This window comes from Schistocerca americana, chromosome 2 (genome assembly GCF_021461395.2).
Source record: "Schistocerca americana isolate TAMUIC-IGC-003095 chromosome 2, iqSchAmer2.1, whole genome shotgun sequence".
Classification (NCBI taxonomy): domain Eukaryota; kingdom Metazoa; phylum Arthropoda; class Insecta; order Orthoptera; family Acrididae; genus Schistocerca; species Schistocerca americana.
Window position 1 is genome coordinate 960429505 of NC_060120.1, and position 72089 is coordinate 960501593.

A 72089-nucleotide genomic window follows, 5' to 3' on the forward strand; every position below is an offset into this window, starting at 1 on the left:
CTAGGAATTGCGAATACGTTCTTCAAGAATCACAAAAATATTGATATATTTAGACAGGACTGGTATATATAGGAAGACGCCAACCAGAGCATGGTCAGGGGAAGATTTCGAAATCGAATATTGGACTGTAAGTCATAACAAGGAGCAGATAAAGATGCAGATCACAATTTAGTAATGTTGAAGAGTAGGCTGACGTTTAACAAACTATATAGGAATAATCACTGCGTAGCTCAGTAGTCTGTTCAGTTATAGAGCTAAGGACAGTTGTAGACGCCATTCACAGAAGGTGGAAAGAAAAAGTTACGTTCAAGGAAGGTAACTGCGAAGAAGCTATGGCCAATACAGAAATAGTTCATTTGATCGACGAAAGAAGGAAGTACAAAAATATATGCAGGGTAATTCTGGGATACTGAAATACGTGTCACTTCGGGATAAAATGAATAGGAAGTGCATGGAAGCTAAGGATAAAAGTGAAGAAACTGACAAACAAATGATTGTCAGAAGAACTCACTCAGCAAACAGAGAGGCTGAAACGATCTTCAGAGAAATTAAAAGCAAAGACGGTAACATTAAGATTGGAGTCGCAATATCACTGCTAAGCAAGAGTCTACAAGTGGAAGAATTATCGCACAGCTCATTCATCAAAGCTGCTGACAGGAATAATATACAAAATAATAGAAATGGAAAGGAGGATCTGTTAGATGACGATCGGTCTGGGTGTGGGAAAGGCAAAGACACCTCAGAGGCAGTTCTGATGTTGAAGTTGAAAATGGCAGGAAGGATGAAGAAAAATCAAGACACGTTCACAGGATCTGTTGACCTGAGAAAAGCGTTAGACATTTAACATGGTACAAAATGTTTGACATTCTGAGAAAAATGCGGGTGAACTATTGGAAAAGACGGGTAATATACAGTATGTACAAAAACTATGAGGGAACAATAAGACTGGAAAACCAAGGAAGAAGTACACGGATTACTGTAAAATGGGTGTAAGACAGGATGTAGTCTTTCGCCACTACTTTTCAATCTGTACAACGAAGAAGCAATGACGGAAATAAAAGGTAGGTTCAAGAGCGGGATTAAAACGCAAGGTGAAGGGATAGTAATGATAAGATTCGCTGATGCCATACTGTCTTCAGTGAAAGTGAAAAAGTATTCTAGGATGTGTTATAAGGAATCAAATGTACTAGAGCGAGCTGTAGAGGGTAAAAACTGTAGAGGAAGACAGAGACTGGCATACACCTAGAAAATAACTCTGGACGTAGGTTGCAGGTGCTACTCTGAGATGGAAACTCTCGCACATGAGAACTCTGATAACGTTTGGAGCACAACATTGTGTGCTAGTTAAACATGGACTGTGGAAAAAGCAGAACAAAAGAGGATCGAAGCATTTGAGATGTGGTGTAATAGAAAAACGTGGCAAATTAAATCACTGATAAGTTACGGAATGAAGAGCTTCTCAAGAAAATTGGAGAGGAAAGAAGCAGTGACAGGAAGAAGGGACAGAATCGGAAATCACTGACAACAAGGAGCGACAGGATGGTAAAGCATGCGTCAAGACTTTAGGGAATGACTTCCATAGTACTATAGGGAGCTGTAGAGGGAAGAAACTGTAGAGGAAGACAGAGAGTGGCATACACTTAGAAAATAACTGTGGACGTAGGTTGCAAATGCTAGTCTGATATGGGAAGGTTGGCAGAAGGGAAGGATTCATGGGGGGCCCCGTCACAGCAGTCTGATGACGTGCCTTTAGGTAGCTGTTGTTTTCTTTCTAACATGGGAATCAACCGTTTCCAGACATGGATTCCTATGTAAAACGAGATCTCCTTAGTCCCCTCTACAAGCTCTTGAAGTGTGTAAGATGACTTGTGAAACACTCTGAGGTAGCATTACTTGTAGTGTTACACTCCCGTAATTTTTGTGTAGTTCCAGCTCATTCTTCCGTTTCACAACTTAGACCCGAAGCTAAATTCCTAGTCGATCTATATTAGTCACAATTAATAATAAATAGAAATCTAGATGGCTTAATGAAAAGGAGATCGTGGTTACATGACGCATACCTTAAGGTTAAAGGGGCCGGCCTCTGTGGCCGAGCGGTTCTAGGAGCTTCAGTCTGGAACCGCGCAACCGTTACGGTCGCAGGTTCGAATCCTGCCTCGGGCATGGATGTGTGTGATGTCCTTAGGTTCGTTAGGTTTAATTAGTTTTAAGTTATAGAGGACTGATGACCTCAGATGTTAAGTCCCATAGTGCTCAGAGCCATTTGAACCATTTTAAGTTTTAGGAATCGTGAGCGATATTGTATAGATGGATTCTCATTCTTGAGAAAATAACGTGTCGGTGCTCTTATACAAGGTAGCCTATGAGAGGGTTAAGATAATAATAAAGATACTAGACTCGTATTAAAGAGGACCGAAGTTCAAATGACCCTTTGCCCGTCAACACATCGCTTTCTGTTGATCCCTGACACTCTCAAGGCAAATGCTGTGAGACTGATTGTCAATAGTACTCGTCCAGCTCCCTTCCTTATAGCTATGTTAGTAGTGACCCCGTCGTCGACAGGATTAAAACTCAGTTTTCATTTTCTCTCTTACTATGTTTGGGTGGACAGAATAAACATCTTTCCCAGAATGGGGAGAGAACATTTCTGGATATTTCCGCTACAGATAACTGTTTCGTGATTTCACACGGTTATATATTCTACCTAAGCACAGGCGAGGTATAGTATCTGATCAAAAGCATTCGGACAGCAGAATGAGTGGGTCAGGAGAGGTCAGTCACTTAAAATTTGGACCAGGCATCAGACGTCACCTGCGTAACGAATCCCTCAGTAACATTACGCCCAAATAAAGCGCTCGAATCGACTAATTTTGACGTGATGTTGAAGTGGAAACGCGAAGGAACAGCCACAGGTAAACTGACTCCAGGCAGGACTCCGAGCATTGCAAAAGTGCCTGAAATCGAGGCAAGGATTCACTCGTGAGTTCTACCAGCAGTTCAGCAAGTGCAGTGACTACCAGTAGGGAATTTAAACGGATGGGGTGCAATGGCCGAGCAGCACCTCATAACCCATACATTTGAGGTGCAATATAGAGGACTCTGCTGGATAGTTGATGACTGGAAACAGGTGGTCTGGAACGATGAATCATGCTACACTAAGTGACTGTATCGTAACATCCCCTTAGAAAAATTATAAGTGACTGTGCTGGTAAACTTCTACGTTATTTGATTTACAAACAGCGGAGCAAAACTGGAAGTCGATAGACAGATTTCTCATTACTTATACTGATCACCACTAAACTGACACACAATATTTTAGCGCAACGGAATCTGACTTTCAATAATCCCTACGAAAGAATGGCCCTAACTAACAATAATCTTTACCTTTCATGAATCACTTATCACAAAAATCTTCGTTACTCGAACTACTGCAATACAACGAGCGCCAATACTGCCAGCTAAATAAAAAATTCTAACTAATGAAGGCACTAACTACTGATAGGCATGGTCAGCAAATTAAAGATATTGTTAGAGAACAAGCAATGTATTACCTTAATACTGGTCAGAAGGTAGAATATATATACATCAGTTCATGACATCCAGTCTTACAAATTTCCTTTTTCTGACGGACGCACGTCCAGATCGTCCGCTCTCAAAATTCTGTCATCTCTCTCCCCACATCCACCACCGCTGGCGGCTCACCTCTAACCGCTCAACGCTACGTGCTGTTCACATCCAACAGCCCAACAGTATGCAAGCGAATATTCTAACAATGAGTCCAACCAGCCACAGACTGCACACAGCACAGTCAGTAGCGGCGTTATCAACATAAAAACCTAAAGAGCCTTCTTACAATATAATGGAAGATTTGGATTTGTCGGAAGACTAGATGAAGTTACCTGCCATCATGTGTCAACAGTGAAGAACAGAGGAGATGGTGTTACAGTGTGGTCGCATTTTTATTGGTTGTACTTCTGGTACCCATATTACTCTTAGGAAAAGGTTGAATGTGGCATCATATGAACACACTTTAAAGCATGGTTTACTGTGTACAGTAGAGATTCAGTTTGGAGGCAACGGTTCCGCTTAAAAGACAGCATTACTCCTGAAATGGACTGGTGTGCAAAGACTTCCGACCTGAACCCAATGGAACAACTTTGAGATGAGTCAGAACGTCGAGGCCGCTCCAGTCATTAGCGCCACTACCTTCACTGGTTGCGGCTCTTGAGGAAGAACGTGTTGCCACTCTTCGCCAGAAATTCAGATACCTCAATGAAAGTAGAGTTCAAGACGTCAAGAACGCAAGACCCCGCATATTAATGTCCACTGATAAATGTCCAGATCCTTTTGATTAGATCGTGTACACTTAGTAGCGATGCGGCATTTTGCATTTGCCACTTCATACACTCGCTCTTCCATACACTATTATCTGTGCTATCGCCATCAATGCTCGACATCAACTCAGTAGCCACGCACAGATGGTGGGTGGCAGCACTAGCAGTTAAGGGTACATAAGGCGTGTCAGGGCGATGAGGATAACAGTGCATCCGTTGTCGTTATGCATTAGCAGAGCCATTTATTTACGCAAACCAAAGACTACGTTTTATTGATAGAAAACCTGTAACAGTTCTACTAAAGAGACGGCCTTCAGTGTGCTTGTTCGTCCTCTGCTGGACTATTTTTGTTCTGTATGGGATCCTCACCAGACAGATAAGCTCACAGAAGGCCAGCTTTCTACTGTCGGAAGACAGGAGAAAGACTGTCATGGATATGATAAAAGAGTTTGGTGGTCATTAAGACAAAACGGTTTTTCGTTGCAGTGAGATCTTATAACGAAATTACAATGACCAGTTTTCTCCTCTGAAAGTGAAACCTTTCTTATTATCGCCAACATACTTAGGGAGCAATGATCATCATGATAGAATAACAGAAATCTGAGCTCGTACAGAAAGATGTGTGTATTCTTTTTCCCCCCATGGTGTTAAACAGTGGAACGGTAGAGAAATATTCTGAAGGTGGTTCGAAAAATCCTTTACCACGCAATTAAGCGTGAATTACAGAGTAGTCACGTAAATACAGATGTAGATGTTTTCTAAATCTACAATACTACCAACGTACATTTGCTTTCCATGGACTGTCTGCTGAGATTTTATAACAACGAAAATGTTTAGCTGAGATCTGATTCTTATGACAAAATTGGCAAAACTTTTGCTTCTTCGACAGAGCTTTTCCCGGTGTCTCATCCTCCCTCTTCCTCCGTAACGAGAGATCACGTCTGTGATTAGATGCTCGTTCACTGCTGCTGAGATGAATGATGCATTCCTTTTTTAATTTGTCCAAACGTAATGATCTAATTCAAAGTCCGAAAACATTTCCTCAGTGATGTGTCACGATCAATTATTTCCTGACAGTCCGAGCTATCTCGTTTTTCTTTTCTTGCACCTGATAAAAGTTGCGGACTTTTCAGTGTGTGGTCGGATTTTGTGCGAAACATCTGATACACATGATTTGATTGTATTATTGTAGATTACTACTGACTAGGTACTCCGGGTACATATCCCAAAGCACAATGTTGTACAATTTTGGCTGTGTATAAATTTGTATGCGTTGATATGCTGGTTTGTGTAGTACCAGCTACTCCCTATTTGTGTGCTATAAACAAATGACATTTCCCTGGTTATATTATTATTTATTGATGCCTTTCCCTTATTATCCCACAATTTCCCTAATATCTTCGAAGTCGCCGTCATTAACGTTCCCTGGACCTAGGTAATAATGAAAATGTAATTTTTGTGCTTCTTGTGAACTGCAATAGTGGAGACTTTCTTCTCAAAATAATATACTTAGTTCTGGTTTAGCTTAATTCCAAGTACGATATTTTTAATTTATTTTCTAACAAGTATATGTACACAATATTAGCTGGAAATATATAACAAATCATCTGTCTTACATCTTCCTACAGTTGGCGAACGTGGGACAGCAGTCAAATGTTTCAGTTTGAAATGGCAAGCCTCAAGATTAAGATAATATCTTTGTTGTTGACCTTGTATTGTATCGTTAGTACACTGCACTTATTATATGCCTGAAAATAGCTTCTGTGTGAAGATCAAGCGTTCATGGACGTAATCAGTAACGAAACAACAACAGTTTATTGTCACAATGCGGACAACGCTCCTAGCTCTAATGAGGTATAAGATCACATCAACTACGACGTTCTCTGCAAAAAAAGTTTCAGGTATATGAGGATCAGAAATCTAGTAAAAATCACGTTCTTCACTCTCTAATTCCGATTCCGTGTAATCCTTTGGGGACACTTGTTTAGTAACTCAGAGTCAGAGCAGTTTCTGAAAATTTACTTTACAATGACCATGACAATATTTAGTAGGAGTAATTAAGCGCATATACATGCTTTGGTCGTTGGTACCTATTGTATTCGAACCAAGTGTCTGGTCCATTTAAACATAATCCATATAATGATTCAAGGTTTGTAGGCAGAGTACATTATACCCTTTGGAGTATACCATTCTAGTGTCATATGCACCAAAGCGAATTTTATTAGGTGTCATGTTCTATCGAAATCACGTAATCAGTAATATGTTATTCATAAACAACGAGCGAAAGAGGAGTGATGCGAGGAAAAAGAAATATTTTCACGAGCAAGACAGGCAAAGCATTCATGAACTGTTTTTAAACATTCAAACATAATTTCCCACAAATATTCTCTTTCGCTATATAAGGTACACTCTCAAGTTAACTACTAGCGATAAAAGACATACAATTTCTGGTATTTGTACTGCCTGTCAATTGACGCATTTTATCATTGTTTTTAATTTTTCTAGTTATAAAAAGGAGATTAAAAAAGGATTATCTGAAGAATAATTACCATTGCGTTGAATTTCTTTTGAGAACATGCCTCAAACAAACTCATCATCTCCCTATACAACATTATCATTACAGGCCATGCAGCACAATATAAAATGTCCATTAATTTAACATGGCTCGCATAGCAGGGTTTGGGTCTCCTGAAGGAGTGCAGTATAATAATGTATTGCTTGTGCTTAAGAATAGTCCCTTCCAAGCCACATTAAAGTATGCTATGCGAGAAAAAATGAGCCTTTAAATATGTGGACTCGCGTTAAGTTTATGTAGTGCTAATATCTTGCCCCTACATATAAATGGGCAGTAGTATTATTCTCATATACATCACGAAAGGCTAGTTCTGAAATTTTTGGAAAAACCAACCTCGAATAATTTGAAACGTCATGGTTGAAGAATCTCTTACTGAAGTTTAATCAGCAATCACATAGTTCTTCTTTAGAATTCCAAAAATATTTCAGTTTACCCAATTTGAAATGGATGGCTGTGTATTACTCACAGCTACATATTGCCTAGAGAGCCTTCAATAATATTTCGACTGAAAAGACAATGCATCTGCTCGTTATTTCCTTAATGACTCGCAGTTCATTTTCTTTCCTATTTAATCTTTTAGATTTAATGTTGTAGCATCCACATAGCCATTCTGGTTCAAACTGAACGGTTTGGTCATATCGGTATGATTAAGTTTAGTAACTTCTATTTTATTGGTGATGGTACTCTAAAACAATACTGAGGACAGTCATCTAGTCATATTGATTACTATTTATATCTTGATAAATAGAGCTTAATTTCTCATTAGCGACATGTTCCTTATAAATGGTTGCACCACGTAAGAGCAGTCAAAAAGAGGTTCGTTTCCATCCATTCTGTCATTGCTACTACTGATGTTACACTGAGTTGCGGTTAATATTCGTTCTGGGAGATATGCTAAGTTTGAGATGCGGTAATATTCGTTCTGGGAGATATGCTAGGATCTACGAAGATCCCAGATAAATATTTTTATTAGAAGGCAACATATTAATTAAATAAAAGAAGACCCATGAAATTTAAGACTCACACTATTGAACTAATTATAAACAACACAAGGAGCTTTTACAGAACTTTCAAACAAAGGTTATCAAGATACAAAGCACCCACCCTCCAATTTCGAGATGTAAATGGGACCATCGCTCACAACAACATGGAAAACTGCAAAATACTAGCAGGCTACTTTGAGAAACTCTTGAATTGTGAACCCATCCTTGAAAAATTTGAATCCATTCCAAACAACCGTGAGAAGCCGGATTCAGAACCACCGACGACTGAAGAACTACAGAAGGTCATCTCAGAACTTAAAAACAACAAGGCGTCCGGAGAAAATCAAATAGTGGCCGAACTATGGAAAAAGGCTGACAAAAATGCAGTTACATCCCTAAAATGTGTTTTCGATCAAATCTGGAAAGAAGAAGAGATCCCCGCAGAATGGAGAACAGCTCTCATCCACCCTATCCATAAGAAAGGCTTGAAGATAGACCCCAACAATTACAGAGGAATATCACTGCTGGATATAACGTACAAGATTCTTTCTAAAGTCCTTTTGAACAGGGCAGAGCCGCAATTGGATCCGCAAATCGGGGAATACCAGGGAGGCTTTAGAAAGGGTAGATCATGTTCGGAACAAATACTGAACCTCAAAAACATCATGGCTTACCAAAAATCAAGGGCAAAGACATACGTAATCTCCTTCATTGATTTCAAAAAAGCATATGACTCGATTGATAGAGAATCTCTGTTATCAGTCCTGGAAGAAATGGGTTTGGATAAGAAAACAACTAATATTATAAAAGCGACCCTTACGAATACATTTTCGAAAGTTAAATTTATGGGCGAACTATCGGAACCCTTTGAAATAAAAACGGGAGTGCGACAGGGCGATGGGCTCTCACCGTTGCTGTTCAATTGTGCTCTTGAGAAAGTAGTCAGAGAATGGAACACAAATATTAAGAGTGGTATAAGACTGGGTTGCAAAAAAAAGAACCTTAAAGTAAATTGCATTGCTTTTGCAGATGATATGGCCCTGTTTGCTGAAACAATGGAAGAAGCACGGGAGCAAATCCTTGAACTAAAGAAACAAGCAGCTAAAATTGGTCTTCACATCTCCTCTGAAAAAACTAAGATATTGACAAACATCAAGCACTCATGTAAATACCTCAAAGTTCAAGAACAGAAGATTGAAATAGTAAAAGAATTCAAATATCTCGGAGAATGGATTACTTGGAATGCTGGGGAAAGCAAAGCAATGGAATCCAGAAAAAATAAACTTGAATCGGCCTTCCAACTAACAAAAAATACATACAACAAAAAATCCCTTTCATGGGGGTCCAAAATTACACATTACAAGACAGTGATTAAGCCAGAAGCACTGTATGCAGCAGAAACACTTAACATGAATTTCAAAGGCCAAATGGAGAAACTTGAGATAAAGGAAAGAAAAATTTTAAGAAAAATCATTGGGCCAAAATTTCAAGACAATAAGATTATATACATTAAAAATGAAACTCTCTACAAGAAAATTGAAAAACTTTCAGATTCTATGCGAAAAAGGAGAATAAATTTTTATGGTCATCTTCTCAGAATGAATTCCAACAGATTAACTAAATAAATCTTTGACTTCTTCCGTAACCGAAAAACGAAGCCCAACTGGTTTAAAGAAACTGACAAAGACCTAGTGGAATTAAATATTTCAGAAAATTCACTTATTGATCGAACTGCTAAATTAATTACTAAAGATGAAAACATAAGGTTCCAAGACAAATTCACACAAAAGTCCAAATCCTTCATTTCGGAAGAAGAGAGGGGAAGAAGATCAGAAAGAATGAAGAAATACTGGGCCCTAAGAAAAGAACAACGCACAAAGAAATGATTGATCCAGCGTACCCCAAAGAGGGTGAAACGAAAGAAGAAGAAGAAATAATTATATATGTGTACCAATTCTAATACATAGAAAGAGGAAAAAATGTGTAACTAAAGGACGAGAAAATAGATTTCAAAGAAATCATCTCAGGTCACAAGTTGTATTACAGAACATCAAAGCCTGAATATCGTTCGAAGGTTATATATCAGTACACTGTGAACAGGGCTTTTTATAGATGGCAAGAGTATTTCCTGAAGATATATTTGCTCATATCAATTCGTGAAGTGCATGTAGTCGGTAACACGGAATCCTTCGGCAACGTACAGCATGTTCTGGAACTGCAAATCATGTGGTAAAGAATTTCATGAGGTATGAACCGATAGTAACTCCTGTAATAATTTTTATATATTGGTACCACATTTTTGGAGAACTGGTTGCTTTAGCAGAACACAGTAAATAAAACGTTAATGGAGCCTTTTCATTGCTGGTTTAATCAGAATTGATTTTTATTACACATAAGAACACTTCCATCAATTAACACAGTTAAAGTCAACTATAAAAGTAAAAGCTGAAATGCTTTAACGTTTCCAGGTGCGCTAATCTTGCATCACTAGAAAACACCAGGCTAAAAAAGGCCAGGCGGCCCTGGTGGTCCAGTAGGTTGAGGACCTCCAGTAGGCTGAGGTTCACCAGTTGGTTGTGGCCCTCCAGTTGGTTGGGGCTCTCCAGTTGGTTCAGGACCTCCAGTTGGTGGACCTGGTGGTCCAGTTGGTTCAGGACCTCCGGTTGGTTGACCAGTTGGATCAGGACCTCCGGTTGGTGGCCCTGGTGGACCAGTTGGTTGTGGCCCTTCAGTTGGTCCAGGAGGACCAGGTGGAGTCTCTTGGCTGCGGCATGCTGATACCTGTAGTAGAATGTCATATTGTAAAGTACATCATATATGTAGATGAGTTTGAAGTGGTATTCCTTCTGAACGGAGATTAAGATTCTGCTAATGTAGTTTTGAAACAAAGACAATGAATCGCAGAAATTATGAATTGTGACTATTAGGACTGTATCATCAGATGCATCTTTATTCACTGACACAAATTAGAAATTAATCTTACTGTTTTATTACAGAAAGTGAATGAAAGAACATGTTCAACGATTATTGATGATTACTTCAAGTAATCATAAAGAATTGTATGCATTGATGTCAATTTGAGTTAGTACCATGCCTTTATTTGTGTTTCGCCAGAAACACGTCACTGAGTTTGAACAAAGTCGTATAAAACGGCTTTGAGAAGCTGGATGTTGCTTACGTGACATTGCAGAAAGACTTGGCAGGAATGTGGACACTGCACATGATTTCTGGCAGCGATGGTCGCGAGAATAAACAATTGCAAGAAGATTGGGTTCCAAAGAGCCGTGTGGTATTACCTCGAGGGAAGACCATCGTGCTCGGTGTCTAGCTCAGGCACATCGTACAGCATCTGCAGCAGCAAGCTGAGCAGAAGTTGCCACCACAATGATAAAAACAACTGTTATAAATTGGTTAATTCAAGGACGGGTCTGCCGTAGATGCTCTGTAGCGTCCACTCGACTGACCCTAAACCACCGCCATTTGCGACGTCAGTGTCGTGAAGCGAGAGCCTGCAAGGGGGCAAGGCAAAAGGTTGTTGTGATCTCTAATGAAAGCTGGCTCCGCCTCAGTGCCAGTGATGGCTGTGTTTTGGAGACCATCCGAGTGTCTGCAACCTACCTAGTGGCGTGCTAGACACACGGGACCTACGACTGGATTTATGGTCTGGTGTGGAGTGCCACACTGTATGGCAGTACCAGCAGTCTCGTGCTCATCCCACGCACCCTGACTGGAAGTATGCACATCAGTTTGGTGATTCGACCTGCAGTACTCCCATCCATAAACAGCTTTTACCAAAAGGATTACGCTGGTCCACATATTGCTGTTGTAACCACCTACGCTCTGCAGTATCCACATGTGCCTTGGGAAATCATCGGTTGACAACTCTAGCGTCTTCCACAAACAGCATTAACCGACCTTGTATTGACCGACCAAATGCAGCAGGCGTGCACCCTTCTCCCAGACACTGACATCCGACATTTGTACAACACAATGCATTCGTGTTTGCGTGATTGCATGCAACAATCTGACCGTTACATCGGTTACTGATGTACCAAGATTTGATATTTCCAATACCGTATCTCGGATTTTCGTTAACGTGTGATATTGCAATGTTAATGATTTAAATATGTTACCTCGGCAAATCTATTCCTGAAATTTCATTACTCGACATCATTTATTTTTTGGTGATGCGGTTTTCCCCGTCAGTATATAAGACTTGATTTCCCTTGCTGTCTACTATCAGAGTGGTATAAATAAGCAAGCGAACTACTCCTGGTAATGAGCTTCTAGTATACTAAATAATGCTCTTGCATAACATCTGCTACGTTGTTCAATTACTCGATAGCAATATTTTAGGGTTTTGATACATGATTATTCCAAGTTTTATATTCGTGATTAATCGCTATGTTTGTTGAATTCTCATATTTACCTGTGTATCGTCAGAGTTGTACTACTCCGATTATTACCACAACATGACTGAAGAATAAGGATTGACCCAATAATATCATTTGAAAATAGGCTCTTGTAGAGGGATTACTGATGTTGTACTTGCAGAGCTAGAGAAATTTCAACCTCTCTGAAGAAGTGACAAACGGCGACAAACGTATGCTGCAAACAGATGTTAAGAAATATCCTGTAATCTTTCATAAAAGATGTAGATATGCAGAAGCAAGATCATTAGAAGCATTAGAAGTGAAGTACCAGCTAGACACGAGGAAGAAAATCTGGTGGTATTTTTCTACATTCACCGACCATCCAGAAAATTCCGAGACTGATTTTATTTCTGGCGTATAAGCGAATCAGCCCAGTAACTACAGTGGCAAACCGAACAACTAAAAAACACAGACATACATTTGACGAGTCAGTTCAAGCAGGTAAGTAGGCTGTGTCAAGTACATAGTCGACGTGCGACCGTACGGTGTAATCACTGTTGTGTCAGAAATCGCAATGGAGCAACAGCTCTAAGAGTTTAAGGCATTCTTGAGAATGTCCTGAAGAGAAGGAAAGTGTGTACACGGTTTGTCCCATACGTCTTGACTCCTGAACGAAAGCGACGATGCCTGGTCACCTGCCGTGACTAGCTTGAAACGAAACACGTGGACAGTTCTTTTCTCGGACAAATCATCACTGCTGATGAGATTTCGTGTTATGAAATCGAGGCCACTGTAGAATGACATAGTGCAGAAATTTACAAGAAGTGTTAACGCTTTAACACTATAACGGACTTTCAAACCAATGGGACACAACAGTTGAACAACATGTCAAAGATAGATCTCGCTGACAGTTACTCATGGGTGTGTGGATGTTCTGTGCCTTGTAATCAAGTGTGGGAGTGGTACGTTGGATACCTTAAGCATTAAAACCACCATCTTAATTTTTCTGTACTTTGTACTAATATAATCTCGAAACTTTTTGGACTGATGTTTTACGATTTTTTAAATCCGCCAGTAATAACGTGTGGATGCTCAGACACAGGTTTCGGCTGTTACCCTCGCAAATACTGATCCAGTAAGAAGGAGGATGCAGATTATTTACTGATATTACGCATGTATAGTTTATAAACGATTCACACGAAGTTGATGAATTTGGTACAATCGCACAACTGTCTTTATTTGTACGTATGGAACTAATACGAAGTCGCTTAAAGAACCGACAAAGTTTCAAGCCCTATCCAGCCCTTAGATTCGAGAATGGCTTGCTACAGGTAGAAAATTGTGGTACATTTTGAAGCATTCAGTGTTTGTAAGTGGATGTGAAAATAAGTACCAGTAAAGGTACGTAGAGCACAAATTTAGATAAAGTCCCAGTCCTTACTACTCACCACAAGACACAGGAGAAGAGCTGCCACTGTTGCCCTCATGTTGATGGAAGTGCTGAGGTGAGCCCGTGCTGCAGAGCTTTTATAAGGCTCGCCACTGCGTGATGTGAAGTACTCGTGATTCCGTGACTCTTTACCAAAGGGGCTGAGCAGAGACTGCCTTCCAAATGCGACAGTGAAGGATCTGGTATAATCACAAGGTCACAGAGCACTGCTGCGACTAACAGAATATCTTATTGTCGCTCAGTTTTTCATCGACACCCAATGTTCCTAGATGTCTGCCTCAAAGAAATAATAAACCAACAAGTCATGACGTAGCTGGTAGCGGAGACTTCACGAAGCTTCGTCGATAAAGAAAATAGTAATGTGATAGCGGAGGTGACATACAACAATATCTGACAAATGTGATTTCATGAAGTATGTGTATGCTTCGGTACCGTGGTATCAATCATTTCAATGACTAATGTAGCTGTAGCTGCCTTGTACAAGTATATATTTCAAGTAAATCATCATTGCAATTTGTAGGGTAGGCATCCTGAAACTGTTAAATAAAGTATGGTTCTAATGGTTCAGGATTGGATCCTCCTTCGGAATGAGTGTGGTTAAAAACCCTGCCCCGCCATACAGACATATGTCCTCCATTGATGCCATAATGATGAATGCTGATATGCTTCCTGTGGTAAGGACACTTCACAATTTCTACCCCAAGTAGATCCATTCCAAGCTTGTGCTCAGGCCGTAACACATTCGTTGTCGTGACGTTAACTTCGAATCATTCTTTCCTTCTAGTCTGTATTCCACAACTATGACTCCTGGAAATTTGTTTCGTGGTGCAGGGCAATTGGCAATAAGAATCTCTTTTCGCGCATTAGTGTGTGAGAAAAGTTCTTGTTTTCTTGGTTCGGCCCTCGTGAACTGCTTTTTCTACTTCTGCCCCAGAACCTCTTCATCCTCATCTTCTGCCCTCCTTTCGAGATCTTCCGTATGATTTTGTCGGTTACATTGGTGACTCTCTGTCGTTTCCTGCCCTTCTCTGTCATTGATATCTGGTGCATTGCAAAATATATGTGTATTTGCCTTCTCAGTTTTTGAACTTCTCAGTCTTGACCAGTCCTTCCTGAGTTTAACAACCAAATTGCCACTTGGCTCTCCCCTTGTCATACCCATTTTTTTTCCATACTCTTTCGGTCATTCTGTCGACATTCATCCTCATGACATATCCTGCGAATCTTGACCTTTCCAGTCTGATTTTCCACCTACTAGTTGCAGGTGCACCCGTGGTCTAGGGCTGCACCCCAAATGTGATATAATAGAAGCACCAGAAATATGGGCGGTGTCATATATGGCGGGCTGTGAACGTTCTTAGTCTTGACACTAATGCACGCTGTGGTATGTCCCCGTCAACGGTAAACAATCGTTGTTGTCTCCACCAAGTTCACCTCGCCGATTCTGCGCTTTGCGGGGTGGAAATCACCAGCAGTAGATGTCTGGTAGTTGGTCCAGCGAATTCAGGCTTTCCTCAAACGTTCCTCTGTTGCACTATTTACACCACACATGACACCTTTGTTCCAGGATTACGTGTAATATCGGCAGACGAATATTCACTGTGTGAATTGGTTCCGTGCCCTTGCAGTACAGTATTATTTTACAATTGGCAAGAAATGTGTTCTCTACTTTTGGACTTATGCGGACACAAGACACTGCACAGGCAGTACTTCTCCATCTTCCTCTGGAGTGCTTCCTACGACCAGCCACCTATCTGGAATGACCCAGCAAAAAGCAGTTGATCTCGTCAGATGCCCAATTTTTCGATATTTGACACTATGATCCTCCTTCATTTTCGAGAAGGCGGTTATTGATTTCTCACTGAAAAAAAGCAACATGATACTTAAAATGAAAAAAAAGAAATCTCCTCTGTTACAAACGTTACCAAAAAAAATCAATATGATCAGTAGAAGAAAAAAATACCTTCTTCTCTCTTACAAGTATATGACACCCTATCGCCCCTTTCCTTGCCACCGTTGTTAAGTTTAGGTAGAGCTATTGGGAGAGGCGTAATTAGGAGTACATGTCTGTAATGGCGTATATGTTACTTTTTCTTTTACTGTCAAAGTGGCGGTGGCAAATAGATCCTTCTTCCGTGTACGTCGCTTTATAATCAGGAAAAGAAGGAGGACTAGCTGCCATCTGTAATAAACAAAACTGTGAGAAGAAGAAAGTATAGAGCTTTAACCAGTGATCAAAACGTCCTGGGTTCCAGGTGCGAACCTCGTCACTGCTTAAATTTTGATTTAAAGTCATCAGCAGTGGCAGCCGAAGACTTCTAGCATAAGAAGTCACCCTCATTCTGCCAATGTCGTTGTCAAAGAGGGCGGAGGGCAGAAAAGAGATCCAGGGCACTCTCTTGCCCCATGGTGTAGGAGACTGCCCCTAGAAGATGGAAGAATCAGCAATAATTAGCGGCATGAAGATGTAGAAGGCAATGGAAACCACTGCATTAAGGGCACATAATGTGTATCGATAGTACATGAGACCTGTAATTGAACAAGTGTCATCATGATCTCTCTATAGGCAAAAGATTCTGGAACAGTCCCCCATCCAGATCACCAGGAGAGGACTGCCAAGGAGGGAGGTGACCATGAAAAAGAGATTGAATAACCGATGAAAGGTTCTAAAAGTCGGGGTGTGGAACGTCAGAAGTCTGAACATGATAGGAAAGCTAGAAAATCTGAAAAGGGAAATTCTAAGGTTCAGTCTAGACACAATGGTGTTCAGTGAAGTGATGTGGAGAGAAGACAAGGATTTCTGGTCAGACGAGTATTGGGTAACATCAACTGCAGCGTAAAATGACAGGAGTGGTATATATAGGAAGACTCCAGCAAAAGCATAGTTATTCGAAGATTTCGAAATCAAATATCGGACTGTAAGTTGTACCAAGGAGCAGATAAAGATCCTGATCACAATTTAGTAATGTTGAAGAGTAAGCTGACGTTTAAGAAACTAGCCAGGAAAAATCAATGCATAGGTCATAAGAACTGACTCAGCAAACAGAGAGGCCGAAACGATCTTCAGAGAAATTAAAAGCAAAGACGGTAACATTAAGAATGCAGTCGGAATATCACTGTTAAGCAAGAGTCTACAAGTGGGAGAATTATCGCACAGCTCATGCATCAAAGCTGCTGACAGGAATAATATACAAAATAATAGAAAACGAAATGAGCATCTGGTAGATGACGATCGGTCTGGGTGTAGGAAAGGCAAAGACACGTCGGAGGCAGTTCTGATGTTGAAGTTGATAATGGCAGCAAGGCTGAAGAAAAATCAAGACACGTTCACAGGATCTGTTGACCTGAGAAAAGCGTTCGACATTGTAACATGGTACAAAATATTCGAAATTCTGAGAAAAATACGGGTGAAATATTGGAAAAGACGGGTAATATACAGTACGTACAAAAACTATGAGGGAACAATAATACTGAAAGACTAAGAAACGAGTACACGGATCACTGTAAAATGGGTGTAAGACAGGATGTAGTCTTTCGCCCCTACTTTTCGATCTGTACAACGAACAAGCAATGACGGGAATAAAAGGTAGGTTCAAGAGCCGGGTTAAAACTGAAGGTGAGTGGATACAATGATAAGATCCGCTGATACCATTACTGTCTTCAGTGAAAGTGAAAAAGAATTACAGGTTGTGTTAATAGGAATAAATAGTACTATAGTGAGCTGTAGAGGGTGAAACCTGTAGAGGAAGACAGAGACTGGCATACACCTAGAAAACAACTCTGCACGTAGGTTGCAGGTGCTACTCTGAGATGGAAAGGATCGGACATGAGAGGAATTTGTGGTGGTGCCACATCAAAGCAGTTACAACTCTGATGACGTGCGGCTGAGTAGCTCTTGTTTTCCTTCTAACATGGCAATCAACCGTTTCCAGACATGGATTCCTATGTAAAACGAGATCTTCTAAGTCCCCTCTAGAAGCTCTTGAAGTGTGTAAGATAACTTGTGAAACACCCTGTAGGTTGCATTACTTATAGTGTTACACTCCCGTAACTTTTGTGTACTTCCAGCTCATTCTCCCCTTTCACAACTTAGAACCGAACTTGAATTGCTATTCACATCGAAAGTAGCTATCATTAATAAGAAATAGAGATCTAGATGGCGTATACCAATGGAGATCCTGGTTTCATGACGCATACCGTAAGCTGTAAAAAACGCGAACGATATGTATATATGGATTCACAGTCTTGAGAAAAGAACGACTCGATGCTCTTATGCGAGGTAGCCTATGAAAGGGAGAAGATAATAAAATACCAAACTCATATTAAGGAGGCAGAAGTACAAATGGGTTTATCTCCGTCACGATTTCGTTATGTGTGGATCCCTGACACTCACAAGGCAAATGCTGTGAAAGTGTTTGTCAATAGGACTCGTCCAATTCCCTACCTCCTGCTAGGCCTATCACAGATATGTTAACAGTAACGAAACGAAATTAAATCACAATTTTCGTTTTCTCTCTTTATATGTTTTACTAGACAAAATAAACATATTTCCCAGAATACTGTATGGGGAAAGAACATTTCTGGATATTTCCCTTACAGATAATTGTTTCCTGATTTCTCACGGTTATGTATTCCACCTAACTACAGGCGAGATATAGTATCGGATCAAAAGCATTCGGACACCCTTACCTAACGCAGAAATGACCAATAGATGTCATGAGAAGCGGACCTGTAACTATAAAAGAAGGCAGGGAGTATATTTTTGTCAACAGAAAAGCAATAACAGCAGAATGTGTCGATCAGGAGATCTCAGGCCCTTCAGATTTGGACCAGGCATCAGATGCCACCCGAGTAACGAATCCCTTAGTAACATTTACATCTTAATAAAGCGCTCAAATCGTCTAATTGTAATGTGATGTTGGAGCGTGTAACTCGTCTTCTTATATTACTATGTTTTGCTATTGTCATTGTTAGAACCTTTATTCAGTGGGTCGTCGAAATTTTGAAATAAAAGTTATTGTGGATGTCGCGTAATAAATATTTCGTGTGAAGCGCTGTTGCGACACAGGCAAAGATCAATTGTGGAAACTGAGCCACTGCATATTGCAAATAATATTATTAAAGAATGCGGCCGACTGACTACATCTAATAAGAGGGCACGTACATACGCGAATGAGTGGGAAAAAATAGCGTTAATACTGTGTAGGAAATGAGTCTTAAATATAATTACGCTTGTACACACTCAAATGTATGCGAACATACGAACGGGATATAGGCACGTACATTTTGAGTGCAATCATCCCCATTGGCCTAGATAAAAAGAATTACAGTTAAATGCATTTATTCATCTTAGAACGTAAATGCGTGGACTTCTAAATTAAATGAAAAGGAAGACTGGAGGTACTGAATGTCGTGGCAAATATATTGACGGTAGCGGCCACGAAATGAAAAAGACGAACACATTCACGTACCTCTATTACTGAGCAGCGTCGCCGTGAAGATCGTCGCCTCCATCTAAATTCTGTGCATAAAATTAAAATAATAGTAATGATTTTCGAGAATTTTAGGAGCTGGGACCCATGTTATCACAAAATACGAAATCGCTCTGCTTCAAAATCACTTTCATTATTTAACCCAATTTTATCATTAAGAAACAGCACAACACGTCTTAACACTAGGACAGGATAACAGCGAAAGCTAACTTATTCTAAAACTAATAAACGAAGAGCGTAAATCTTCTTTTGTTCAGCAAATGCTTGACGCATTAATCTCTGGTAGTTGTACTACTGCATCTGCTTCCACTCGTCGTACACCTTGCCTGTGAGAAGGGACCACAGGGCATCTGCTACGGTGACTGCAAGAAGGTAAGTACTGCACTTTATTATTTAGCTTTCCAACGGCACACTGACCTACACTTTGCAGAAACAGTCGTGCCGTAACAGGCTTTCTCGATTTACCAAGTCTTCTGTATTTCGAAGGAGAAAGCTTGTGGTATAATAGTATTCTCACTGGTTCCTATGCGTATATCTCATATGTCACTGACACTGAATAACTCACTGTCGTTCGGTAACTATACACCGTCCCGTTGATTTTCTTCCTGTCCCAAAATAAAATAAAATAAAATAAAATAATAAATAAAAAAATAAAAATTTTAGCTCATCAGACCACTGACTGGTTTTCAGTAGTTTATGCCCACGTTCGTTATTTGCTCCTGTATTCTCTTTCAAAACTTTATCGGGGTACATATTGCTCAAAATATTTCATTATAGTTGGTAGGTGAATGTGTTCACAGAACATACGTGCTTCTAATGCTACAGTTCGTAATCGCGATACTCTCTGACATCTCACAGGGCATAAGAGAACATGTTTTCGTGAACAATAGCACTTCCCTAACTTAGGATCGTGCTATAGACGCACTTTCACATTGAAACAACATTACAAAAATTGAATGCACAAAAAGTGCTTATAGAAATTTTCTCCAAATGAGGCAAAATCTGTTCATTTACTACCCGCGAGTTACTGTGAGGGAAAGAATTCCATCTTTACGTCACCCAAGATTGTAACAACGCATGGTACACATCAAGAACAAGTAGAAACCAATTAAAAAGCATATAAATAAATAAATCACTATACTAAAATTCATACATAAATAGAAGAATTAAAATGTTAGGCAGTACGACCAACAGAGTGATAATGGAGCTTGGCCACTATACGCTATACTGCTTTCTGTGTCTGTGTCTGTGTTTGTTCATGTTTACTATATATATTTATCGAACGTGACCTAAGTTCTTTCTTACTCTAAATCTTCACTAAACGTTTCCAACTCGGGTTGGACAAAATATTGTAAACAAAAGGGAAAATCAGTGCATACATTGCTCTAAAGTCAGCATAGATTCTTGGTACACTCGTGCCGAAGATAACACCAATTATTAAAACTTTCTGGTGTTACTAAGTGTCAAGTGTGTACTTCTAAGTGATCTTGGTAATATTCTGTAACGTAGATCGTAAGTCGTAGTGACGTAAGAGTAATATAGTTGCTTCTCTTCGCCGATTGAAGTCTCGTAGCATCTCGATGAACGCCGCCTGTAAAGAATTAAGGTTGTTTCGGCATTGTCCGGTTTCTCTACCCGTCAGTTTCCTGTAACTTACCTTGTACATATTTCTTTTACTTTATTCTAGAAGAGACGGTATTAAGTATGCCTCATACCATGTTTACAAGTCGTACGTCAGCAGTGTACTTGCACTGAAACGTATGTATAAAGTTGAAAAATTAGTTTTTATTTCAGTAAGATGACACTAGCTTTGTCTTTTTTAAATTCCTAAACGCTACCTTTGAATGCACTTTACTTAGATCAGGTTGTCACGCATATGGTGTATAACATGCTAAACTTTCATTAGCAGCCAGAAATCATGTAATCGTCGGACCATAAAAAAATTTAATATCGTTTTGCTCGATGTATTCTTAAATAAAGCCTGGTGGTGCGGACACGTAAAAAAAAAAAATATCTCTGCAACATGGCATGTACTTGGGAGACCGTATACACCTTAGGGAGTCCAATATTTTCTGAACTTAACCTGTACCGTACAATCTTTAAACACAAGTTGCCAAAAAAAGTCTGTGCTAATTGTTCGCTCCAGAATCCTTTCTACATAAGCTTAAAACTAAAGTACCACTGTGATCAGAAGCTATTCAGTCAACCTTCGAAGTACATCCTATGTTAACAGTGCTAGTCATCAATTGACATGTATGTCCTAGCTTGCTTGTGTATTGAGTCCACAATCACTGACAAATGTAAACAGAAGTAGTGAAATGCTCTGATTCACGTAGGTGCATAGGAAGATATACCTACTTTAAGCTAATCGTATTTCTTCTTTTTGCCATAGTTTACTTATTTCACTCGTGTGCATAGATAGATATAAAGTGTGATACTTAAACATGGTGGAATTTCCTCAAGTCTCTGTGAGCATGGAGTCTTTTGATTTTACCATTGTGAGGCTACTCAAGTAAATAACATCCGTCATGCGGAATATGTACAATAATATGCGGACCAGTATATCTTATTTGCCACTTGGCGTTTTTCTTGGCTGACAGAGAAGATTTCACATGGGTCTTAAGTAATACTTTTTCTCTAACCACAAATCTGGTAACACCATGTAGCCGTTTGTCAAAATGTTTCTTACGGCGTTGAGCTTGTTCTGTAATAGAGATCAATACCTGTCTTACCTTTTCATTTAAATCTCCAGGTTGTCTTGGAACAGATGGGCTGGGGTTAACCCATTCATTGTTTTCTTTCCTATTGTATATTAATTCCGACAGTGTAACTGTTGTTTCGTAAATCAGAAGATTATTTACTACCTGTTCAAAAACGTTTAAGTATTCAATCTATTTAGACTGTTTGTTGGCTACATACGTACTCATGAACCTGTTCAATTCACGAAAAACTCCTTCTATTGGTTTGGATTGCGGGCTATATTTGGATATCAAAATTTGTTTCATTTGCTGCTCTTTTAGAAATTGTTTCCAAGCATGGCATGTAAAATTGGTTGCATTATCTGATAAGATCGCCTGCGGTTTCCCAACAGACGTAAAGTAGCCATTTAGCATACGTCTAATAATAGGCTTACCTGCGGTTGTTTTTGTGGCATACAGTTTCACATATTTCGAAAATACATCATATACACCAATTACTTATTTCACCCCTCCTCTTGTAGAGTGTAAAGGACCCATAGCATCTATGTATAACAGCTCTAGAGGGTTTTTTGGTAAAATTAGGATGTAACTCTGTCTCGCAGTTCAGATTGACAATCTTAGCCTTTTGACAAACAATCCAAGTTTTCAAAATTTGTTGTGTGCGTCGAAGCATATTGGGAAAATAGCAGTACATATTCAACTTTTTACAGCACCGTTGTGTCCCCAAGTGGAATGAATATGCCAAATTAAACTTTTCTCACACGCTTCGGGTGCACAAACGCCCCACATATCGCTGCTTAGGTTTCTCATATAGAATAACACATCTTAGTACAACTTGTAATGCTGTCGTACAGGTGCAGGTGGGTTATTGTTTAATTGAAATCTTTCTTCCACCGCTCATCTTCTTCCTGCAATTTCGCCATGTTGTTACACATATCCAAAAAATATTTTCTAAATTTAGTGTCGTTTATGAGCATAACCTTAAACTCGGGTAATCCTTGGGGTAACCGTGACAGTGCATCAGCGATTACGTTGTCTTTGCCCTTCACATATATAATTTCAAAATCATAAGACTGCAAAAACAAATTCCACTCCAAGGTGATTATGTAATAACTTACATGTGAGTAAAAAGCTTATCGCCTGGTGGTCACTGTAGACTCATATATGTTTGCCAAACAGACAATAATTAAATTTCTTGCATGCCCACAGAATAGAAAGGGCTTCTAACTCAGTGGTAGAATATCTGCGTTCACATTCTGATAGTGTGCGTCTAGCAAAACCAATAACTTTAACATTGTCTGTGCCCCCACCTTCGTCCAGCTGAAACGGACAGGCTCCTAATCCCGAAAATGAAGCATCTGCCGCTATACAAAAGTCTGCTCATGTCAGGATGTCCTAAATTATTGGAGTTTACCAAAGCATGTTTTATACTATCAAAATCAGCTTGGCACTGTTGCGTCCAGTTCCACTGCTTGTCCTTCTTTAATAACCCTAATAATGCAGGGCTATTGAGCAATTGGTTCGGAACGAACCGGCGGAAAAATGAACACAAGCCTACGAATGCCTTTTGCTGTCGCTTTGTGCAAGGGGCTGGAAATTTTTTTATCGCTCATAGTTTCTCAGGATCAGGCTTTATGCCAGCGGACGAAATTATGTGACCGAGAAATTTGATGTCTTTTCTTACAAATTTAGATTTCTTAAGGTTCGCTGTAACACCAGCTGCTGAAAACCTCTGTAACATCCTGCCTGCAAATATGAATGCTGTGTATTTCCTACTTTTAGGTGATAGGGGAATTTGCCAGCACGAACTACGGAGGGCGACACTAGATAAAAATTGTACTCCGTGGAACCGCTGCAATTGTTCTTCTAGGTTTTCAGGTCGGGTGGCTACCGGAACAATAACCTTATTGATTTCCTTGGCATCGAGAACAAGTCTCACCGATTTATCCGCTTTCTTTACTGCAAGCAATGGACTGCAATATGGCGATAAGGAGGTCTCTATAATGTTCCATTCAAGCATTCTTCTTATCTCCTGGGCCACTGCCTCTCTTTGTCACCACGGTATGGAATAAGTGTTTTTGCAGAACGTGTCGTGGGGCGGGACATCCATGCGATATTGATACTTTCTAATAACTCCAGGTTTCTTGTCGAACACGCGTACATAACGTAACAATACACTTCTGAGGTCGTCCTTTTGTTGCTGAGAGATTCCTGTGCATTCTGATATTTTATCCTCAAATTCGTGCTGCTCGACTTGCTGACGCCACATTTCGTTCGAGTCATGGCGTCGAAGGTGTTGATTTTTGAAATTTGGATGTATATAGCTTGACAAGGCTTTGCGTTGTTACTTTTGACTTTTATAAAATCTACAGTACAGTTCTTCCCGTTTATAAACAGATAACACTTCCCAGTTTTTAGGTCAATTTTTGCACATTTTTCCCTTAAGAAATCCATGCCAAAAATACACCGTTCCGTCAGTCCTTCCACTACTAGAAAAATTGCCTGAAAAGCAATATCTTCAATTTGTATTTCGACTACGGTTTGTACCTTAATTAATTTAGATTTTCCACCTATGGCTCCGAATATCCTGCAGTTCTGCACTGGATAAGTCGGTAAAGGTTTGTGGCTGTCAATCTCTTTAAACAATGCCTTCCAAATAAGACTAATTTTTGCGCCAGTATCCACGGGGATATGGGTGGGTATTTTTCCTAATATAGCCTTCATGCTAGCTTGCACTATACCATCCTCTTCATGCAACTGTGGTTCTCGCTCATTGGTTAACAAATCACGCATGTCCGTTTCATCTTGATATCTTAGCAAGTTATTACCATGGTAGCATGGATCGCCCCCACGACTATTCATGGCCAACATTGGGGAGCATAATAAGGCCACGTTTAGTTTAACGCCCCATTATTACTGTTTGTAGATGTTTCGTTCGTCACTTCTGTAATATCCACCCCCGACGTGTTGTTACTCCATTGCACATTGCGATCATGATTTTGCCCTGAGTTTACAGGCGTAATGCTACTTTGACCTTGGGACTGATTGTGTTGATTGCTAATCGGGTACTGCCACTGCACATTTCGTGGGTTAGCCGTGTTGTTGCTAAAGTGAGGCTGAAAATTACTGTCAGCGTTTCCCCACTGATTTCCGTTATCGTTCCTATTCCAATTTCGCTTCCGGTTACCGGAATAGAAGGAGTAGTTTCTGTCCCCATTTTTTCTTTTTCGTTTGAGTCCTGGATTAAAATTTTGATTATAGTTGTTATTGAAATTAGCTCCCTAATTCGGGCCTGGCATATGCGCTGCAGCGGCGGAGTCGACAAAAGCCGGTCGTGACTCAGCCGCGCACGCTACATTGTTGACGCCGTACTGCGGCTGGCGCTAAGCAGGCTGGTTGCCACCGCTGCTACGGAAATTATTTTGATTGGTGTGGCTTTCTCTCGCGTCTTCATTAATTAAGTCAGTCCAAGGCAGACAGAAAATACTCCAAATTGCTTACGGGTACTTGTACTAGCTTTTCCCGAGTATTTAGCGGTAGTTTAGCTTTCAGAATGCGTAGGACGTCCATGTGTGTGTCACTGGTTCATCCCAGAATCTTGTTTTACTTAAATATTTACTTTCTGAGTGATCCAAATTTTGGATTATATTGTTCAGGGTTGAATAAGGTTTTCTTAATCTCTCTTGTATGCCATGTCACCAACACTTTGAAAGAAACGCGTTTTCAAACTGTTCTAATGTCTGACAAGTTTCTGACATTTCCATCGCCCATAACGCTCCATCGTCTTGGATATAGCCAGTAACATAATGTATCTTTTGCTGTTCCGACCACGCTTTAGGCAATACATTTTTGAATGACTTTATAAAAACTACCGGATGCACGGATTTTTTTCCGGATAAACACTTGAAATTGACGGTGTTTTATAAGACTCTCTTCTAACAAAACTGATGAGAAAGTGGGTTCAGCTATCTGCTGTTCCCTTCTTTCGTCACGGTGTCGTTGGTTCTCGTACACCTCATAGTTTGGTGAATACACATGTACATTCGGGGTAGGATATTCACTGACTGCACTATCGCTCTTACCTGTGGGTATGTTGTCTAGTTCTTCTGCTGCATGTTGGTTTCGTTCTTTCATCGTACCAAGTTTCCTGTTTAGTTGCTCGACTATTTGATTCTGCCAACCTGGTAAGTCCTGTGTCAAAGTTTTCTGTATCTGGCCCATGGCAGTTTGCATATGTTTTGTGTAGTGTATACTTGCTCCATTGTGTTACTTATTGCTTTTTGTAGCTCTGTTTCTAGAGTACGGTTTATGTGTGTGTCTTTTTCTTCTAAAAAGTCCTCGAATTGCTGTTTCTGCTGTTTTGTTAAGTCCTCAACTTGACTTACAGCTTCCTGCATTTTTGTTTTGAGCTCGGTTTGCTGTACACTCATGGCATTGAAATTTTCAGTTAACTTGCTTATCTGATTTGGCGCATCCTCAACTGTGGTTTTCAAATTATCAATATCCCGATTCATACAGTTCTTCACGCACCACCTCTATTACCTGATCCGCTACCTCTCTTTTTAATTGTGTCAGTTGTGTCGTCAGGTTATTGTCCATTTCAGTAAGGGTTTTTACATCACTGTCTAGCTTGTTCAGTTAGTCTCCTACATTCCCTACCTGTGCTGTGACATTTTCTATCTGTGTATTCATTTGGACTGTTACAGACCCTATCTGTAAATGCACTTATTCGTCTTAGAACGTAAATGCGTGGACTTCGAAATTAAATGAAAAGAAAGACTGCAGTTTCTGAATGTCGTGGCAAATATATTGAAATTGACGGTAGCAGAAACGAAAGGAAAAAGATTAACACGTTCACGTACATCTACTGTTGAGCAGCGTCGCCGTGAAGATCGTCGCCTCCATCTAAATTCTGTGCACAAAATTAAAATAATAGTAACAATTTTCGAGAATTTCAGAAGCTGGGACCCATGGTATCACAAAAGACGAAATCGCTGTGCTTCACAATCACTTTCACTACTCAACCCAATTTTATCAGTAAGAAGTGGCACAACACGTCTTAACACTAGGACAGGATAACAGCGAAAGGCGCAGAACACCAATATAGTAAAAGTGCAAAGACCACGTTATTATACGGAAACACAGAACGACACTTCAATACGAAAAAATATGGCACGAAAATCTCTTACGTTTATTTCTAAATACGCGAATTAGATGACAATATTTGAATGTGAGCCGCATAGTGCAGTAATAAAGGTTTTTGAGACCTTGCAAGGTAATATATAAGAGAAATCTCAATCAAAAACAAACATTAACTACTCCTAGCTGCAGTTTACATTGTGAAAATTTTCTTAAATTACGACGTCACCTTTTGACTGTGATTTTTTTTTTTTAACTCAATATTGCGATTTTGGCCGTGTGGCCATTATCATGTGCAAATAAATGAGCTTTAGCACATGTCAGACTAAAACATCATCTGACATTGCATGCATATATAAATGATTTTTAGGTTTCCACATATCTTAAAGCACATTATGTCCACTCGAATGACCAAAAGTGGAGTAGTAGGTTACACAAATAAATAACTGCAAAGCTAAAGGATAACCAATAGGTCATTTACAAAACAATATATGCTACAAACGAAGGATGTACTGTAAATTCTGTTGATTGTTATTTATGGATATTCAGTCATCTAAAATTAAACTTCTGCACAGTTCAAATAAATTTATGAAACACACAAAATACTACGTTACATCAACTGAAAAAGAAATTGGGAGCAGAGCAGGTAGACACTCCATGAATGTAGCCAAAATGTTTTTCCAATGAGACATACAAAGAAAACGAAACTGCACTACATAACATTTTTTTTCTTTTTTCCCCAACTTGGCAGTTATTTTGGCAACATTCATCATGTTTAAATAATTAAAGAAGACGCTGGTACAACATTTATATTTAACATTTTTATTTATTTACTTCCTCTTTGAAAACTTTGTCTGGTACACTACTTAAAATTAACACAAATTCCCCTTGACAGCACTTTATTCATTTTACTTTTAGAGTCCCATCATCACATCTAGAAAGTGTTAAGTTATGTTCCTGCTGAATTACCAGATTTTGTCATAACTAATCAAAGGCATGATTTTGATACGAGAACATGTAATTCTCTGCTTTTAATACAACATTTGTATATGTATAGGGAGCTTACTCTAATTGTACAACTAATAAACACTGAAACACAAAGTCTTTTAACATGATTTGAACTTCTTTTTAAGTTGTTGCATACACAATTTCCTCTTGTTTGTAAATTTCTTTTCTTTCACATTCTTATATATTATAAATGAAATACTTGTCTTCAGAAGTCTCTCTTCAATGCCATGTTTATTACAAATTGTTATATGAGACAGATCAAATGTTTTTTTTTAAATTATCATGTAGTCTTGTTGTGTGACCGTGACTATTTAGATACTCATACAGCTGATTATAGAGTGCCCTTAGGAAAATCATGATTCTTTCACTTACATATTTCAAATGACAATGCTCCTCACTATTCTCTTTAAATGAAGTAAACAAATGATTTTCAGTCACAACAGAGGAGTAGAGACTGGTATTACATGTTTCACAATCATCTGGTACACCTATGGCTTTTATTACATAGCTTGCTACATAGGCTAAGGCTTGTTGATCTACTACAGACTCGATGATACCATCTGAGTAAGAATAAATTTGCTCAGGTGTATCAGTGTCATTCATCTCGCATTCACTTAAATGTTCACTCCTACCACCAGCTGCCAAAAAGTGACACAAACTGCTCAAGGGAGTCTAATCATCATTTTCACAGTTACTTACAGACATGGCTTTGAAAGGCAAAGTCATATGATTGACAACACAAGTCTTCAGAGCTTGTACAAACTGAAAACAAGTTCGGTTTCTATTAGCAATACCATTGTGTCTTACACAACAAAAGAAATTTTCTAAAGCATCTTGATTAAAGGTTTGAATTTAAGTACTTAAAGCCAACCACTTTCAAGGTGTTCCACAAGAAAATAATATACTGTAATGTACTCTGCCAACCTTTTATGAAGCTAAACATAATTGTCTTGCTTCTTCCCGTTTTTAAATCTATTATTTGCCAGCTGCCTATTTCCCTCAATATGCTATATCACATTTCTAAATGTGGCGAATTTTCTGATAAAGCACATCTAAATTGTTTTCCATCCCTGTGATATTGCTCATTACTGTTGAGTGAATCATAGAGATTATGTACCTTTTCCACAAACTCAGATGTGTGTATAGCTTCAGATGGTAATGTATGAGTAGAAACATATGTTTCAATTGCAGCTGCAACAGTATGGCTCATCTGTGCAGCAGCAACTTCTACCTTCATTTTGACATAGAAATCTGAAAAGTTAAAGTGTTGTGCTTTTAATTTGGGTAGAGTTTTGAACCGTTTTTTTTATCCAAAAAGATCAATGTACTGATGTACACAAACTTTGCTGCTTTGTGAGGTTCAAATTGAATTTTATTATCTATCAAAGCATTTCTAGTGTTTTCGAGCAGATGTGGTACATCATAAATGGTAACAATTGGTTGATTATTGACGATAAAATGAAATATACTTGAAATATACTGGGCGTCAACGAATTTGCTTCACACAGTTGTTTAAGGGACTTTTGGTTTGTTGCATTCTGGTCACAGACAGTACAAACCACTTTGAACCCAATATTCTGTAGTTCACTTATGGTGTGAACAATGAGTGATTTCAAATGGGTGTAGTGGAAAGTGTTTGCAGTAAAGTATTACGCTAGAACTTGTTTCCAAGTTCTGTGAATGCCTTTCAGCATAAAAACCAATGCTTGACTAGCAGCTACAGGTGAACGTCCTAAGTGACCCAAGTCCTGATACCCATAGATTAGCTGCTTGTGTGCATCATAGTACATACCATCATCCAGAGACATTTCATCACAAAGCAGAGCATAATACTTGTCATTATCATGCATATTACTTACTTCCCTTCCTAAAAATTTTAATAAAGCTGGATTAAGTCCTGTATCAAATGGTATGTGGGAAAGCACTCCCTTGAGCAGCCTGACAGATGGAAGGGAGAAGTATATGGCCAAATATCTGTACAACCGGGGACTACGCATATAAATAGATAAATCAAATGCCTCATCTTGTTTAGACCACTGTACTGCTATGGGCTGCATATTGGCATTTCTTAACTGACTATTAATAAAAGTTTTAGTCACATCATTCAACTATTCTTCAATTAACTGAAATTTCCTGTCATCATACAACTCTTTTAGAATTTTCAATTTATTCCTCTCATTCTGTAGCTGTTTTTTCAATTTACACACTCTGGAAACTGTAATTCTATGCAGTTTATACATTTTGTGTTTTCTTGGAGTTAAATCACATTTAGAAACGCCGGATCCCATTACACTTGGACTACTTTCAACATCATAAACTGGTGAGGATAAAAAGCTGTACTCACCATCATCTGTGCTCTGTAAAAGGGGACTGCTTGGTTGTATTACTGTAGATTTTGCATCGTGACCTCTCTCATGCACACTTATATTTGCACCCGATCTGGTGAAACTGCCGCCACCACCACCACCACCACCACCGGTGGAACACAGATGGGTGGGAGGATGGTGATACAACACCAATTTCATGTGCTTTGGAATAACACCAGGATTTAGCCTGTGTCTAGTAAAGTTCACAAAATCTGCTTCATAAGAATGATCCTCACACACATAATAATAACTACAGTTGACACCTTCATCTATATTACAGATTAATTTCTACTTCTTTCAAGTCTCACTTTTTGATGCAACTGGAAATTTATAGAAATGTTTATTCTTGTGTTTGGAATTTGTTTTCACATAATAACTACTCCTGCATCCGGAAAACTTGCACGAGTAATTCAATCTCAAATTGGATTTTTCTCTTCCTGTATGATCCATCCTCATGTGTCTGAGATGTTATTCAAACAAAAAGTTAGGCACGAGAAAAAAGATCAGATACGGTTTACATTGATTAATGTTAAAGAAAACTCAATGTGAAATTAATTTTACTATCAAAAATCATATTAGCTTATGTCTAAATGCAGCTATCCTGTACTGAAGTATTGATAACTGTTATCATGGCTTGTAACCTGATGTGGTATTGCTACAAAATAGTGAAAAAACAAAACAAAAGAAATTCTCATTTCTACTACGGATATGCACATCACTCTATTTATAACTGCGTGAGTGTAGTTGCACTATATTCAACACTGCTTCGTCAAACAGTGCTATCAGAGAGTAGAAACACTGCTTATTGTACCATTTCAGTATATTTCAGCATCTAGATACCAAATTCAACTGTACATTATCAGTAACAGTTACAGCTGTAAATCTGTATTACATTGTGTTGAGCATTAAAGTGCGAGAAGATTTCTACTGCATTGGATATTGCCACAATAATACGTGTAAATGTCCAACTGCTTGAAGGACCTGCTTTGTGTGACTCCCAAACAAATGTCTTATTATGTGAGAACACAACCTTTGTCGATACAACAACAACAAACACTTTTTACCTGGATAGAATGTTGTGTACTGTACAGAATATTTACTGTCGAAAACGGGAAATAGAACACACTCGAGGCATTACGAATCAATTGTAACACGTCCAATATTTGGTACGTTGTAAACGGCACAATAAATGGTACTTATTCTGTCACTAAGACTGCTTCGTGGCAAAAAGGAAGATGAGTCAAAGCCAGAATTATACTCCATTACAGGATTCGGAAAGTTGAATACCGACTATGTCATAAGCTGCTAGCATGGGATTCTCCATGAAATACAAGGAAATATGAACAGAAATAAGAAACATACTTACCATTTAAGTAAACTGAGCAACAGAAATTGTATTTCTTTGCAGGAACAAACATACAAGAATCCACAGAACGTAGTGTGATGATACAACCTCGTGTTCTATATGAAACAAAAGTAAAAAAGTAAATACTGAATCATCACACCATCAAATATTACGAATGCGTCCAAAAATAAGCAAAATAATAGCAACATACTTACACTGCAATTTAAACAAAAAATCACGATCACGTTGCTACGATACCAAAACAATTGTGGAAGACTAAGTCATCCAATAGGAACACGAGACTATAGATTGCTAAACTTGCAGCTCTCCAAGTGGCCTGGAACCAAACCAACGTCGTGTTACCCGAAATCCCTATATGAGTTTCATCCCCCTGGCGAAAGGTAACTTATTATAAAACTAATAAACGAAGAGCGTAAAGCTTCTTTTGTTCGGCAAACGCTTTATGTGTTAATCTCTAGTAGTTGAACCAGTGTCTATATATTTATAAAAAAAATTATATAATAGCTTTAGAAGTGGAAACGCGAAGGGATAACAACAGACAAACTGAGACCAGGCAGACCTCTTGTACTAACGGGCAGGGAACGGCAAGCACTCCTAGAGAGGCTGAAATCAAGGCAAGGAACCGCACGTAAGTTCAGTATTGCTTCGAGCAGTCCGGCTAGCGCACTGACTGCCACTAGGGAATTAAAAAGGATGGGATGCAGTGGTCGAGCAGCACCCCATCTGAGGTGCAATAGAGAGCGGCGCCACTGGGCAGTGGATGACCGGAAACAGGTCGTCTGGACTGATAAATCATGATATACTCTGTGGAAATCCGATGGAAGATTTGTATTTGGCGAAATCCTGGATGACGTTACCTGCCGTCATGTGTCGTGTCAACAGTGATGCACGGAGGAGATGGTGTTACAGCATGGTGGCATTATCAATGGTTAAAGTGTGGTACCCATATTACGCTTAGGAAGAGGTTGAATTTGACATCATATGAACACACTTTACAGCACGATTTATTGTGTACAGTAGAGGATCAGTTTGCAGACGATGCACACACTCACAAGCGAGCATCATTCGTGCAATGGACTTTCGTGACCAGAGTTCCGTTTCGGCTCTCCTGGAAGAACGTGCTGCCATTCTTCGACAGAGATACCTATACCTCGTTGAAAGTAGAGTTCAAGACGTGAAGAGATCAAGACCCCGCATATTAATGTCCACTGATAACTGTCCAGATACTTTTCATTGGATAGTGTGTATTTAGTAGCGAAAGGTATAGTGCATTTGCCACTTCATATACGCGCTCTTCGATGCGCTAATATGTGTGTTATCACCGTCTGTGCTCGACAGCAGCTCGCAATAATCATGTACAGATGGCAGTTGGCAGCATAGACGACAAGGATGACCAATGACTGTGATGTGTACCGGCAAATAGACATACAGCTCTCGTGCGACTGACAGTCTAGATGAATCATTGGCAACCAACAGCGTCTCCTCAACGACCAATTGGACCTCTTAGCAGGCACGTAGTTCATGGACCCATGCTGACTGCTCCTCATCTACGACGAAGACTAGAATCTGCACGCCAGTACCTCAACTGGACGTCCACTAAATGGTGACAAAAAAAATGGTTCAAATGGCTGTGAGCACTATGGGACTTTACATGTGAGGTCATCAGTCCCCTAGAACTTAGAACTACTTAAACCTAACTAACCTACGGACATCACACATATCCATGCCCGAGGCAGGATTCGAACCTCCGACCGTAGAGGTCGCGCTGTTCCAGACTGAAGCGCCTAGAACCGCTCGGCCACATCTGCCGGCGAATGGTGACAGGTAGCCTTTTCAGATGATCGTGTTTCATGAAGCATCGGACAGATGGCCGTTGGCTATTACGGCGTGAAATGTCTGAAAGCGAAGGGTCAGGGCCTGGGGAGGGAGTGTTATGTTCTGAGGAATGTTTTCGTGGCATTCCCTGAGTGATCTCGTCATTATGGAACGCTCAATTGATCATCACAAAAATACATATATCCTTGGCGTGCATGTCCACCCCTACATGCATTTTGTTTTTCCTTCACACAATAGCACTTAGAGCAGGACAACGCTTGTGTCATACATCTCACAGTGTACGTGCGTGGTCTGAAGAGAACAAGAACTGGATTTATTGCCAGTCGAGAATCTGTGAAACCTAACCTGTCGGGTAGTATTCACAACGAATCAGCCGAGAGACCTAGCGCAGCTGGCCATGACAGTGGAGTGGTCCTTGCTCCAGATCCGTGTCGGTTCCTTCCACAACCTCACTGGTTCTCTTCTCGATTGTCTCGCTGTGGTCCACGACGCAACATTAGGTTACGTAAGCTTCTGACACATGATCATATTAACAAGACTGGACAGTGAACGTAACTGGATGAGCAAATGATAAGCATTTCAGCACACACTAACAAAGTGGGTCGGAGTAACAATGCATTGATTCTACATATAGTACAGATTACACAGAGGGTTTCTCAGTCAAATACCGGATTTGAAGTTTGGTTAGTTATCGGGAGATGATGTCATACGTCTCGTAACAAGGGGAAAGATTACTTCAAGGACAGCTCCGAGCCAGACGTTCTGTAGCAAACATTTCATAGTCTCGGACTAGCGCCATGTGCGATTTCTGACGTGTCAAGCGAGAACTCGTTGGCGGTCAGAATGAAGTGCGAGTGACGGCCATGTATTGGCTAGTAGGCGGACAACTGAGGGCCTGCAAGCTGCCTATCTGTGCATTACGCGCACTAGACCTACACCTGGAGTTATGGTCTGGGGTAGAGTGCCGTTTCATATGGCACCACGAGCTCTGTCGTGGTTATCCCACTCATCCTCACTATAAATTCGTCCGTAAGTCTGGTGGATCTGTTGTGCTGCTATTCATGAACAGCATTCCAGCGGATATTTTCCAAAGGGTAACGCTCGTCCGTATATCGCTGTTGTAACCCAATATGCTCTACATGAACGACATATTGCCTTTGCCTGCTGGATCATCAGATCTGTCTCCAATTGAACACACATGGAACGTCATCAGACTACAACTCCAGCTACGTCCAGAAACAGTATTAACCATCCCTGTATTGACCGACCAAGTGCAACAGGCATGGAACTCCATTCCACAAACTGACATCCGCCACCTGAACAACACAATGCATGCACGTCTGTATGCTTGCATTCGACATTTTGGCGGTTACACCGATTGTTGATATACCAGCGTTTCCATTTTCTAGTGTCTTATCTCGTTCTTACATTATCCAGTGAGCTTTCAATGTTAACCACTTAAATTACTTACGTAGACAAATGCATTCTCAAAATTTCATTACTGTACATGAACTATTTTTCGCCGTTGCGATTTTTTTTCTGTCCGTGTAGTTGAAGTAGCATAGAATGACGTAACCGTATCTTTCAGGTTCTGTGCGACTGGACGCCCAGCTGGATTGAGGGATTGTTACTACCAGAGGTTGCATTCTATCTACAAAAATCTGTACTTCTCCAAATCACCTACAATTTGAATCACGAGATTCTGTGCCCGTTTTCCTGTTAAACTGTATGCTATGAAAATAAAATTTCGTTATTTACCCGGTTAAACATAAGACCTCCGACATCGCTGCGCCCGGAAAAAGGTGCTGCAAGAACTGGTCCAAACACGGCTGAAGAGAATCGGTCAACGTGACAGAAGTGCAACCCTTCCGCAAACTGCTGCAGATTTCAATGCTGGGCCATCAAAAAGTGTGAGTGTTTGAACCATTCAACCAAACATCACCGATACGGTCTTTCAGAACCGAAGGCCCACTGCTGTACCCTTGATGACTGCACGAGACCCAGCCTTATGCCTCGCCTGGTCCAGTCAACACCGACATTGGACTGTTGTGACAGGATACATGTTGCCTGGTCAGACGAGTCTAGTTTCAAATAGAATCGAGCGGGTGGACGTCTATAGATAAGGAGATACCCTCATGAATTTATGGACACTGCATGTCAGCAGGGGCCTGTTCAAATGCTTGAGGCTCTGTAATGGTGTGGGGTTTGGACAGTTGGAGAGATATGGGAACCCTGATACGTCTAGATTCGACTCTGACAGGTGACACGTACATGAGCATCCTGTCTAATCACCTGCATCCATTCATATCCATTGTGTATTCCGACGGACTTGTGCAATTCTAGCAGGACAATGCGACACCCCACGCGTCCAGAAATGCTACAGCATGGCTCCAGGAACACTATTCTGAGTTTAAACTGTTCTACTAGCGACAAAACGGCCCAGACATGAACATTATTGAGCATATTTGGGATGCTTGCAACGTGCTGTTCAGAAGATACCTCCAGCCCCTCGTACTCTTACGGATTTATGGACAGACCAGCAGGATTCATGGTGTCAATTCTCTCCAGCACTATTTCAGACGTTAGTCGAGTCCACGCCACGTCGTGTTGCGGCACTTGCGGGTTCGCGAGGGCACAACACGATATCGGCCAGGTGTACCAGTCTTTTTGACTCTTCAGTGTATATAATCTCAAGGCTTCTGAAGCTATATTTGCCCAATAATGTTAATGTCATATGAGTTAGTTATTCTTTTAGTAGTAACTATTGTTTATATTTGATGTGTATTGACCAGTAGCTCATTAGGAAGGAGTTATACAAATTGGTCAGTAATTAATATTCATACCCATATCGACGGAATATGCAAAATTGTAAACTTTGGCGACTGGTCCATGAATGTGTGGCGTTGCAGGCAATTTCATCGTGCAGCTGGCAAAGACAGAAAACAGGACACTAGTTGATACCACGACATAATATCTCTGCAAATTTCATTCCGTGTGCTGAGTTGGACATTAACCAGGCTTCACAGACAGGCATGTAAACGATGAACGCAGACATGAGCAATTGGGAGAGGGCTTCTGATTTCGTCGGAGTAATCGGCGAATCGCTTGACATTTGAATAGGCGCGATGCCACTATTCGACGATATTGGCAGGCAGTGAGTGAACTATGGCCGAACACAGTGTCAAGAAGGAAGCGGTTGACCGAAAGATAGGATAGAACATGAAGACCGAGGCACTCAAAGCCCTGGATACATCATTATCGTCGATACGACAAGCAACCGGTGCTTCAGTGGCCGCAGTAACCATTAATAGGCAGCACAAAAGGGGGAATGGGCTCACGGCTCCCCTTGCGCCGACCACCATGGAATTTGTTACACCGACAAGCCCGTATGCGGTGGTGTCAGGTACATTCGGCCTGGAAGCTTATTGACTGGAATATAATTTTCTTCAGTGATGAGGCCCGCTTCGAACTGAGCTCCGAGGACAGGCGAAGACTTGTTTGGAGGCGCTTCAGACAGCGTTTGGATACCAATCTATTGCACACCATACGGCCCGATAACCATAAGTAATGGTCTCGGCGGTCGTTTCATTTCATCTGCGTCTCCATTAGAGCACAGTGGTGTGTCAACGATATTCTACACTCCGTTTTGCTGCCCTTCATGGGAAGTCATCCTGGGCTTACATTTCAACGGGATACTGCCCACTCGCACATGGTGAGAGTTTCTACTACTTGGCTTCATCCTTGCTAAAACCCTACCTTGGCCTGAAAAGTTACCGAATCTTTTCACACTGGGATCGTTTGGAACATTACAGACAGGGCTCTCCAACCATCTCAGAAGTCTGACGATCCAAGGCCCCATTTGGACAGAATATGGCACGATATCTCTCAGGAAGACATCCAACAACACAGTCTGTCGGTGCTTGCATAACTTACCTCTGGGCTCAGAGTTGGACCAACGTGTTATTGATTTGCTGAGTTTGTGAAGTTCGTTGACTTGACTAAGTCATCCAATTTTTCTGATATTTTCATCATTTGTTTGTCTGTACATGTGAATCACATCTATCGATTTCCGTCCCATTCAAATAATTCCTTTGGGTAGGTTATTCTTTTTCTTATAGTATGTTACTCTGTCGTTTAAAAAATTAGGGTGATCAGAACAATCTCATTGATGAAACGTTGAAAAGTAGAGGTATGAGAGTGTAGCTTTAATGTGCTCATTATCAGAAATTTTTGTTTTTCATTGTACGACTCATCAGCTACCTGTCCTTACTCAACATGCATTCTCTGGCGGAAGCGCACCTCTCAATATTTTCATGGTGGGGTAAATATTGTGGCAATGTCTAGTTTCTCATCACGTGTAAAGGTTGCCCAGAGAGGCACCATATTCCCTGATACCCTTCTGGTCAGTATCGTGCCAAGATTCAGGCTTTATGAATCGAAGTTTCTGATTTATTGCGTTTCATGAAGTACAATTTCTTATTACTTACTCTGATTACATTTGTAAGTAGGCTGTTTAGATGTAAGTAGGCTGTTTAGGTTTTTATGTTGGTAACGTCACCTAGCGGTCTGTATGAAAATCACTGGCTGTGCTGTGTGAAGTCTATGGCTCGTTGGCATTGTTGGAATATTCGCCATTGTACTGTTGGGCAGTTGAATGCGAACAGCGCGTAGCATTGCGCAGTTGGAGGTGAGCCGCCAGCAATGGTGGATGTGGGGAGTGAGATGGCAGAATTTTGAGAGCGGACGATCTGGACGTGTGTCCATCAGAAAGAGTAAATTTGTAATATTGGATATCATGAACTGATACATATATGATGACTTTGGAACATTATTAAGGTAAATACATTGTTTGTTCTCTATCAAAATCTTTCATTTGCTAACTATGCCTGTCAGTATTTAGTGCCTTCAGTAGTTAGAATCTTTTATTTAGCTAGCAGTAGTGGCGCTCGCTGTATGGCAGTAGTTCGAGTAACTAAGATTTTTGTGAGGTAAGTGATTCGTGAAAGGTATAGGTTATTGTTAGTCAAATCCATTCTTTTGTAGGGATTTTTGAAAGTCAGATTGCGTTGCGCTAAAAATATTGTGTGTCAGTTTAGTGATGATCAGAATAAGTCAAGAGAGAAATGTCTGAGTACTTCAGTTTTGCTCAGCTGTTTGAAAATCAAATAATGTAAGAGGTTTATCAGCGCAGTAATTCATTAATTTATCTAAGGGGACGTTTCACATCACATTTTCTAAAATCCTTTGTTGCCGTCAGGGTGGAGGGGCACACGTAGATGAAGGGCGCGAAGGTGTACTGGCGAATACAGATGTATGTCCCAGGTATAGTTGGTAGGAGGGGGATGAAATACGACTCGCATATCAACAGACAATAGTGGTGACAACTATTAGATATGCTTTATGTGACCCATCTGGTTGTAGGTTGGAGATGGTTCACCATATTTTGGAAAACAGTTACCAGGAATCAAAGTACTAGGAAGCCACGGAATTGTGGGACAGAAAATGTACTACAAACGCAAAAAGCAGGTACGTGATATGGAAAGTTCGTGATTCATTGTATATACAAAGTAAGAAAGCCTAGTATAAGAAATTCGAAGGCTGGAAACGAACTAGTTGCTACATAGGAAATTTGGCCGAGAGCACAAGCATAGCTGACATACGATATTCGATAATGTATTCTGAAAACGCGACACTCGTGGTGTGAGTTTTCTGTAGAAAAATGCTATTACTACCAGCTTCTCAAAATTTTCATCTGGTCCCCGAAAAATTTTTAAAATGAAGATCTGATTTGAAGGAATGTAAGACTACCTTGGTAAACTGTCACGCACGTATGGAAGAATATCTACCACACTTAAAGATTCAAATGGTTAAAATGGCTCCTGAGCACTATGGGACTCAACTTCTGTGGTCATCAGTCCCCTAGAACTTAGAACTACTTGAACCTAATTAACCTAAAGACAGCACACACATCCATGCCCGAGGAAGGAATCGAACCTGCGACCGTAGCGGTCGCGCGGTTGCAGACTGTAGCGCCTAGATTCGCTCGGCCACTGCGGCCGGCCACACTTAAAGGTATGGCTCTATGCAGAGGTGGAGACAATGATGAGCGTCTTTTCAAAAAGCAGTTGCTTGGCTCTTATATGTAACACGAATGCCAAACTTGAAAGAGAGGCTTAATTTCATTAAACAACTGTAACAAACAATTTGCCTGAAAGGATCAATGCCAATAGCATCTACCTGACCTAATTTGGTGCATCTAAAGATGATTTCACAAGTAGCACCTACTTGAAAAGCAATAACGTACTTATGTTACATCAGGTGATATGGATGTTAATTGGGAAGATCACGCTGCAGTCTGTATAAAAAAAAGAGTACCCTGTGGAGACAGTAGGGGGTTTCGCATTGTTGGAAGTGCCACTTCACAGTCAGAATCGGGCTGCATATGGAGCCAGCAACCTTTGAAAACATGCATAACCAATACGGATGGAAATAGCTGAAAATCATATTGCATGAAGAAATCTAAAGGAAACCATTACCGTGAATCGAGATGAAATGGTTTATGGTGATAATAATAATCTCTTCATATTAATTTCTTCCCAACTGTAACATATGAACTGTTTCTGCAAATTACATGCTTTAATCCTTGTTACTGGTTACATTCCACGATGATATGCCATGTAAGTTGGATGCGGTGTAGAACCTACATTCCAGTATTACATCCGACATTAGACTGATGGTTTTACGCACGAAAGTATAGTTACAGTATGACTAAAATAGCTTTACAACAAACAAAAATTGTCATCAAAGATTATATGCGTCAATATGTGTATGATTATGAGAAATATTATATTAATGTGTGATTTGAGCTTCGTTCCTGTGGCTCGTTGCTTCGATGTATGCCGTGCACCAACGGACAGTACCCAATTCTTAGGGACCTTTGAAGATTTCGTCTCGCTTAACTCATTGATTTGCTGATTTCATCGAGTTGCGAGATTGGTTACTGCAGTCTGTGCGCTGTAGTGACAACCTCTGTAGATGTGCCACTTCCTTCAACCCTAATGTAACGTCTAGCTCAATATCCTCATACATTACAAATTCTTCACTCATCTGTACCTTAGCTGTTACTTATCTTCGTTACACTAGTGATATTAGCTTCGATAAGTAAAGTTATCAGATAGTAGTATTCGGAGATACTGTTGACCACAGTTACGAAGATTTCTAAGTGTGCTGTTTGCAACTCAAATGACGAACTCTTACAAAGCACCGTGTCTCTTGTCGAAGAACTTAATCTTTCTTTATAAATTATACTTCTAGTCATTTTAACTGTGTCGTACCTCTCGGTCTGTTCATTCAATTCTGTAACAAACTGGATGTGCCCTTTTGACAACGATTGAGTACTTCTGTATACTTGTTCAAATTCTACTTAGTACTGTGCTTAAATTGTTCGATATAGTCAGGTTCGTAAACCTTATTCCAGTTCTTCAGTGCTTCAGCATGTTTCTCAAAAAGAAATCGTTTTGCGCCAACAGTATGCCCTGAAGGCTACGTATCTGTCATCTGCAATGTGGTATCTTGTATTTTTTCCTACTTCATTTCTGAGCAAACTTCTGCATCCATTTTCTGCAATATTTTAAATAAGTTGTGTCGTTTAGTGGCTGGTAAGTCTACCTGCACCCGTGGTCTCGGGGTAGCGTCCTTGATCAAAATGTCATAGGTTTCGGGATCGAAACCAGCACCTCTTGAATTTTGATTAACAATCAGCATTGGCGCCCAAAGACTTCCAGCATAAGAAGTCACCCTCATTCTGCTGAAGACCTTTTCAACGAGGGCGGAGGAGCCGGCAGAGGTGCAGGGCATGCTCTTGACTTTGGAATGGGAAACTGCCCATAAAGGCGGAAGAATCAGCAATGATCAACAGCACAGGGATGCAGAAGGCAACGGAAATCACTGCATTAAATACACGTAATGTGTATCTACAGGATATGTGGGGTGTAATTGAAAAAAGTGTGACGATGATCTCTCCACTGCAAAAGATTGCGGAATAGTCCCGCATTCTGATCCGCAGGAAGGGTGTGCCAAGGAGGAGGTGACCATGGGGAAAACATTGAGTAATAACCGAAACGATAATGTACCACGAGTCGAACTGTGTAATGTCAGAAGCTTGAATGTGGCAGGGAAGCTAAAAAAATCTGAAAAGTGAAATCCAAAGGCTCGATATAAATATAATAGGGGTCAGTGAAGTGAAATGGAAAGAAGACTAGGATTTCTGGTCAGATGAGTATAGGCTAAAATCAACTGATGCAGGAATTGGTATAACAGGAATAGGATTCGTTATGAATAAGAAGCTAGGGCAGAGAGAGTGTTACGGTGCACAGTTCACTAATAAGGTTGTTATTATCAGAATCGGTGGCGTTGTTAGTTTAGTTATACATACCGAAGTCGCAAACTGAAGATGAAGAGTAGAGAAACTATTGAGCATATTAAAAGAGGAATGCACTAAGTAAAGGGAGATGAAAATCGAACAGTCATGGGGGACTGAAATGCAGTTGTAGGGCAAGGGGCACAGGAGAATATGGGCTTGAATCAAGGAACGAGAGAGGAGAAAAGCTTATTGAGTTCTGTAATATGTTTCAGCTGGTAATAGCGAACACTCTGTTCAAGAATCACAAAAGGAGGAAGCTTACTTGGAAACGGCCAGGTGAAACAGAATGATTAGACAGAGATCCTGATATCAGATGTTGGACTGTAAGGCGTACTAGGAGCAGACATAAACTCAGATCAAAATTTAGAAGTGATGAAGAGTAGCCTGGAGATTAAGAGATTAGTCAGTAGGAACCAATACGCAAAGAAGTGGGATACGGAAAATAAGGGCTTACGAGATGCGCTTGAAGTTTTCTAAGGCTATATCTACAGCAATAAAAAACAGCTTTGTAGTCAGTACACTTGAAGAGGAATGGACATCTCTAAAAACGGAAATCATAGAAGTTGGAAAGAAAAACATAGATAGAATAAAGGTGACGGCGAAGAAATCATGGGTAACAGAAGAAAGTCTTCGGTTGAGCGATGAAAGAAGGAAGTACAAAAATATTCAGGGAAATTCAGGAACACAGAGATACAATTCCCTGAGAAATGAAATGAATAGACCGTGCAGGGAAGTTAAGACGAAATGACAGGAGGAAAAATGTAAAGAAATCGAAAAAGAAATTATTGTTGGAAGTACTGACGGGTAATATACAATGTGTACAAGAGCCAAGAGGGTATAATATAAGTGGACGACCAAGAAAGAGTTCTCGGATTAAAATGGGTGTAAGACCGGGATGTCGTTCGCCCCTACTGTCCAATCTGAACATCAAAGAAGCAATGATGGAAATAAAGGAAAGTTTCAGGAGTGGGATTAAAATCCAGAGTGGGAAGTTACCAATGGTATGATTCGCTGATGACATTGGTATCCCGAGTGAAAATAAGGAAGAATTAAATAATTAGCTAAATGAAACGAACCGTCTGATGAGTACAGAATGAAGATTGAGAGTAAACCGGAGAAAGACGAAAGCAATGAAAAGTTGAAAATTAGACCAGCATGTACTTACCACGAACTAGCTGAAGTTAAGGAATTCTAGTAGCTAGGCAGCAAAATAAACAGTGACGGGCGGAGAAAGGGCATCCCCGACCAAAATAAGTCTACTAATATCAAACATTTGCCTAAATTTGAGAAACAAATTTCTGAGAATGTACGTTTGGAACAAGCTAGTGAAACATGGACTGTGGAAAAACCGGAACAGCAAAGAATCGAAGCATTTGGGATGTGGTGCTACAGACTAATGTTGAAAATTAGGTGGACTGATAAGATAAGGAATGAGGAGGTTATGCGCAAAATCAGGGAAGGAATATGGGGAAAATATTATGAAGGAGAAAGGACAGGATAATAGCACATCTGTTAAGATATCAGGGAATGACTTGCATGCTACTAGAGCGAGCTGTAGAGGCCAAACACTGCAGAGGAAGACAGAGATTGGAATACATCCAGAAAATGATTGAGGACGTAGGTTGCAAGTGCTACTGTGAGAGAAAGAGGTTGACACCGGAGATGAATTCGTGGTGGGTTGCATCAAACCAATCAGAAGGCTGATGACTCAAAAGAAAACAAAAAAACCTGCATGTACAGAACCTCGAGAGTTGCCCATTTCCGCGCGGGATTAGCCGAGCGGTCTCAGGCGCTGCAGTCATGGACTGTGCGGCTGGTCCCGGGGGAGGTTCGAGTCCTCCCTAGCGCATGGGTTTGTGTGTTTGTCCTTAGGATAATTTAGGTTAAGTAGTGTGTAAGCTTAGGCACTGATGACCTTAGCAGATAAGATTTCAGACACGTTTGAACATTTTGAACAAATTGCCCACCCAATCCGGAATTAACCATCCAAAGGGGCTTCACATCATACCACACGCATGTGTCACTGGTATCGAAGGTCGACAAAACGTCATACTTACCAGTGTCGGGGGCTGCCAAATTGCGAGGCAACCACTTCTCGCCGAAGTGCAGTTTTCATAGTTTGCTACTAGGCGGTATTGGCAGCGGCACAAGAGGTCCTGGGTCGCGAAGATCTACTTCTTTCCACAATACACGTGAACGAAAATAGATCTAAGATATCCTCGCTTCCAGATAGTACGTAGACCAGTTCACGACTATCCGATGACAGAATATCCAGCTCACGCCGACACCGCCATGTCCACCACTGATTCGGACAACGCCCTCAGTCGCCATAACGCCACTCACAGATTTGTATTTTGGTTGTGGATGTCGTAAAACTTTGCTTGAATTATTCTTCTAGTACATTGGCTGTTGACTGTTCCATGTCTAGACGGAAGAACTTAGATATTTTGTGGAACTTTAACTCCATGAACTGATGGATGAACTGTACTGTTAGTTGAACATTGCTTCAAGACAGTCGCAACGAGACTCAGCATTTTCATTTTATGTTACCAACTTGTTTGTTTCTTAGCTACAGCCTTCAGACACTGACTTTCAGCTTATCAATTTTGTAGTGTTATTCGTTGAAATAGACAAACAGTGCTTCTTGGTTATGCCAAAAAACATTTTGAAGAATCTTTGACATTGTTTGTGACGCCTATGGCTGATCGTCAGCTATGATCATATGCCATGCAAGGGTAATGGCGTAACCTGTCGCAATCCAGTGGAGCTATAGGTGGCTGCAGGGAAGCCAATGGTCATTTTTGTGCACAAAACCTTTTAGCAACCTGCTCATCTCGCCTGCCAATCCTTCTTGTGAGCTGAGGCATGCGAGTGTGTGTTCCAACACCGAAGCAAGTTGCGGTCAGCAGCTGGCTTGATTGCAAAGAATCCATGTAAAAAACTGATGCACATAGAGGAATCGAACGATCTTGCAAAATTCCGTTATCGTTTGACAGTTCAATACTTCATGGCATAATAAAGGCAGAGAGGTAAAAATGGACATTCATGTTTGAAATTAGAAACAAAGAATCTGCCAACAACTGACGTTTAGCAAAAGGTAATGTTCTTGATAACAAATTCCCAACACGTCGGCCGTCATTGATCACTAATACTCGTACAAGAGGGACAACGTTGTCTATAGCAGGATACACCACATCAGAGCATGTGGTGGAAAATTGCCATCAAATATTGTACTTCAGCATCCCTAATAAGACGGTTGATTTGCGACTTCATGTAACCCCACAACCAATAATCACACGGACTGAGATTTGTGGATCTGGAAGGCCAAGCGCAACGGAAGAGGCGACTCAGCGCGCCATCCCCACTAAACGATGTGCGCAAGAGATCTTTCACAAGTGTAGCAATAAAGGGGGGAGCGCCATTCTGCAAAAAAGTGCTATCGTTCAGCAGATGTTTATCAGCCAGGCTAGGGATGATGCGATTCTGTAGCATATCGGCTTTCCTTTCACCTCTCACGACTATGCTGCGTCACTAACTTTTTTCTGCCCAGTGTCCTCTGTTGTACAGAGTTTTCAGTCGTTGTTGCTTTCAATGAAACCCCATGTCATTTCAGGTATTTTTGCCAAGTTTTAATTCGTTACCTACATTATTCCGTGAATTCGTGCATTTTCGAATGCAAACTTATCTTTGAATCACCGTGTACAATACACTCTGGCCATTAAAACTGCAAGAGCAGGAACAGAGCAAATTACGAAATTTTACTTATATAGATACAGTTTAGTAGGAAAACACACACACAAATGGGAAATTCAAATTGTAGATCATTTAGAGAAGTACAGAGCGAAAAATTTTGTGGATTGAGTGCAACCTCTGGTAGTAACAATTGCTCATTCCAGCTAGGCATCGAATCGAACAGAACTTGAATGACAGACAAGGATTCGTCATTCTATGCTGCTTCAGCTACAAGGACAGAAAAAAATCACAACAGTGAAAAATAAGTAACGCAGAGTATTGAAATTTGGGGAATGCATTTGTCTGAGTAACATATTTAAGTGGTTAACATTGAAGTATCAGTGGGTAATGTAAGAGTGAGATAATCCATTGCAAAAGGGAAATACTGGTACATTAATAACAGGTGTATCCGCCAGCATATTGAATGCAAGCATAGAATCGTCCATGCTTTGTGTTGTACAGGAGCCGGATGTCAGTTTCTGGAATGAAGTTCCACGTCTGTTGCACTTGGTCGGTCAATACAGAGACAGTTAATGCTATTGTCGTTCGATGATGTCCCATATGCGATCGATTGGAGACAGATCTGACGATCCAGCAGGCTAACACAATATGTCCATGAAGGAGACGATATTGGGTTAAAACAGCAATATATGGATAAGCGTTATCCGGTTGGAAAACATCCGCTGGAATGCTGTTCATGAATAGCCGCACAACAGCTCGAATCACTTCTCTGACCTACGAATTTGCAGTGAGGATGTGTGGGATAACCACGACAGTGCTCGTGGTGTCATATGAAACGACACTCCACCCCAGACCATAACTCCAGGTGTAGGTCTAGTGCGCGTAATGCACAGATAGGCAACTTGCAGGCCCTCAGCTGTCCGCCTACTAATCAACACATGGCCATCACTCGCACTTCACCCTGCCCGCCAAGTTCTCGCTTGACACGTCAGAAATCGCACATGGCGCTAGTCTGAGGTATATGGAATGCTTTCCACAAGACGCTTGGCTCGGAGCTGTCCTTGAAGTAATCGCTTTATAGCAGTTCGTGGTGTCACAGTGGCTCCAACTGCTACTCAGATTTCTGCTGCAGCGCCAGAGACATACACCAAACACGATGGTCTTCCGTCTCGGTAGTGCCAACCTAGCGAGCGGAACCCGGTCATCTTGCGACCGTACAGTGTCGTGACCACCGCTGCCAACAATCATGTACAGTGGCTACATTATTGCCAAGCCTTTCTGTAGTATCGCAGAAGTATCATTCAGCTTCTTGTAGCCCTGTTTCACAATCTCGTTTATACTCTGTAATGTGTTAATATTGGCGTCTTTCTTGCCTTACAGACATTCTTGAAGAACATCAACGCACCACGTCCTATCTCAAACGTAATGAAAACTCACGACCACTACAGCTTGCAATTAAAGCAAACCTGATTCGCATCCTTGTAGTGGCGTTGCTGGAGTCACTCGTATGGAACTGGCGCGAAATGTGAATAGACAGCATTTGTCAGATGCAGAAGCATGCATGCCACAAAAATCATTCTTGGTATTACGATTTCTTTGCGTCAGTATATACGCCAGAGTTTATCAATTGTAGTTACTGGCCGTCTCAGCAACCCGTGACCAGATGTTTCCAGTGGATGAGACATCTGGAAAATGCGCTGGTCAGAGAAGCAGTCGAACACCACCAGACATGACAGCAACATTCAGTGTTGTCTTGTTTTGTTAAAAAATTGCGCCATGGCCTCCTCAGAGGCAGAGAAATGGCACTAGCCTTAACACGTTAGTAATGTCATGCTTGAGGTCTAAATTACAAGTCACGTAAACCACAAGTTATCCTGTTCTCTGCCCAGAGATTCTCCATACAATTACGCCATGTGTTTGGCACTGTATGACGATTTACAATGCAATCTGGCAACATTCGTTCTCCTTGGTATCTTAGTATACAGATATGTCTAACTTGATGCTTTCGCCACAACTGAAATTCGCCATAAGGACGACGTGGAGTCACCCCTCTGTCCGGTAATGATGTTGAGTGCCCACTGTCGGCGCACCTCTCGCTGCTGCCACCTCATGGGAAGCCTCAACAATGGTCGTCCTGCTGCCAGGCACTAGTGCTCTCAGTCTAGACACTTGCCTTGCTGTTTACGAGCCCATTTACCGACTGAGACTGCGAGACGTGGCTGCACTATCTTACACAGTCGACCAAGCGATGTGCTTGAACTCTCCAGAGCTAGTTATGAGATGATGAAGCCGTTGATCCCACGTAATGTGTTCAGCCTCTCTCTCTTGAACCCATAGATTCCATATCTGCACGTCAGTCGTCGATAAACTGCAGTTTTGAAATGCCATGATACCACCACTGTCGAATTCCAAAACATGCTGGTAGACTTTTCCCCTTCTTACGAGACGTATGACATCATCTTCATATGACAAATCAATCTTCAAATACGGTATCTGGTCCATATATGTAGAATGTATGCGTTGTTACTCCCACCTACTTTGTGGGTGTGTGCTGAAATGCTTATCATCTGCGTATTAAGTTAGACTGTTCATTCCATTTAACACTACCTGTAGTTCTTTTTCTCTTTCACTTAAGACTGTAATGTCATTAGCGAATCTCATCATTCATATCCTTTTACGTAGAATTTTAATCACGCTCTTAAAGCTTTAATTCTCCGTCATTGGTTCTTCATCGTGCAGATCGTAGAATAAGGGCGAAAGGTTACATCCTTGTCTTACACTCTATTTAAATTGTGCGCTTCTTTCTTGTTCTTCCAGTCTTATTGTTCTCTCATAGTTATTGTACATACTCTATAGTACTCGTCTTTCCCTATAGCTCACCCGCATGTTTCTCAGAATTACGAACATGTTTTTACATTTTACATCGTCGGACGCTAAAGTCAAACAGATCATCATCTAACAGATCCTCATTTTCTTTTCCATTATTTTACGTATTTATTATTTTATTAGTCCGGTCAGCAGCTTGTAGGCTCTTGCTTAAGGGTGATATTCCGACTACATTCTTAATTTTACCGTCTTTGCTTTTAATTTCCCTCAAGATCGCTTTGGCTTCTTTCTTTGCTGAGTCAGTTCTTCCAACAATCATTTATTTTTCGATTTCTTCACATTTATCCTTAGGTTCCATGCACTTCCTATTTATTTCACCCTAAGTGACTTGTATTCCAGTATCCCCGAATTTCCGTGAATATTTCTGTACTTCCCTCTTTCGTCGACCAACTGAACTACTTCTTGTGTTAGCCATGGCTTCCTCGCAGAGACCTTCCTTGCACCTATCTTTCTCTTTCCAGCTTCTGTGAATTCCTTCTATAACTGTCCTTTCCTCTACAATTGAATTGACTACTGAGCTATGCACTGATTCTTCATCGCTAGACTCTTAAATGTCAGGCAACTCTTTATCATTACCAAATTGTGATGTGGATCTGCATCTGCTCCTTGGTACACCTTACAGTCCAATATTTGGTTTCGAAATCTTTGCCTGATCTTTCTCTAACTGGAGTCTTCCTATATCTCCCGTTTTATCCAAGTGCAAATCGTCCTCTTGTCGTTCGTAAAGAAAGTACTTATTTGCTGTTGCTAGCCGAAGTTTATTGCAAAACTACCAATCCCATATTCTCCCGTAGACTTTTCTTCAGCTCCTTCCTCTTCAACCGCATTCCAATCCTCAATGATTATTAGATTTTTCGTGTCCCATTACGTACTGAATTACCAGTTCAAAATTACAATTTTCCTATCTCTTCTAGACTTTCTAGCTTAACTAACATGTTGAGACTTCTGACATTCCACACCCCGACTCTTAGAACGTCAATCTTTCATTGGTCATTCAATATTTTCTCACAGTCATCTCCCCTTTGCAGATCTGGATGGGGGACTGTCCGAAATCTTTTGCTTACAGAGAGATCATCATGCCAGTTGTTCAGTACTGGTCTCACGTACTAGGGATACACATTACGTGTCCTTAGCGCAGTGGTTTCCCTTGGATTCTGCATTCTCATACCGGTGATCACTGCTGATTCTTCCGTCTTTTAGGGGCAGTCTCCTACACCATGGGGCGAGAGAGTGCCCTGGATCTCTGTCCGCACCTCCATCCTCTTTAACAATGAAGTTGGCAGAACAAGGGTGATTTCTTATGCCAGATTTATTCGGCTGCCATTGCTGATGATTTTTATTCAAAATTTTAAGTAGTGGAGAGGTTGGCATCTGGAATCCAAGACTTTTTCATTACTAGTCAAAAACTCTATACTTTTTTCTTCCCACAGAGTCTTTTATTACAGATGGCAGCGAGGCATCCTTTTTTTCCTGTTTATACTACAAGAGAAGAAGGATCTATTTGCCACCACCACTTTGACCTTAAAAGAAAAAGTAACAATAACGCCACTTCAGACATGTACCCCTAACTACGCCTATCCCAATAGCTGTACCTAAACATAACAAAGGTGGAAAGGAAAGGAGCGAGAGGATATCATATGCTTGTAAGAGAGGTTTTTTATTCTAATGATCAGGTTGCGTTTTAGTGGTTTGTTTATGTATGTAGCAGAGCAGAATTTTTCTTTCTTCGAGTGAACTCACTGTGTGAAACCAACTCACGCAGTGACTGTTCGCCTGCCGGTAAAACACATAATCTTGGAACATAGGTATCATTTGTGGTGTAAGTCTGTCAAGAGTGGCACGTGTGAAGAATGCCAGAATTCGCTGGACTAGATGCCAGACATCTACTGCTGGAGATCTCCGCCCTGCAAAACGGAGAGTCAGCGAGATGAACTTTGTGGAGACAAGAAAGATTGTTTACCGTTGGCGGTGACATACCACACGGAGCGTGCAGTAGTGCCAAGACAACGGACGTTCGCAGCCCACCATATATGACGCCTCCTATAGATCGGATACTTCTGTTCTATCACATTGGAGGCGCAGTGCCTGCTACTTGTATCAGGAAAACCAAACTGAAAACTGTAAGATTTGCGGGATATGTGACCGCAGTGGTTAGCACACTGGACTCGCATTCGGGAGGACGACGGTTCAATCCCGTCTCCGGCCATCCTGATTTAGGTTTTCCGTGATTTCCCTAAATCGCTTCAGGCAAATGCCGGGATGGTTCCTTTGAAAGGGCACGGCCGATATCCTTCCCCATGCTTCCCTCACCCGAGCTTGCTCTCCGTCTCTAACGACCTCGTTGTCGACGGGACGTTAAACACTAATCTCCTCCTCCTCCAGGATATGTGATAAGGATGAATGTAGATAGTATGAAAAAAAAGAATGTAGGAGAAGAATTTTGGTAAACATTTTTGGAATTCAGTGACCAATTAATTGTTATATTTAGATTAAAGTTCAGTCTTGATCACGTTATGTCTGTTTTAATGAGTAACCGGTTTCGGTTTTTTCTATAAAACCATCATCAGACCCATTGGCTCCTTTGGGTTGGTAGGTGGAGCTCTCCTTGCTGCTGTGCAGTCAACTGATCATTAAAACAGACATAACGTGATCAAGACTGAACTTTAATCTAAATAGGAGAAGAATGGTATGACGAGCCGTGGGGTAAGTAGGAGTTGGGTTGTTAAGTATTGGTCGAAATTGCGGATGAAGTTTGGAAACTAAGGAGGCATGTGCACACATATATTTTTCAACGCACCAGAGATCGATGGCAGAGAAGGCCAGGAATACGACACAGGGTCACCAGTGGAGCGGACAAAATGATACTGACGATCACGAAAGAAGGGCGGAAGAGAAGGATGAAGAGGATACATGGGCAGGAGTAGAAAGAGGAATTCATGACGTGGCTACATGTGGTGCCACAAAGGCCGAAACGAAAGGAAAAGAAGAACATTCCTCATACTCTAATACGTTAAAAGAGCTTGGCTATGCCATTTTCTGTGCACCAGGAGACAAATTTCCAGGAGTAGTTGCGAAATATAGATTAGTAATTATATATCGAGGATTCGCGATTGTTTAATGCTAGTTCAGCATAAAAATATGCAAAGGAACCTCTGTTCTCCGGCTGAGGATGGAAAGAATGATAGGGAGTTAACTTCACGACAACGTGTTAGGGACAGACCACAAACCTGGGCAGTAACTGTGGTGTGTTTTTACCACAGGAACTACATCAGCATTCATCTTTATCGCAAACACGGACGACGTAACTCTATACGGTGGGCCAGGGTTTTTAACCACAGTCGTCGCAGTCCTGAACACCTGCAGAACCGTGGTTGCTTTATGCGTTTCAGGATGTCTATCCTACAAATTGCATTGATGAGTAACTTCAAATATAAGCTTCTACAAGGCAGCTACAGGTATATTAGTCATTTAAACGGGTGACTTCATCAAGTCACATATGTAAGATAATGTTATACGTCATCCCGTCGATGTGACAGATGACCTCCCAATTTACACACTGGAGTTAGGTTGAGCTTCGAGAATCAGCAGGTCGATGAAGGAGTGTGCGGCGAAAGACGACTTGGTTGGTTGGTTGGTTTTTGTTAAGGGGACCAAACTGCAAGGTCATCGCTCCCGTCGGATTAGGGAAGGATGGGGAAAGAAGTCGGCCGTGCCCTTTGAAAGGAACCATCCCGGCATTTCCCTGAGGGGATTTAGGGAAATCACGGAAAACCTAAATCAAGATGACCAGACGCGGGATCGTACCGTCGTCCTCCCGAATGCCAGGCCAGTGTGCTAAACATTACGCCACCTCACTCGGTAAGGATGACTTATCTCTTGTTCTGTCAGGGCACAAAAAGTTTCATGTACGAGTACTCTCGTCATGCCTTGTTGGTTCTTTATTTCTTTGAGGCAGACATCTAGGAACAAGCGGGTGTCGATGAAAAACTGAGCGACAGTAAGATATTAAGTTCGTCGCAGCTGTGCTCTGTGACCTTGTGATATAACCAGATACTCCACTGCCACATTTAGACTGCAGTCTCTCCTCGTCCCTTTGTTGAAGAGTCACGGAATCACGAGTACTCCACATCACGCAGTGGCGAGCCTTATAAAAGCCCTGCAGCCCATGTTCACAACAACACTTCCATCACCATGAGGGCGACAGTGGCAGCTCTTCTCCTCTGTCTTGTGGTGAGTAGTAAGGACTGAGACTTTATCGAATTTTGTGCTCAACGTATCTTTACTGGTACTTATTTCTATATTAACTTGCAAACACTGTATGCTTCAAAATGTACCTACAACATGGTATTCTCGAATGTAAGGGTGGAAAATTATTTCCAACATTTTCGGATCTGTAAGGGACTTCAAATTAGTTTTACATGCATAAGTGAAGAGAGTGTAGGGAGATTGTTAAAAATTTCTCAACTATGTGTGACTCGTTATAAGCTACACATCCATAATTTCACTAAATAATCGGCATCTTTCTTCTCATTGGACAAATGTTTGAGAGGGTGACAGTTGCAATCACTGTCTGACCATTCACACGCGATTAAAGGGGATTTCCTAAATTGCACGACATCAATCCAAAAAGATTCGACAGTAAATTAATACAAAGTACAGGAAAATTAAGATGTTGATTTCAACGCTCTAGGTGTTCTACATCCCCTCCCCTGTCCCACCTGATTACAAGGCACAGAACATTCATACACCCATGAGTAACTGTCAGTGAAATCTGTCTTTGACACGTTGTTCAACTGGTGTGTCCCATTGATTTGAATGTCAGTTATGTCGTCAAATCGCTAAAACTTCATATGAACTTCTGCATTTTATCATTTTGCGATAGCTTCGATTTCATAACACCAAATCTGATCACCCGTGATGACTTGTTCAAGAAAATAATTGTCCACGTGTTTGATTACAAGCTAGTCAGGGGAAGGTGCCCAGGCATAGTTACTTTCGTTCAAGAGACAACCCGAATGGGACAAACCTTGTACAGACTTTGTTTCTCTTCAAGACATTCTGAAGAATGCCTTAAACACTTAGAGATTTTGCTCCATTTCTGAGGCAACAGTGATTACACCGTATGGTCGCAAGTCGAAGTTACAGGAAAACCACAACAACAAAAAATAATTAATATAGAGTAAAGAAATTTCGGGAATAGATCTAACTACGTATCATATTTAAATCATTTTCATTGCAAGACCACAGGTCAGTGTAAGTGAGAGATAAGGTATCGCAAATATGAAATGTTGGTACATTAATAACCGGCGTAACCGTCAGACTGTTGAATGCAAGCACGCAAAGGCGAATGCATTGTGTTGCACAAGTGCGGATGTCAGTTTTTGGGATGACGCTTCACGCCTGTTGCACTTAGTCGGTGAATACGTGGACAGTTAATGCTGTTTGTGGACTACGATGGAGTTGTCAGCCGATGATGTCCCATACGTTCTCGACCAGAGACAGATCTGGGGATCGAGAAGGCCAAGGTACATGTGGACACTGTAGAGCATGTTGGCTTACAACAGCAGTATGTGGACGAGCATTGTCCTTTTGGTAAACGCTGTTCATCAATGGCAGCACTGCAGGTCGAATCACCAAACTCATGTGCTGGTGCTGCCATACAGAGTGGCAGTCCACACTAGACCATAATTCCAGTTGTAGGTCCAGTGTGTCTAGCACGGCAATTGATAGGCTGCAGGCCCTCGCATTGCCTCCAGCTAACCAACACACAGCCATCACTGGCACTGAAGCGAAATCAGCTTTCATCAGAGATCACAACAGACTTTTACCCTGCCCCCTTGCAGGCTCTCGCTTGACAACACTGACGTCGCAAATGGCGGTTGTTTTGGATCAGTCAAGTGGACGCCACAGACCTTGTGCCACAGACCCGTCCTTGAATTAACCAATTTATAACAGTTCGTTCTATTATTGTGGTGCCAACTGCTGCTCAGATTGCTGCTGCAGATGCAGTATGATGTGCCTGAGCCAGACACCGTGCACGATGCTCTTCCCCCTCGGTAGTACCACATGGCTCTTCGGATCCCAATTTATTGCTACTGGATATTCTAGCGACCATCGCTGCCAGCAATCATTTGCAGTGGCCACATTCCTGCCAAGTCTTTCTGCAATGTCACGTAAGTAACATCCAGCTTCTCGAAACCCTTTTATACGACCTTGTTCAAACTCAGTGATGTGTTTCTGGCGAAACACAAATAACGGCTTGGTACTAACTACAATTGGCATCAGTGTATACATTTAGTTATGCTTACTTGAAGTAATCATCAATAACGGTTGAACACATTCATTCATTCAGATTTTGCAATAAAATAATGAGACTGGCTTCTAATGGGTGTCAGTGTAAAAATACGCTTCTGAAGTTACAGTCCGAATAGTCACACATCATAATTTCTGCGATTTATTGTCTTTGTTTCAAAACTACATTAGCGGAATCTTAATCTCCATTCAGATGGAATACCACTTAATTTCCATCTACATATATGACGTAGTTCACAATATGACATTCAAATACAGGTATCAGCATGCCGCAGCCAAGAGACTCCACCTGGCCCTCCTGGACCAACTGATGGGCCACAACCAACTGGTCCACCAGGCACACCAACCGGAGGTCCTGATCCAACAGGTCAACCTACTGGAGGTCCTGAACCAACTGGACCACCAGGCCCACCAACTGGAGGTCCTGAACCAACTGGAGAGCCCCAACCAACTGGAGGGCCACAACCAACTGGTGGGCCTGAACCAACTGGACAACCAGGGCCGCCTCCCCTGTTTTAGGGTGGTGTTTTCTATTGGTGCAAGATTAGCGCATCTGGGAACGTTAAAGGATTTCAGTTTTTACCTTTGTAGTTGACTTTAACCGAATTAATTGATGGAAGTGTTCTTATGATTCATAAAAACCAATTACGATTAAACTAGCAATGAAAAAGCTCCATTAATGTTTTATTTACTGTGTGTGCATAAAAGCAACCAGTTCTCCAAAAATATGGTACCAATATTTAAAAATTATTACAGGAGTTACTATCGCTTCATACCTCATCAAATTCTTTACCACTTCATTTGCAGTTCCAAAAGATGCTGTACGTTGCCGAAGGAGTCCGTGTTACAGACTACGTGTACTTCATGAACTGATATGTTCAAATATCATACATTGAGAAAACACTCTTCTCATCTATAGAGAGCCCTGTGAAAGATTACTGATACATAACTTTTGAACGAAAAGGATTTGATGCTCTGTAATACAACTTGCGATTTAAGATGGTTTCCTTGAAGCCTATTTACTCCTCCTTCAGTTATATATTTTTTACCTCTTTTTATGTATGGGTATTAGCAAACATTAGTTTGATGGTGTGACTCTTAAATTTAATGATGCTTCTGTTATTTGATTAATAAGTTGCCTTCTACAACAGTATTTATCTGGGATCTGGACTTTATGTTTCGTAGATAACAGCATCTAGAACGAATATTAACCGCAATTCAGCGTAACACCAGCGGTAGCAATGGCAGAAGGGATGGGTACGTACCCCTTTTAGACCGTTCGTGCTGCCAGTTACAGGGAACCTGTCGCTAATAAGAAATTAAGCTTCCTTCATGAAGATATGAATATTAATCATTATAAGCAGATGGTGTACTCAGTATTGTTTTAGAATAACGTCACCAATAAAAATAGAAGTCACTAAACTTAATCAGACCGATATGACCATTCCCTTCAGTCTGTAGCAGAATGACTATGTGAACGCTACTACATTCAGTGTAAAAGATTAAATAGGAAAGAAAACAGACTGAGAGTCATTAAGGAAATAACTAGTGGATGCATCTCCTTTATAGCGGAAATATTCTTGACGGTTCTCTCAGCAATATGTGCTCTGAGTAATACACATCCATCCATATCAAATTGGGTAGACTGAAAAATTATTGAAACTCTAAAGAAGAAATATGTAATTGGTAATTAAACTTCAGTAACAAATTCTCAAACCATAACTTTTCTAATAATTCAAGGTTGGCCTTCCAAAAATTTCCGAACTACGTTTTCGAAATGCATATGTGAATGTACTGGTGCCCATTTATATGTAGGGGCAAGATATTAGCACTAGATAAGCTTAATGCATGTCCACATATTTAAAGGCTCAATTTTTCTCGCACAGCATACTTTAATGTAACATGAATGAGACCACGGTTAAGAACAAACAATACGTTATTATACTGCACTCTTTTAGGAGACCCAAACACTGCTATCCCCGCCATGGTAAATAAATGGAACGTATTCTATTGTGCTGCATGTCCTGTAAAGATAATGTTGTATAGAGAGATGATGAGTTTGTTGGACGCCTGTTCCCAAAAGGAATTCAAAGAAATGGTAATTATTCTTCAGATAATACTTTTGCAAAACTAGAAAAATTAAAAAATGATAAAATGTGCCAATTGATAGGCACCAAAAATACGGCAAATTGCAGGTCATTATTGCTAGTAGTTGACAGGAAAATGTTCATTATATAGCGAAAGAGAATATTTGGGGGAAATGATGTTTGAAATTTTAACAACAGTTCATGAATTCTTTAAGCAGGTTCCGTGCTTTGTCTATCTTGCTCGTGAAAGTATTTATTTTTCCTCGCATCACTCCTCCTTCTCTTATTGTTTGTGAATGACATATTACTGAATACGTGATTCCTAGAGAACAAGACACCTAATAATATTCGCTTTGGTGCATATGGCAGTAGAATGGTATACTCCATAGCGTATAATGTGCTCTGCCTACAATACTTGAACAGTTATATGGATTATGTTTAAACGGTCCAGACACTTGGTTGACATAAAATAGGTACCAACGAGCAAAGCGTGTATATGCACGTAATTACCTATCAAATATTGTCATGGGCATTATAAAGCAAATTTTCAGAGACTGGTCTGACTCTGACTTACTAAATAAGTGTCTCCATGGGATTACACGGAATCAAATTGAGAGAGTGGGCAACGTAGTTTGGACAAGATTTCTGGTCCTCATATGCTTGAAACTTTTTTTACAGAGGACGTCGTAGTTGATATTATCTTATACCACATTACAGCTAGGAGCGTTGTCCACATTCATACAAAAAACTGTAGTTATTTTGTTACTGATTACTTCCATGTAGGCTTGATGTACATACAAAAGCAATTTTCGGGCATGTCATAAGTGCTGTGTACTAAAGATACAATACAAAGGCAACAACAAAGGTATTATGTTAGTCTTCAGACTCACCATCTCAAACTGTCCCACGTGCGCCAACTGTAGGAAGATGTAACACAGATGGTTGGTTATATCTTTCCAGCTAATGTTTTATGAGCATCCTGTGTAAATACACTTTTTTGAACATAAGTTTAAAACGCCTTACTTAGAATTAAGCTAAACACAAGCTATGTATATTATTTTGAAAAGAAAGTCTCTTCTATTTCATTTCACAAGACGCACAAAAACTACACATTCATTATTACCTAGGTCCAGAGCCCTTTAATGACGGCGACTTCGGAGATGTTATGGCAACTCAGGAACAATAGGTGAAAGTCATCTATAAATCATAACATAATCTGGAAAATGTCATTAGTTTATAGCACACAAATACTACACAAACCAGCATATGAACCCATAACCTATTAATTTATACACAATCAAAATTATACAACATTTTACTTTGGGATATGTGCTCGGAGTACTTAGTCAGTAGTAAGCTACAATAATACAGCCAAATCTTGTGTATCAGATGTTTCGCACAAAATGTGACCTCACACTGAAAACTTCGGAGCTTTTATGACGTCCAAGAAAAGAGAAAAGAGATAGCTCGGACTGTCAGGAAATAACTGATCGTGGCACACCAGTGAGAAAATGTTTTCAGACATTGAAATAGATTAATAAGTTTGGACAAGTTTAAAAAAAATAAAAAAAACGTTCATTTCAGCAGCAGTGGACGAGCATCTCATCACAGATGTTATCTTTCGTTGCGGAGGAAAAGGAAGTGTGAGACACCAGGAAAATCTCTGTCAAAGTACTGAGTCATAAAAATTAGATCACAACTAAATATTTTCGTTCTTATAAAATTACAACAGACAGTCTATGGAAAGCAAATACACGTTTGTAGTATTGTAGATTTAGAAAACATCTACATCTACGTAACTAATCTGTAATTCACGCTTAAGTGTGTGGTAAAGGATGCTTCGAAGAACCTTCAGAATATTTCTCTACCGTTCCATTGTTTAACAGCATGTGGGGGAAAATAATACACACATCTTTATGTACGAGCTCAGATTTGTGTTATTCTATCATGATGATCATTTCTCCCTAAACATGTTGACGATAATAAAAAGGTTTCACATTCAGAGGAGAAAACTGGTAATTTTAATTTCGTTATAAGATCTCACTGCAACAAAAAACCCTTTTGTCTTAATGACCACCAAACTATTTTATCATATCTATGACAGTATTTCGCCTGTTTTCCGATAGTAGAAAGCTGCCCTTATTTGACCTGATCTGTCTGGTAAGGATCCCACACAGAACAGCAATAGTCCAGTAGAGGACGAACAAGCACAGTGAAGGCCGTCTCTTTTGTAGAACTGTTACAGGTCAGTAAAACGTAGGCTTAGGTTCGCCTAAATAAATAGCCCTGCTAACGCATAACGACAACGGATGCACTGTATTCTCGTCCCCCTGACACGCCTTATATACGCTTAACTGCTAGTGCTGCCACCCGCCATCTGTGCGTGGCTACTGAGTTGATGTCGAGCATTCATGGCGAAAACACAGATAATAATGTATCGAAGAGCGAGTATATGAAGAGGCAAATGCACTATATCTATCCCTACTAAATATACACTATCCAATCAAAAATATCTGGACATTTATCAGTGCACATTAATATGCAGGGTTTTGCCTTTTTGACGTCTTGAACTCCACTTTCGTTGAGGTATCTGAATTTCTGGCGAGGAATGGCAGACCGTTCATCCTCAAGAGCCGATACCAGTGAAAATAGTGACGCTGGACGCTGGTGGCTAGGGCGGTCTCGACGTTCTGACTCTGTTCCATTGGGTTCAGGTCGTAAGTCTTTGCACGCCAGTCCATTTCAGGAATAATGATGTCTTTTAAGTGGGACCATCGTCTCCGACCTGAATAGAGATTCACTGTACGCAGTAAAACATGTCTTAAAGTGTGTCCATCTGATGCCACATTCAACCTTTTCCTAAGCGTAATATGGGTACCAGAAGTACAACCAACAAAAATGCGACCACACTGTAACACCATCTCCTCTGTGCTTCACTGTTGACGCATGATGGCAGGTAACTTCATCCAGCCTTCCGCCAAATCCAAATCTTCCATCATATTGTAAGAAGGCTCTTTCGGTTTTTATGTTGGTAACGCCGCCATTGACTGTGCAGTGTGAAGTCTGTGGCTGGTTGGACTCATAATATTCGCTTATATACTGTTGGGCTGTTGGATGTGAACAGCACGTAGCGTTGTGCAGTTGGAGGTGAGCCGCCAGCAGTGGTGGATGTGGGGAGAGAGATACCAGAGATTTGAGAGCGGACGATCTGGCCGTGCGTCCGTCAGAAAAAGGAAATTTGTAAGACTGGATGTCATGAATATGTATATATATATTATGCCACCTCAACACTATTAAGGTAAATACATTGTTTGTTCTCTATCAAAATCTTTCATGTGCTAACTATGCCTATCAGTAGTTAGTGCCTTCAAGAATTAGCATCTTTTATTTAGCTGGCAGTATTTGCGCTCGCTGTATTGCAGTAGTTCGAGTAACGAAGATTTTTGTTAAAAGTGATTCATGAAAGGTAAAGGTTATTGTTAGTCAGAGCCATTCTTTTGTAGGTATTATTGAAAGTCAGATTGCGTTGCGCTGAAATATTGTGTGTCAGTTTAGTGATGATCAGAATAAGTAACGAGAAAACTGTCTGTTCAAAAGGTTCAGTTTTGCTCAGCTGTTTGTAAATCAAATCACGTAGAAGTTTACCAGCAAAGTCATTTATGAGTTTTCTAAGGGGACGTTACAATATAGTCACATACTGTAGCATGATTCTTCGTTCCAGAGCACCTGTTTCCGGTCATCCAGTATTCAGCAGATTCGCTGTGTATTGCACCTCAAATGTGTGGGTTATGAGGTGCTGCTCGACCATTGCATCCCATTCTTTTGCATTCCCTACTGGCAGTCACTGTACTTGCTGAACTTCTGGTAGCGCTTTTGAACTCACGAGTGTATCCTCGCCCCGTTTTCAGGCACTTTTGCAATGCTCGAAGTCGTGCCTGGTGTCAGTTTACCTGTGGCTGTTCCTTCGCGTTTCCACTTGAACATCACGTTAAAATTAGTGCGCTTTATTAGGGTTTAAATGTTACTGAGGGATTGGTTACTCAGGTGACATCTGATGCCTGGTCCAAATTTGAAGTGACTGAGCTCTCCCGACAGACCCATTCTGCTTTCCTGTTGACACTACTATACTCCCTGCCTTCATTTATTGTTACACGTCCGCCTCTCGTTACATCTATTGGTCATTCCTGTGTTATGCAAGGCTGTCCGAACGCTTTAGATCAGATACTCTGTCTCCCCTGTGGTTAGGTGGGATATATAACTGTGAGAAATCAGGAAACAGTTATCTACAGCGGACATATCGAGAAACGTTTTTTCCCCATAATGTCTTCCGGGAAAGAAATTTTTTCTGTCCAGTCAAACATAGTAAAAGAGAAAATGAAAACTGAGTTTTATTTTCCTGTCGACGACGGGGTCGCTACTAACATAGCTATGAGGAAGGGAATTGGACGAGTCGTATTGACAATCAGTCTCACAACATTTGCCTTGAGAGTGTTAGGGATCCACAGAAACCGAAATCTTGACGGGCACAGGGTCATCTTAACTTTGGTCCTCTTAATACGAGTCTAGTATCTGTGTTATTATTTTATCCCTTTCATAGGCTACCTTGCATAAGAGCATCGAACGTTATCTTATCAAGAATGTGAATCCATCTATATAACATAGCTCGCGATTCCTAAAACTTAAAATGGTTCAAATGGCTCTGAGCTCTGAGCACTACAGGACTTGACATCTAAGGTCACCAGTCCCCTAGAACTTAGAACTACTTAAACCTAACTAACCTAAGGACATCACACACATCCACACCCTAGGCTGGATTTGAACCTACGACCGTCGCGGTCGTGCGGTTCCAGAGTGAAGCGCCTAGAACAAGTCGACCACAGCGGCCGGCCCTAAAACTTAAGGTATGCGTCATATAACCACGATCTCCGTTAATGTACGCCTTATAGATTTCTATTTATTATTAATTGTGGCTAATTTAGATCGACTAGCAATTCAGCTTTGCGTCTAACAAGGGGAAGGCCTCACACACGGAAAACCGATTCGGCTCAAATTTGGCAGGTCGCTTGTGTACAACCAAAAACGAAGGAATCTAAGGTATTTTGGGTCAACACCCCCGCGTTTGTATGGGGTCCGCAAACTTTACCAGAGATCCAGGTAAGAAACTTTTACAACTGCCGCATCTGTAACCACATGGCAAACACTTTTCGCCGACAGCACCGATAGCGCAACGGCCAAAGTAACTGGCTGGGAATCGGAGAACCAGGTTTCGAATATCAAAGAAACCTAGCGGATGTTATTCTTTTCGTTTTTATTTTTCCCTATCTCAATTGATAGGGATAGAAGGGTTAATAAGGTAAGTAAATCAATTAGGAATGATAATAATAAGGTAGGCAAATAAATTTCTCAAACCTTTTGGGATAGTAAACAACTAAAATGTTACTCCAGGTCACTTTACAAGGGCTCTTCCAGTCACTGTTACGTGTCCTCACTTTTCTTCAAACAACTAGATGGATGGTACTTGTCATATAAACATTCGAAACAAATATACACACCGTACCAAGGACATCTAATGATTGCATTCTTTCGACATCTACACTATTCCTTCTGAAGAATGGGCGAAAAACAAACTTGGTTTACATTTAAAAATATGTCTATTTTTGGGAATTAATTTTGAGGCGTACCACGCATACGATATCATTGTCTGAAAAATCGATGCTGAAAGTTGGTTATGAATTATGCTGTGAATAGTTATTGCATCCTTGCGCTTGTGCAATTCCCGCTGGGTTTCCAGGAGCACACTGCAATTCTGAAGCCTAGAAATAGAGTTTTTAACCTGGCGATAGAAATAAACATCACACGGCTGGCACACAGGTGTGCAGTTTGGCGGTATTACGTTTGCTGTGCACGTCGGCTGACCCTCGCCATCTATGCACATTGTGTCAAACATTTTAGTATTAATTTGTCCACTCCAGAAATCCTATATTAGGCAAAACTTGTTATCAGAAGAGTATGGTTTTAAAACAGACTCAAGAAATGTTCTGTAAATCGCATTCGTCAGTTTCCGGGATTTGAAGCACGTAATGTAAACATTTTTCAACGAGTCAGTTAAACGATTGACCTCTTCTATAACCCGAGGAGCAAATGTAACATTCGTTTCTTGTAAACACAGGAAAACCTTAGGCAAAATTTTTCCAGAGGCTGTGATGGCATATTGCGCCGTGTACGAATGTGTTTGTTTTCACTACCAACTTCGACAAGGGTTCGATTTTCTCCCTTTTGCGATAACGTGCGTCGAATGTTCACCCGATACTCGCATCCTGTTTGATCGGTGTTGATCACGTATTCACGATTAAAACTGGTCATCAGTGACGCCGTTTGCGTGCTGACAAGAGCCGTCACTTCCTGTATATCCTCTATATTTTGTACCTCCTTATGAGAGACGTATTTAGTGACGTGCGGTAACTTCCCGCTTGCCATCGTCCGTGACAGGTTTCCAACTATACAGGGTGTTACAAAAAGGTACGGCCAAACTTTCAGGAAACATTCCTCACACACAAATAAAGGAAAGATGTTAAATGCGCATGTGTCCGGAAACGCTTACTTTCCATGTTAGAGCTCATTTTCAGTTCGTCAGTATTTACTGTACTTCCTCGATTCACCGCCAGTTGGCCCAATTGAAGGAAGGTAATGTTGACTTCGGTGCTTGTGTTGACATGCGACTCATTGCTCTACAATACTAGCATCAAGCACATCAGTACGTAGCATCAACAGCTTAGTGTTCATCATGAACGTGCTTTTGCAGTCAGTGCAATGTTTACAAATGCGGAGTTGGCAGATGCCCATTTGATGTATGGATTAGCACGGGGCAACAGCCGTGGCGCGCTACGTTTGTAGCGAGACAGATATCCAGAACGAAGGTGTCACGACAGGAAGACGTTCGAAGCAATTAATCGGCGCCTTAGGGAGCACGGAACATTCCAGCCTATGACTCGCGACTGGGGAGGACCTAGAACGACGAGGACACCTCCAATGGACGAGGCAATTCTTCGTGCAGTTGACGATAACCCTAATGTCAGCGTCAGAGAAGCTGCTGCTGTACAAGGTAACGTTGACCACGTCACTGTATGGAGAGTGCTACGGGAGAACCAGTTGTTTCCGTACCATGTACAGCGTGTGCAGGCACTATCAGCAGCTGATTGGCCTCCATGGGTACACTTCTGCGAATGGTTAATCCAACAGTGTGTCAATCCTCATTTCAGTGTAAATGTTCTCTTTACGGATGAGGCTACATTCCAACGTGATCAAATTGTAAAGTTTCACAATCAACATGTGTGGGCTCACGAGAATCCGCACGCAATTGTGCAATCACGTCATCAACACAGATTTTCTGTAAAATTTGGGGCAGGCATTGTTGGTGATGTCTTGATTGGGCCCCATATTCTTCCACCTACGTTCAATGGAGCACGTCATCATGATTTCATACGGGATACTCTACCTGTGCTGCTAGAACATGTGCCTTTACAAGTGAAACTTCCCCTTTGAACAATTATACAAGACTGTGCTTAAACTGACACACAATGTTTTTAGCGCAACGCAATCTGACTTTCAAAAATCCCTACAAAGGAATGGCCCTGACTAACATTAACCTATACGTTTCACAAATCACTTACCTCACAAAAATCTTGGTTACTCGAACTACTGCAGTACAGCGAGCGCCACTACTGCCAGCTAAATAAAAGATTCAAACTACTGAAGGCACTAACTACTGATAGGGATAGTTAGCAAATGAAAGATATTAATAGAGAACAAACAATGTATTTACCTTGATATCATCATATATAAATATAGCAGTTCATGACAAATTTCAAAACTCCGCCATCTCTCTCCCCACATCCGCTACTGCTGGCGGCTCACCTCCAACTGCGCAACGCTACGCGCTGTTCACATCCAGCTGCCGCTGCCCAACACTACAATGGCAGACAACAATGCAAAACTAGCCACAGACTGCACACAGCACAGCCAGTGATTTTCATACAGAGGTGGCGTTACCAATAAAAAACTTAAACAGCCTACTTACACAAGTACGACACAACATGTGGTTCATGCACGATGGACCTCCTGCGCATTTCAGTCGAAGTGTTTGTACGCTTCTCAACAACAGATTCGGTGACCGATGGATTGGTAGAGGCGGACCAATTCCATGGCCTCCACGCTCTTCTGACCTCAACCCTCTTGACCTTCATTTATGGGGGAATTTGAAAGCTCTTGTCTACGCAACCCCGGTACCAAATGTAGAGACTCTTCGTGCTCGTATTGTGGACGGCTGTGATACAATACGCCATTCTCCAGGGCTGCATCAGCGCATCAGGGATTCAATGCGACGGAGGCTGGATGCATGTATCCTCGCTAACGGAGGACATTTTGAACATTTCCTGTATCAAAGTGTTTGAAGTCACGCTGGTACGTTCTGTTGCTGTGTGTTTGCATTCCATGATTAAAGTGATTTGAAGAGAAGTAATAAAATGAGCTCTAACATGGAAAGTAAGCGTTTCCGGACACATGTCCACATAACATATTTTCTTTCTTTGTGTGTGAGGAATGTTTCCTGAAAGTTTTGTCGTACCTTTTTGTAACACCCCGTATATTACAGCGCTAGTCGAAGGGTGCACATGCTCCATTATTACTGCAAACTACCTACAGTACTCGTCATATGTTACTTACGGAAGAACACTGTATTCATTCACAATACGTGCTTTATTCGGCGCATTAACGATGGAAAAATCACTTCATGTATCCGCGAGATCCGCGGCAGCCTAATGACGGAAAAAACTCTTTCCGATTGACTTCTGTAAGAATCGTGCTGGACACCTTCACTCCTCCAGGTTCACAACTATGATATGACGAAAGGGCAACCGGGACAACATAACTCTCCCCGCGTGCGTTGTGTCCCGTGCCTCGCTGTAAACAAGCGTCGCGCGGTTGGCTATTTATGATCGCTCGTGAGGAATTCGCAGCACTCTTCAACGAAGTTGCTTTCATGTGACAAGGCTTAAAATTTTAATACTTTAACAACTCACGGCGTTTGGGAAATCAGTCTGCCTGTCTTATTATTATCATTCCTTATTAATTTACTTACCTTATTAACCCTCCTATCCCTATCAATTGAAATAGGGAAAAATAAAAACGAAAAGAATAACAGCGGCTAGGTTTCTTCGAGATTCGAACCCAGGTTTCCGACTCCCAGCCAGTTGCCTTGGCCATTGCGCTATCGGTCCTGTAGGCGAAAAGTGTCTACCATGTGGTTACAGAAGCGGCAGTTGTAAAAGTTTCTTACCTCGATTTCTGGTAAAGTTTGCGGACCCCATACCTGATGGTGAAAAATGCTCTAATTACAATTATCTATCGCTCCCTCCAATTTTGAGTCGATTGCTCATCATAATCTTTAGGGGGATTATCTCAAAATTGCGGGGGTGTTGACCCAAAATATCTCAGATTCCTTCGTTTTAGGTTGTACACAAGCGACCTGCCAAATTTGAGCCGAATCGGTTGGCCGTGTCTGAGGCCTTCCCCTTGTAAGTTGTGAAAGGGAAGAATGAGCTGGAACTACACAAAACTTACTCTAGTGTAACACTATAAGTAATGCTACCTACAGGGTGTTTCACAAGTCATCTTACACACTTCAAGAGCTTGTAGAGGGGACTTAGGACATATCGTTTTACATAGGAACCCATGTCCAAAAACGGTTCATTTCGATGCTAGAAGGGAAACAAGGGAAACAAGGGAGATAAGAGACGAGATACTGGCAGAAGTATAGCTGTGAGCACGGGGCGTGAGTCGTACTCGGGTAGCTCAGATGGTAGAGTACTTTCCCGCGAAAATCAAAGGTCCCGCGTTCGAGTCTCAAGCCGGCACATAGTCTTAATCTGCCAGGATGTTTCATATCTGCGCACACTCTGCTGCAGAGTGAAAATCTCATTCTGATGAGCTACTCAATCGCACGTCATCAGACTGGTTTGAAGTGGCCCCACCACGAATTCCTCCCATCTGCCAATCTTCCCACATCAGATGAGCACTAGCAACCTACGTCCACAGTTATTTTCCAGGTGTATGCCATTCTCTGTCTTCCTCTACAGTTTCTCCTCTCTACAGCTCCTTATAGCACTATGGAAGTCATTCCCTAATGTGTTGACGCATCCTGTCGCTCCTTCTTGTCAGTGATTTTCATATAGTCCTTTTATCTCCGATTCTGTCCCTTCTTCCTGTCATTGTTTCTTTCCTATCCAATTTTGTTGAGATCCTCCTCATTCCTTACCTTATTAGTAACCTAATTTTCTACATTTTCTATCGCACCACATCTCAATTGCTTCGATTCTCTTTTGTTGTGGTTTTTCCACAGTCCGTGTTTCACTAGCACACAATGCTGTGAACATGGACTTCTATTTTTATTGATGATGGTATCCTCAAACAGTACTGAGGACATTCATCTTCTTATGTTGATTAATATTCTTATCTTGATGAATGCAGCTTAAGTTCTCACTAGCGGCAGGTTCCCTCTAAATCCCAGCACCATCTACTAGCAGTCTAAAATAGCTACATACCTATCCCTTCTGTTATTGCTGCTACCTGTGTTACGCTGAGTTCTGGTTAATATTCTTTTCGGAAGACATGTTAGGATCTACGAAACATAAATTCCAGATCCCAGATAAATATTTTTGTTAGAAGGCAACTTACTATTAAATACTAGTAGGCTGATGAAACTTAAGAATCACACTATCCAACTAATAATATACGTGTACTAAGTCACATACATAAAGAAGGGTAAAAAATGAAAAAAAAATTGATCGTATGGCGTCAGTGGCCAGGAGTTCCCAGGCGGGAAGTTCGGGCGCCAAGTGCAAGTCTTATTGAGTGTGTCGCCACATTGGGCGGCTTCCGCGTCGACATGATCAGGACAGCACAACACACAGCAGCTTGGAATCGAACCCGGGACCCAATGCGTGGCAATCCAACGAGCTGACCGTTCAGACATTGGGGCCGGCAGGGTAAAAAATATGTAAGTGAAAGATGGGCAAATGGGTTTCAAAGAGATCACCTTAGATCACAAGGTGCATCACAGAACATCAAAGCCTCAATATCGTTGAAAGATCAATTTGTTTTTTTACCCTGATTCACATTAGACATCAGTCTTCCTGTTTTACTACAGAAAATGAAAGAGTGAACATGATCAAATCTTATTGTCGATTTCTTCAAGTAATCATAACGAAATTTATGCATTGATGCAAATGTGATGCAGTTTTGTGCCTTTGTTTGTTTTTCGCCAGAAACGAATCAATTCATGAAGCACACATAGTCGCTAATGCGGACCCCTTCGGCCATGAACAGCGTCTTTTGGAACTGCTAACTATGTGGCGAAGAATTTGATGAGGCATGTAATGATTTCTGCATATTGGTATCATATTTTTGGAGAAGTGGTTGATTTTACAGTACACAATAAATAAAACGTTAATGGAGCTTTTCCATTGCTGGTTTAATCGGAATTAATTTTTATGTATCATAGGAACACTTCCATCAATTAATTTGGCTAACTTCAACTAGAAAGAGTTGAAATCCTTTAATATTTCCAGGTGCGCTAATCTTGCGACACTAGGAAACACCTCGCCAATAACGGCCAGGTGGCCATGGTGGTCCAGTAGGTTGAGGTCCTCCAGTAGGCTGAGGTTCGCCGGTTGGCTGGGGGCCTCCAGTTGGTTCAGGCCCACCAGTTGGTTGGGGCCCTTCAGTTGGTTGGGGCCCTCCAGTTGGCTGGGGCTCTCCAGTTGGTTCAGGACCTCCAGTTGGTGGACTTGGTTGTCCATTTGGTTCAGGACCTCCAGTTGATTGACCAGTTGGATCAGGACCTCAGGTTGGTGGGCCTGGTGGACCAGTTGGCTGTTGGCTCTTCAGTTAGTCTACGATGGCCAGGTGGAGTCTCTTGGCTGCGGCATCCTCATATCTGTAGTGGAATGTCATATTGTAAACTACATCATAAATGTAGATGGAAATTAAGTGGTATTCCATCTGAAATAAGATTAAGATTCCGACAATGTAGTTTTGAAACAACGACAATCAATTGCAGAAATTATGAGTTTTACTATTAGGACTAAATCATTAAATGCATCTTTGTACACAACTTAACACATTAGAAATCAGTCATATTGTTTTATTACAGAAACTGAATGAGTGAACATGATCAACCATTATTGTTGATTGCTTCAATTAATCATAAAGAAATGTATTCATTGATGCAAAATTGATGTAGTATCATTCCATTATTTGTGTTTCGATAGAAACCAAATTAGAAATAACTTGGTATCCCATAAAATGTAATAAATAGTTATGAAAGAAAAAGTGAATGAATTACTTATATTTTTGAAAGCATTTGTTTAAGAAGTGACCTAAAATTAGTCGATTAATTTTCTTGTATTCTGAGCAAAATAACAGTCGCCGAAGAAGAGAGGATATAAATTTCGGATGACAATAGCGAAGCCGAGTGTAACTGAAAAACATAAAATTGTTGATAACAAATATTAACTTAAGTGTTTGGATATATTTTCTTAAGGTATTAGGGTGGAATGTAGCCCTGTACAGAAATGAAACATGGGCTATAAGTAGTTCAAACAGGAGGAGAATAAAAGCTTGGGAAATGTAGTGCTTTAGAACATTACTGATGATTTGACGGATAGACCGGACAACTATTGAGGAGGTACTGAATACGGTGGCAGAGACAAGACACCTACAGCACATCATTATTAAAAGAAGGGGTCAGTTAGTAGGACACAGCCTGAGGAGTCAGTTTGGTAATAGAAGGAAGTGTAAAGTGTGTCGGGGGGGGGGGGGGGGGATTATAGTGGGAGAGCAACGCATCAATTTATTAAGCTGGTGAAACGGGTAGAGTTTGCAGGAGTTACACAGAGACGAAGAGGATTGCTCAGGTTAGAGTAGCACGGGGAGCTGCGTCAAACCAGTTTCCGACACTTGAAAGGAAGAGCAATGTGGTGAAATTTGAACATTTTTTTTTCTTTTTTATTAGTGAAATTATGTGGAAATAATGAGATGCAAGATGTCTGTACAATAGTTCTAACATTAGCGGACACGTTTATTTTTCGACCTTCACATATAACTACACTTAATAACTAGGTGTATTTATTATTTTATACAGACTACCAGTGTTTAGAGAAAAATTCGTCTATGGGATATACAGAAGTTCTGAATAAATGATTTTAAATTAGCTTTAAAACTTGCTTTGCTGTATGTCAAATATTTTATGGTATTAGGGAAATGATCGGAAATCTTTGTTGACAGATATTCAACTCCTTTCTATGTCACTGACCTCTTTAATAATGGATAATATAGGTTATTTTTTTCTTCTATCTTGTAGGTATGGTTTAAAAGGAGAAAATGTAGCGTTGGAGCAAGACACTACTGACATTCTCATGTTCTGGGTGCAAATATGACATATAAAAGTAATAGCTGTCGTATCCATAGTGTCTGCGGCTATTGAGTTGATAGGTAATGCTTTTGATGGAGTCAAATCCTCAAGGTGGCCGTGGTGGCAGGCAGGAGTGACATGTGAAGCATAACCCTGAAGCACTTGGAGAAGGTCGGAGCAATTCTGAACTGGATTATTGTCAATGAATAAACATCCCTAGCGTGACTATAGTTCAATTCTTTTATCTTGGCGGCTCGCGCGTGCCCGCACAGACGCGGGAGATTGCTGCGTTGCCAGTTGCACACGACGCACGCGCCAATAGAAGCAGCGCCATAGTATAGCATAGTTTGCAAGCTTACCTGCAGGGGGGAGCGCGCAGTTCATGAAGTAAAGCTACCACGGCCGCATTAACCCTTTCGCTGCTACAAAGACGTGCTCCCTGCATTCCGCGCTGTGCGCGATTTTGTCACTGGACTGCTCGCCTGTACTGACACATCATGTTCCGACTGCTTTGACACTCTTATGAATCGATTCCACAAAAACAACTTGGCCCAAAAATTAGATTTATACACATCTTCTTGACTGAAACCTTCCCCCCATAAATGACGTAATTTTGTTTCGATGTTCAATGCAGTTATTATGCAGCATTAAATATAGTAAACCATTGCACGAAATTTTGAAGAGTTCGCAGAGATAAAAGTCCATAGAGTATACAGTAAATTTTATATGAAATTTAGGTATCTTGTCCACATTTCACTCTCAACATTGTGGCAACTAAAATCGACCATACGGAAAGTATACGCTATGGACTTCTACCTCTGCAAACTCTTCAAAATTTCGTGCAATGGTTTGCTATATTTAATGCTGCATAATAACTGCGTTGAACATCGAAACAAAATTAAGTCATTTATGGGGGGAAGGTATCAGTCAATAAGATGTGTAAAAATCTAATTTTTGGGCCAAATAGTTTTTGTGGAATCGAATGATAAGAGCGTCAAAGCAGTCGGAACACCATGTGTCTGCACAGGCGAGCAGTGCAGTGACAAAATCGCGCACAGCGCGGAATGCGACGTGCACGTGTCTGCAGCAGCGAAAGGGTTAATAAAGAGACAAAGCACTAGAAATTTCAAAAAATTGCATTCAAACGAATATAATTCGTGAAGTAAGGCACTTCGATATTGTTTTTAAATAATGAAAATATTAAGGACTGCACAAGGTTTGAACTCATAACCCTTCGGTTAGCAGCCCAACACCTTATCCATTACGCTAACGACCTCCTCTAACTATAGAACTCCATGAATGAGTACATAACGCAATGAGGACTATAATACGTCACGCAAAATATTGACAAACACTGTTGGTATGAGTACGAATTACTCACGCTTCGTCGAAGTACAATAGGAAATAAACAATTACCGTTGTTCTTTATTGCGAAAAAGCAGTTCGTGAGAGTGATACAAACACCTTTCCTTGCTATCGCCTGAATTAGGAGTCTTATTGCTTGTTTGGTTTAATTAATTAATAGAATATGAAGCAGTTGGTATAAAGAATGCTTTTTCCAAACTTTCTATAAAAGAAGGTCTGCTATCAAGACATTGCT

The 72089-nt window shown here is 40.9% G+C and overlaps 2 protein-coding genes across 2 annotated transcripts; one reads left to right on the forward strand and one right to left on the reverse strand.

The window, feature by feature from the left end:
• Positions 1–10237: 10237 nt before the first annotated feature.
• Positions 10238–13866, reverse strand: LOC124595443 (proline-rich protein 2-like). The gene is made up of 2 exons (XM_047134187.1): positions 13714–13866; positions 10238–10673 (listed from the first exon to the last, which is right to left on the reverse strand). The coding sequence occupies exons 1-2, from the start codon at positions 13750–13752 to the stop codon at positions 10395–10397; spliced, it is 318 nt and encodes a 105-aa protein (XP_046990143.1). The 5' UTR covers positions 13753–13866; the 3' UTR covers positions 10238–10394.
• Positions 13867–52719: 38853 nt separating this feature from the next.
• LOC124595050 (proline-rich protein 2-like) lies at positions 52720–55610 on the forward strand. The gene is made up of 2 exons (XM_047133615.1): positions 52720–52852; positions 55193–55610. Exons 1-2 carry the CDS (start codon positions 52814–52816, stop codon positions 55451–55453), a joined length of 300 nt encoding a protein of 99 aa, XP_046989571.1. The 5' UTR covers positions 52720–52813; the 3' UTR covers positions 55454–55610.
• The last annotated feature ends 16479 nt before the right edge of the window (positions 55611–72089 follow it).

Coding starts and splice junctions, on each gene's coding strand:
- LOC124595443 (XM_047134187.1), bottom strand. CDS start 13,752: ATGAGGGCAACAGTGGCAGCTCTTCTCCTGTGTCTTGTG. Junction 10,674..13,713: donor CTCTTCTCCTGTGTCTTGTG/GTGAGTAGTAAG, acceptor ATTCTACTACAG/GTATCAGCATGCCGCAGCCA.
- LOC124595050 (XM_047133615.1), top strand. CDS start 52,814: ATGAGGGCGACAGTGGCAGCTCTTCTCCTCTGTCTTGTG. Junction 52,853..55,192: donor CTCTTCTCCTCTGTCTTGTG/GTGAGTAGTAAG, acceptor ATTCAAATACAG/GTATCAGCATGCCGCAGCCA.